The sequence below is a fragment of the Lissotriton vulgaris genome, chromosome 3_1 (genome assembly GCF_964263255.1).
Source record: "Lissotriton vulgaris chromosome 3_1, aLisVul1.2, whole genome shotgun sequence".
Taxonomy (NCBI): Eukaryota; Metazoa; Chordata; class Amphibia; order Caudata; family Salamandridae; genus Lissotriton; species Lissotriton vulgaris.
The window spans coordinates 639,383,979-639,456,067 of record NC_141689.1 but is presented as its reverse complement, the minus strand read 5'-3'; the positions used below and the strand labels follow the sequence as shown (position 1 = coordinate 639,456,067).

At 44.3% G+C, this 72,089-nt stretch overlaps 1 protein-coding gene across 1 annotated transcript; it reads left to right on the top strand.

Moving 5' to 3' along the window:
- The first annotated feature begins 36,655 nt into the window (after positions 1 to 36,655).
- On the top strand, positions 36,656 to 38,436 carry LOC147726866 (uncharacterized). Its single transcript, XM_086963524.1, has 2 exons — positions 36,656 to 37,082; positions 37,386 to 38,436. The coding sequence occupies exons 1-2, from the start codon at positions 36,656 to 36,658 to the stop codon at positions 38,270 to 38,272; spliced, it is 1,314 nt and encodes a 437-aa protein (XP_086819650.1). The 3' UTR covers positions 38,273 to 38,436.
- Positions 38,437 to 72,089: the final 33,653 nt, after the last annotated feature.

Below are 72,089 nucleotides of genomic sequence, written 5' to 3'. Positions count from 1 at the left end.
TTTACTTGTGTTGTTACTTGTGTGTTTACGTGTGTTGTTAGTTGTGTGTTTACTTGTGTTTACTTGTATGTTTTTACTTGTATTGTTTACTTGTGTGTGTCTGTTTTATCTTGAGTCTGTGAGCACTATTTTCTTTAATGATTTTTCCCCAATCCACCCAAGACATGCTTTCCCACAACGAAGCACACTGCCTGCTTTTATATTTTTAATAGTAATGGCGGCCAATCTGATTTAACTTCTTGATTTATTTTATTTGCCAGCATGGTCCGCTTTACTTACAGCGGCCTCGCTCCGAAACCTTGGTTTTTTAACGTTTTTTGTTGAAAGGGCCCCATACTGTGCTTTCACTTTAATGGTCTAAAGAAAAGGCACGGCTGCCATTACAGTGAAAGTAAAGCAAGGGGTGCTTTTACAAAAAAAGAATTGTTTGTGAACTTTATATTTACAAGAATACCAGATCACATGTAGATACTACTGTAACACCAACAGAAACTTCTACATGTGTCATTATTGCTTCTGCAAGTTGCTTGTATGCATCATCATTAGGGCTTGTATTTTTATAGTATTTATTTTTTAAACATTTCCATCTGTATTTATCCATATACATTTTCTGGCCATCTTATTGGTATTTATCCATATTTATTTTGTTATTTGAGAAGAAATGGAGTTGTGTAAACTCTCTTTTAAACTGCTTGCAGAACAGTGGGGTGACGCTCCTCCACCTTAGCAGAGGACACTGTGGGGCCGATTCCGATTCTGGGAAAAAAACGTCCGTACGATTTTCATCTGGAGCCATCGCCGTATGATTCTTACCCGTCCGTCTGAGTCACCTTGTACGATCCGTATTCCGTCAATCCGTCCCAATCGTTGCGATCCGTACGTATTGCAAGGCTGAAACAGTGAACCGTATGACTCGTACACATGCCGTACGACCCGACGAGTACGATCCAGACCGGGCTATGAAGACTCGATTTGTACGGTCCACATCAGGTAAGGGTGATTCGTACGGAAAAGCACACAATCACTTACACACTTACGGTGCATACCCCTGCGGTCTTAGGGTGTACGCACCGTACCCCTGCAATCATGGGGTGTACGCACTGTACCCGGGGGCGCCGTTCCGTACCTGTTTCGGGGCAGACTCTGCTTTTATGGCTGTTTTTAGCTACCTTAGAAAATGGGTCGTACAGTGTGTACCCGACACGAATCGTTCTTGCGGGGTCGGAAAAAGCAGCCGCGAACCGTACAGATGTCGCGCACAGTGGGTTCAGAGGGAGATTCGTATGGGGATTTGATTCGTACAGTCTCTGTACGATTCGTACGGAGTCCAGCTCCTGGTACGAATCGCACTTCGTCGTACGTACGGAGTACGTTGCAGGTTACGATTCGTACGGGAAAAACGCTCCAAAGGGTTATTCAGAGCATTTTTTCCCGAATCGGAATCGACCCCCTAATGTTTTTTGGGAAGCCTAAAACACCAAAGAAAATTAGTTTGAACCTTATTCTTTATATATTTCTTCAAAAATATAATTCATGTAAATTTCTTAAATAATAAAATCTAAAGTTTGCTACAAGCGTGGACGTCTATTTTTGTCAAAAGTGTTTTCATGTACACAGCTTGAGCATGTTCACCAAAACTATACAATACCAGCCTCCCACCCTGTCATGGAGGCATGATAGTTTGGGAGGCTTTTTAATGTTTCTCAAAGAAAATTTTAACATCAACATCCCTGATGTGCTGGGATTTTTCTATGGACTATTGGAGCATTGCTTGTTTTTTTCTGGCTCTGGGTATCCATGGTAATAAATAAACAGCATTGCAAGCTTGGTACCTAAGTAGGATGGGACTTCCAACACAATGGAGTATGTGTTTCTGTGCAATTTAGTCCACTATGAAAGAGTGTCTAGTTTTCAGAATGCGGCAGTCCACCAACCTTCAAAGAGGCAGGCCTTAAATTTGATAAGATATTATTCCCAAAATAATGTTTGAAGCCTATCGGATTTTATAGATTTGTGTATACAGAATGTGTGGCCTGATTTACATAGGTAAATGACACTTTTACACATTTGAGTACGTTTACACTTTTGAGTAAGTTAATTACTATTCGATATTCACAAGCTGCACTTTTGTAGTAGCTTACACTATCCACAGGTAATGCAATGCCCTCTCATAGAAACTAAAAAAGGTAATAACTTAAAATAAAACCAAATAGGAACTAATGTTTGTTGGACTTGACATCCTTAGCATGGTTTTACCCCAACTTTTGGACTTCCATTCTCCTGTTTTTGCTGACTTCGTTTTTGCTGGCCTTGGCACTCTGTACACTTTACCACAGCATACCAGTACTAAAGTGCTTGTGCTCTCCTTTAAACATAGTCAAAGTGGCTTACACCCAAATGACATATTTAATTTACTGAAAAGTCACTAGTTGAGTGGTACTACATGTACCCAGGTCCTGTAAATTAAATGTTACTAGTTGCTCTGCAGCACTTATTGTGCCACCCTACTACTTTAAACATGTCTCAGGCCTGACATTGCCGCATGTGTATGCAGTTTTAAACTGTCTTTTCAACCTGCAAGATAAACCTCTTGCTAGGCCCAAACCTCCCTTTTTAATACATATAAGTCACCACTAGGGTAGGCTCTAAACAGCTTAAGTGACAGGGTTCAGTTTATTTGAAATGTTGGGCATTTACCTTTAAGTAACACATGTCCTGGTGTTGAAAAATGCTTCAATTCATTTTTGAATATTTTGAGGCCTATCTCTGCCATAGCACATGATTGGTTAACTTATTACATCTAGTAAGGGATAACTTTCAATTGGGAGCAGGTGGGAATGTTGAGTTTCGTTTTTAAGGAATTGGAATTTAAAACCCCCTTTAATGGAAAAGTTGGATTTTGAGACACACATCTGAAAATGCCACTTTTAGAAAGTTGCCATTTTCTTGTCCTAACCATTTGGTGCCTTCCGTCTACATCCTGGGTCACATGACTAGGTGTAGCTGGCATTTAGTAATTGTGTATTACTCCCAGACAGTGAAACAAATGGGGGATAAGTGTTGGCAGGATGGGCCATCTCTGACTTGATGAGAAGCTGTGACCTACCTCACTTGCACTTGACATAGGCTCTGCCTGAGCACATCCACAAAGAGTTTCACACTAGCATTTTGTAATATTATCTGGGTTCAGGAAAGGGAGGCAGCACATTCCAGACAAATTTGGAGGTGGAAATATCAATAACCTTCCCCTACTTCAAAGTGGGCATCAGGTAAAAATATTGGAACCTCAGATGCAACTCTTCACTATAGCTTTGGACCTGTGGAAGACTCAGAAGGACTTCTGTGCTGGTCTTCAAGAAGGACTGCTACTCTGCTACTCTGCTGCTCTGCTGCCCTGCTGCCTGAGTGAACGGACTGGACCTGCATCTTGAACCCAGGACTACCAAAGTAATTCAAAGGGCTACTTGGCTGGCCTCCTGATCAAAGCCTCATTGACTCCCTCCACCTGGATCCCAGCACCTGGACTATGTTCTCTGTGAGACCTATCGCCAAGTGATGCCACCTCAGTTCTGGACTCTTGTCTGAAGGTGCTTTGCCAGCCCAGCTGTGGTCCTGTTGGCATAACCGATGCAGCACAATGCCTCTCCTCACACCTCCCACTTCAGAACCACCACAGAGCAACACATCCCCAATGCTGAACCTGACATTTTATATTTCATATTGGTACCCTAATATAGGTCCAGAGAACAAAGTACTCTTTCCCTACATCTCCCCTTCATTTCATATGAACGAGCCTTATAAGGACATAACTCCTAATAAGGACATACTGCCTTATAGGGACTGAACACCTTATAAGGACTGACCCTTTTATGGACTAAACTTTTCAGCTAGTTCCATGCTGAGGGTGGGGTTTTCCCAATCGATATTGTTAAGACGTCATCCTTAGCACATGTGAATGATTTATGCGAACACTCTCCAGGGATTTATACTTCACCTCTCCTATCTACACACAAGGTTTAATCCACAACGTCATCCTCATACTGAACAATAGCTAACACAAGCACATGGACCTCTTGCTATCAGTACAGAGGAGGGAACCTAAACTTCAAGGTCGACACACTGACCAGAGATGCTGAGGCTCCGACATGCAATCACTCCAGCTGACAGTGGTCTGACTATCCCTTGCGTGTTGTCCAACTCAAGTCCAGGACAAAGTCCCACACTCTCACTATTCAGGTAATGGGGTTCGTCTAAATCCTAGTGGGATTCTTTTCTCCTAGGCTTAGGCTCTTTCACACCTACTCACATGCAAGGTACACTTAGGTACATCTAGACAGGCATCGTAGTAGTACGCACTATCTTTTATAAATGCATTTTATATTCATGTATCTGTTGATGACTATTGCGAAATGGTAGAACTATACTATTCCTTTTTATTCACTATACTGCTGATATTACATCTCTGCTACTGTGTAACAGTTGTAGCAGCGCATATATTTTACATGAGAAGAACAACGGTACAATAAGTCCTTTTTGTAAACATGCCCGAATGTTTCTTCTGTGTGTCTCTCAGAGAAAACTACCAAGCATGAGTGACTGGGTGAAAAGTAGTATATTGTTTCCACAAGTCTGAGGAATCAGGGTTCGTTGTGTTCTGAGGTTGCCAAAAACGAATCTCTCTGATAAAAGGAGATTCTCGTGGCACTGTGAGCTAGCTAATGCAAAAATAGGCTAACATACTCAGCGGGGTGTACAGAGTCAGTCTGCCACTAGACCCACTGTACAGTGCAGGTACTGCATGAAGGGTACTATAGGAACAACACTACAACATCGCAGCATGCAGATATCCTCAGTACCCTTCTTGTGTGACGTAGCCTCAACGCATCGCATCTCAAGCCCTTCATCAACAGCAGCTCCACAGCTTCTTTGGAACTGTTGCTGCTCCTCACATCCTTGACGCCTGACTTCACACTGCAATTTTCTCATTGGCGGCATCCTCGGTGACGATGCAGGACTTTGCATCACAGCCCGCAGCTTCCTAAGAACTGCTGATGCGTGATTCATCGTTGACATAGGATTTTGCAATACTCTTCAAATATGGATTTTAGGTGCTTTTTTTCTGCAGGTCTAAATTGGTCCCTTATCTGGCGCATGCTCCATATGAAGTTGCGACTTTGTCCAGATAACCACAGTTGGGACTTTGTGCTTCTTTGCATTATTTATACTTAAAAATTTGAAATTGCATATCACTGGTTCTACTGATTGTATTTTTGTTCATTTGATCGCAAATCATTTATTAATTTTTACTCTGTTTTTCTAAATTGGTGTGGGATTTTCCTTGTGTTGTTTCCCCTTTTACCAATTGAAGTACTGCATAAATATTTTACACATTGCCTCTAAGATAAGCCTGACTGCTTTTATGCCAAGCTATCAGAGAGTCAGGCACAGGGTAATTTGGGGCTTGCTTCTGTTTCATCCTGACAAAAATTGTAGTTGCTGCTTGAGTAGGGTTTACCCCCCGCAACTAGTAACCCAATTTCCTACACTGTTAAATTAAATTAAATTATTTAAAATAATTACAAATATAAATTATTATTAGAAAATATGTAAAATAACACAAATGTAATAAATAGTGTTTAATTAAATAATAAATATGTAGTATTTTTATAAATTTGAATGCATCTCATTTATGAAGACCACAAAATTATAGGCGGGACCACACTCAGTAGAAAACATATATTTACCTTAGCAACCTTAGGTAAAATAATTGATTGGATATATCCACTCTTTCCTTGGAATTCCTCATTCCTGTCTCCTGAAATGCACCCTTAATTCCTCCACCTCCAGCAGTCCGTGCCTTCTCAGCCCCCCTCCCTGTGCACTCAAGTTCGTGCCTTCTTGCTCCCTGCACTCACGTTTTCATTGCTATAGGTCCCGCATAAATGTGAGTCCTATTGCATAGCAAATGCTTGCTCTAAATTGGGAGGAACCCATTTGGGTGTGCTGTGTGGCGCACTGCATCTGGACCAGGGATGTTTTTACTCTGCTGCACGATGACAATGCTGTTTTTTTTTTCATTTTAGCATGTACCTTCACAGAGGGTGAGGGTTTCGGGCCTGATGTGACAGAAATACATTGTTTTCTTTGACAAGAAATGAATGGGCGTAGCTTTTGGGTTTCTTGGGCTCAAAGTGAATACTTATCAGTTAGAACGTAGTCTTGGGTGCACCGAAAAATCAAACTAAAAACAAGTCGCAATTTCTGAAGCACGCAACACTTTTATATCTGCTACAAAAGACCTGTGTTTGGGCAAAAGGGAAACACATATTTTAAAAGAAAATCTATGGTGTATGATGCAGATATGAGCTGCGCAAAAAGTTGGAAGCGCTCAAGGCAAAATAGCATTTTACCTAATCGAGTGCTGACTATGCACAAAAAATGTTTTGTGCCTTTTGTACTAAATTGGCGCTATGGCTACATGGCTCCCTTTCCTGAGTCTTACCTTGCCCTATGGAAGCACCAGCCTCACAAGCAGGTTGTCCAGAAAAGCTGCATTCAAAAATAATCTATTGACTTGGAGATTTCTGTGTGGTCCCTGCACAAGAGTCATCTAATTCTACTAAACTACCTGTTCAGATGCCTTGTAGGAGGTGGCTTTGTACTCTGTAATACTTTCCAATTCATTACTTTATCCAGGGTCCATTAATTCAAGAAATCTTTATTCGGCCAATCCTGGCCATGAAAGGGATGTACTAATACAATACAAACAAGCAAGGTAAAAGTAGTACAATAAATAGATTAAACCTGTGAACAGTTGCCAATGGGAAACAACACTTACAATGCAACTTTTACAACGCACTACCTTTACATCGAAACGCAACATCCATTACAACGCAACCATTACAACGCATGTCACTACAGCGCATACCACTACAACGCATGTCATTACAACGCAGTCATTACAACGCATACCATTACAACGCATACCTACACTATCCAACACTTACCCTACTGTTGCACCCCCTGGAGTTAGAATAGTAATGTTTACCCCTACTCTATCCAATACTTACCCTACTGTTGCACCCCCTGGAGTTAGAATAATAATTTTGACCCCTACACTATCCAACACTTACCCTACTGTTGCAACCCCCCCTGGAGTTAGAATAGTAATTTTTACCCCTACACTATCCAATCCTTACCATACATGCAATGTAATGGTATGCGTTGTAATGGTATGCGTTGTAGTGGAATGCGTTGTAAAGGTAGTTTCAAAGAATTCGTTGTAATGGCATGCGTTGTAATGGAATGCGTTGTAATGGATGTTGCGGTGTAAAAAATGCGTTTTAAAGGTATGCGTTGTAAAAGTATGCGTTGTAACGACATACATCCGTTGCCAATGATGGCTTCCATATAGAAGAGTAATAAACGTCAATATAAAGTGTGAATTACATAACAAAACTATATCACACAATGAAATATTACAACATATCTAAAAAGCATAAAAACAGTAAGAATACAATATCAGCATGAAATAAAACATACAAGCTTATGTAACCATGGTATTCCTCACTCTAACTGCTGCTTAAGAAAAGGACCCTGTAGCAGATACTTGGGGTGTTCAATAGTTCCAAATTATGCAGGGCCTCTGTACATCTCAGGTATCCCAATGATTTTAATAGGGGTTTAAGAAAAACTAGGTAGTCAGTTTTGAAAATGAGCCTCTTTATTGACAGGTGAAAGACACATATTACTTTAAGCACCTTTTAGAAGACCCACACTGACCTTCAAACCTTCCACCCACTTATACCTGGCTGTCTGTACGTTGTGTACAGAGTTAGAAGGCAATGTACCGAGAGATAAGGGAACATCTATGACCATGACAGAAAATGATGATATTTTAAGAAGAGGGCAATATGCTATTTTTTCCGCCTCAACCTTTCAGGACAAGACATATGCTTGATATATAAAATATTGGGGGGCAGATTTACGTAACCTGGCACATCCCTGCAAATCAGAAGCGATGCACCAAGAAATGTGCGCGCCATGGTGCAAGGATAGACAGATGCGTGTCGCATCTGCCGGCGTAAGGTTAGCGCAGTGCTGGAGTTGTGTCCCGGGCGCGAAGCAACTCCAGCACTGAGCCAACCCGGCCTATCTTGCACATGCTGATTCTTGCCTTACGCCTGCTTCAAGCAGGGGCAAGGTTTTGACGCAGCGCGGACGGAAAAGTGACTGAGTGAAATCTTGTAGATTTCACTCAGGCACTTTTCCGAGGCGTTCCTGCACCGGAACGCCCTCCCTGCGCCGGTACGCCCACATGAAACCTGACGCAGGTTTCATGTGGTTCAGGGCTTTACAACATGATGCACCTTCCCAGATGTGTCACGTTGTAAATCCCCTGCAGCATGGCGCTAGCTTTACACCGCCGCTGCGTCACAGAAGTGATGCAACTGTGCCGCAAAAGTGGCGCACGGGGCTTGCAAATCTGCCCCTGGATGTGCAAGGGGGTCATGGGATAATGAATATCATCAAGTGGAGTGCTTAACAGAATTGTTTGTTCTTTCTTTAGTGGAGAAATAAGTATTGGTGCATTAGGTTCAATGACAACAGGGCCCAGGCCTATGGCGTGAGGGTCACACATCAGGGTTGTTTCTACTTAACAAAGGGTACTGGTATTTCTTTTGCTTGAATTTTGCATAGTTTTAGCTTGGATTAGTGCCCTTGGCACCCTTGCCAAGTAACTGTCCTCTTGCAGTATATATTTATTTAATTATGACAGTTTTCTGGACCACTTGCAATCTGTTAAGGGAGGACTCTTTAGTGGAAACCTGCAGAGCATTGCAGTAGTCCAGACGACTAGTGACCAATGCTTGAGTCAGAGTTTTCTAGTGGATATCGGGAGTAGGGGGAAAACTCTGCGAAGTAGACTAAGTACGTGAAAGCAGGTCTTGGTGGTTGTGGTGGCGTGTTCCTCGAGGTTAACTTTCTGGCAAATTTTTACTCCTAGGTTCTTTACCACCGTTTTAGGAGAGGGAGTTGGGCCCAAGTCTCCCGGCCACCAGTTTGGAGACCAGCTTGTTACTGCATCTCTTAAAAGCATTATTTCCATTTTCTCAGCATTCAGCTGGAGAAAGTTGTCGCTCATCCATTCAATATATCCAGTTCAATCCAAAAATAAAGATAAAACATAAAACAAAATTTATTGTTCACATCATCATTTTATCTTATCTGTAAGTTAATTTAACTGAATGGGGGTGCATAGTTGCCCCCACCAAACTCACAACCGAAGTAGCTTAGTGCAGGCAGTAATCCAACTGTTCAGAATAAATCCGTATATTACATTGTAATCCAGTTTATGCACTCTGTTATCCAATTTTTCAAACTTCTTCTCCCACACGTGGAGTGGATTTGCCAATTTACAAGATTTCACATGTTAAGGCTGGGCCATCCGAACCTCTTGCACAGAACACGAGTAGAGCAATTTCGTCAGACAGGGTAGTTTATTTAAAATACCCAATGCATTTCGGGCATCTGGTGCCCTTCCCCAGGAGTCACTGGACTTTGTGCAGGAGTGCCTCACTGTTCGTGCCTCACTGTTCGTGCCTCACTGTTCCTCTATAGTACTGAGGCACGCGCACCTTCCCTCATCACGCCCTCCCCCCTTATCTGAAAGTACCATAATTGCTTTGTGATCAGGAGGCCATTTTAAAACACGCGTTTGCAAAGCCAATAGGTCTGGCCTTGGCCAGGTTGTGGGAAGGTTATTTTTTTATTTATATTACAAGCGTATAGCACAAAAACAAAATGAAACAAGAAATTATGTTGTGAAGTAAACAATACCGTCTTCTACTTATAATACAAAGTTTACATTTAAAAAGCATTCAATAGTACATTTCTTTTACCTATATTCTTTTTTCATGCACTTTATTATTTTTTGTGAAAGAGACAAGAATAAATTACCATCTAACAAAGTACTCAGATCGCTAGCAGCACAAGGAAAGAATGTTAAATATTTTATAACATAAACTTTTAAATGCCATGCTAGCAAAATAAATAGTTGCTATTTCAAGTTCATATAAAAATAAATAAAATAAAAAGCACACCGAATCAGCTTTGCAAATAAAGCAAAAAGAGCAATTTTAGGAGGATGTGAAGAATGGCTTTGTGCACTCAAGGTGAAGGGAGTCAATGGGGAAAAGATGCAAATTGTGAGTGACAAGTTAACAGACCAATCATTGAAGACCGATAACCAAAAGACCATCTATGTTTGTATATTATGTTTGATTTTGTGAGAATAACAATAATAATCTGGTGACCCAACTAAAGCTCTTTCAAACGCCATACCAAACAAGTACTGGCAAAGACAATAGGTCTAATATTTGGGGCCTGTTGACTTTGCCATGGGTTTTTAATACTGCTGCACAGCATCCATGATGCTGTGCAGCCAGGCTAAAGAATAAAAAAAGGCTTTGTTGCAGCCGCCCATGTCACTTTGTAGGTGTGCGCTCTACTCATGCACACACCTACAAAATAACTCTGTTTATTTACTGACCTGATTTGGATTTTTCTGTTTTTTAGGTCGAGCATCCGAGACCTCTTGTATATACTTTAGTATATACTTATATGTGTATGTACTTTGTGGGCTCTGGAGATAAACCCTAGGACAGGCCTGCTTCTGCTTAGGGACTTTTTTTCTGTTCAACTGCCTCTATGTAACTGTCTTGATAGATAACTACCAGTAGAGGTCAGTAAAATACCAGAATTGCTTTCTGCTTGTTCAACTGCCTCTATTTAATTGTCTTGATAGAAAACGTTAAAAAAGACCTGGTCCCTGTCGTGTTCTATTATACATTCAAAATTTGTAACTAACAGAAGGATCACCTGTTACATATTACAACAGGCTAGCTAACATTTGGGCAAAAAACAAGCAGTCTTAAACATCAATCTTTGGGTCACCGTACATATTGCAATCACTTCTAGAAATGTTGTTTAAATCTTTTTATTCATAAAAATGAATCTTGTGTCTGGGGCCTCCCTAATGGTTACAATCTAATACAGAAATAAAAACACTTGAAAACGACCAGTAAAGGTCCGTAAAATGCCAGAATTGCTTTCTGCTGAGAGACTTTCTTTTTTTCTTTTTCTGGCAACTGCCCCTATTTAACTTTCTTAATAGAAAATGACTAGCAGAGGTCAGAAAAATACCAGTATCACTATAGCATTATCTAGAATCCAGTCCATAGAAACTGTCTTCCACGAGCAACCGTAGACAATAATATTTTTATCAAATCTTATATTTTCAGTGATATCAACACCGAAGGCCCTGGTTTTATGTTAAAAATAAAGCTCTGGACTATACCATTTCCAGCTGAAAAGCAATAATTCACTCCATGTGTTCCCATACCTGGCATGTCCCGTAGTTTGGAGCTTACTTTCCATCCATGTTAAATAACAGTAGATGTTTCAGCACCCAGCTTAATGTGCTGCATAGCTAAATACATATAAGGCCCCAAAGGCAAGACTGATTGCATTGCAAATGCTTGTTCTTTAGGTATCCACTGAAATTGCCTGTGATATTAATGGTGGATTATTTGCTTGCCAAAATGTTCTCAGCCATTAATGTCCTCTTAAAATGCTTCCTCCATCAAATCCAACAGTGGATTTGAAAACTACGTTTATTTCGGAACCTCTGCTTTCTCATTGCAGTATAGTGGTTATAGCACTTACCATATGCAGTCCTTGCTTCAAGACTTCCATTGATGTGGTGTCAAGGTAATCTCAGCAGATTTTCCTTGGCGTCCGATAAGTGCAGCTATAACAACTTATCATTTGAAGAGGGGGAAATGGAATGGTGTTCCCAGGGCCGGCTTAAGCACTGGTGGTGCACTGTGCAACAATGTTTGTAGGTGCCCCCCATGGGTGCTCCCCACAGACTCACTCACTACTACCCTTTAACAGTGCCCCCTCAAGTCTACATAAGTACACTTTCTCTCAGATGTATTTAAAAGTGCCCCCCATACCAGTGTAGGGTGTCAAGGCACTTTACATCACAAACGCTACACAGGGACAATCAAGCACAGGTGTGTAAATCAGTGGCTAGGAAATGTTACATCAGACAAAGGTTTTGAATCTGTAGGAGTTGCACGTCATCCATACTGGTAAGCGGTATAGGTTAAGAGTGCTTGGTCTGGCGAAGCACAAACTTGGAATTTAAAACTTAACACTATAGTTGGGGGTTACATTTAATAATAAGGATTTTTTTTACACAGATGAACTCTTTTTGAAACATTAGAATAAGAAAGACGGAGGAAAACATCATAATGCTCTAATCTATACCTTGCAGTCTGCATGCAGCTCTTTGATGACAGTTATTAGCTTGCTGTTCCATGTTAGGATTTTAACACTTTCACTGCTAGTAACAAAAGGATCTCTCTGACAAAAGCACTGACCTATTTAAACTATATGCACTTTGTGATCTGCATGGTATACATTCTTTGCAGCAGGCACATTAACCCTCTGTGCTACCATAACATGAGGCAAAACTTCCTCTTGACAAAACTCCTTCTCTCTCCAGGAATATCATTAATCCCCGAATTATCTTGACATTTTTATTTTTGTATCAAAAATTGGGGAGGCCAGCAATACAGTAGCAGGTGGTTTTAAAACCATAAAATAATTCCAAACACGGCATCCCCTTGAAGAGTCAGCACCCAATGTAGTGGCACCGGTGGCACCGCCCTAGAGCCGGCCCTGGGTGTTCCTTTAACCTCTTCCAATGCTTGCCGGGAAAGGATCTAGGAGCAGATTAACTTGTTAGAGACAACGGATATATTTTTTTAGGTCGCCCCTACATTTTCTCATCAGACTAGAGTTATTAGATGCTTTTGATTAAAAGGAAAACTAGGACACAACGTATGCAGGATAAAGATATTCAATATCACAGTTATTAGAACTGGGGGTCTCTAGTTGGCAGAGGTAGGTACCACTGTCCAAATAGGGACCCTTGCTTCTAGTCAGGGCAAGGAGATAACCCTCTTAGATAACCCCTGCTCGCCCTCAAGGTAGCTTGGCCTGAGCAGTCTAGGCTAACCAGAGGCAATGCGTTAAGTATTTGTACCAACACTCACAGTAACACAGTGAAAACACCACAAACTGATTCCACAACAGTTTAGGAAAATAAAGATATTTATTCTAAACTACACAAGACCAAAACGTCAAACATCCAACACACAGTTCAAGGATATGGTTTCAAAAGAGTTCTTCAGGTTGTAATCAAAGTTCTTTAAGTTACGATCAAATAATCCACAGATGCGTGAAAAGTTCACAGTTGCGTCTCGTTGACTCACAGTACCTTTTAGATGCAACAAAGTTCCACAAGCAGGAAGCTGGTGCGGTGGAAACAAGCGATGCGTTACTCCTGAGACCCTGGGGAGGCGATGCGACAGCCCCGCTGCAGCAGCGGGCGTGTGGCGGCGAATCCGGTCTGTATGGGGAGGAAGGCAGCTTGCGTGGATTCCGGTGCGTAGGTTCCGTAGGAAGTCTGTTCTCGCAAAGGCACGATGCGATGATCTCGTAGGGGCTGCGACGATCTCCGGGGCGACGATGCGCGGTCCAGCGGTGATCCTCTCTCTCACAGCTCCTCGATGTGATGGTTCTGCGACGATGTTCGCAGCGACATGATGCGGTCCGCAAGCAAGCGGTGCGGCAATCTCACCCAGACGACAGGCTGTGCGACGACACTCGCAGCGATGTTCGATTCTCCAGCACCGGTCTGGTGCGTCCCGCAAACGAAGGGTGCGACGGCTCCGGCAGCGATGTCAGGCGCTGCGCCGATCTCGACCTTCGTAGCGGCGGGAAACTTCTCGCACTGTCGGGGATGCGCTCCGCAAGCGAGCGATGCAACACTTTTCAGCTTCACAAGTCTCTCAGCTTAGTCTCAAGCTTCCCAGCTCAGGTTCAACTTCTAGAGGCCCCACAACTGGATCAAGCACTCTACGAAGGACAGAACTCTCTCAGCAGAGTTCAGGGAGACTGGGGGTGAAGTCCTTTTGTTCCTGGGACTTCGGAAACAGGGAGCCAGCTCTTCTCAGGCCCTTGGAGATTCCTTACAAGACAGGGGACACAGCTCACAGCAAAGTCCTTCCCCTCTCCTTGGCAGCAAAGCAACAGCAGGTCAGTCCAGCAGAGCAACAGCAGGACAGTCTTCCTTCTTCAGAGTCAGCTTTCTCCTTGGCAGAGGTTCCTTCTTGATTTCCAGGATGATCTAATTTTCTGTTGTCAGGGGTCCTGTACTTATACCCCGAAAGTCTTTGTTCTCTCTGTGCATGTGGGCCCTGAGCCCGGTCTGAACCAGTTCTGGGTGGATCCTGAGCACTTTGTTTTGCAGGCTGCATCTTTCCTTTCAGAGTGAGGGGCAGGGTCCTCAGCCGCCCCGCAGGAGGTGGAGCCAGCATTGTGGCAGGCAGGCACAGCCCTATTCAGCCCAGGTGCTAACTCCTCCCACCACTCAGGTAGCAATTACATTCATTCAGCCTAGTGCTGACTCATCCAGCCTCCGAGGGAATTCCCCAGCCCCTGTCACTCACAAACCAGACAGTCAATACACAAACAGGCCCAGGCACACAGAAGGGTCAGACAAGAGAACAGCAACTTTCTAAAAGTGCTGTTCTCAAACACAGGATCTAAAAACCACCTTTCCTAAAAGATGCGTTATTAAATTCTGAGTTCAGGGATACTAGATACTTATGTCCTATCTTGTTCCTATGGGAAGAAATGCTGTTAACCACTGTAGCCAGCATCCCCCATGTTAACCTATGGAGCAAGATAGCCTTACAATAGTGAAAAACGAAAATGGCTGTAATTCACTACCACCTGCACTAGTACATGCTCTACCTTTCACATACACGGCACCCTGCCCAGGGGGGTACCTTGGGCCTTCCATAGGGGTGACTGATGTGCACGAAAAGGGAAGGGTTAGGCCTGGTCAGCGGGGACGCGGACCAGGAGGACATGGCAGTTCTAAACTGCCCGTAGTCGCTGCAGTGGCAGGCCCGAGACACCATTTTAGAGCTGCTCCTGTGGGTGGCACAATCAGTGCTGCAGGCCCACTAGTATCATTTGTCATCACCGGCCCTGGCACACCCAGTGCACTTTACTAGGGACTTCATGGTGATACAAATATGCCAAACATGTATATCCAATCAGAATAACAATTTACATAGGGAGTACTTACACTCTGGCACTGATCAGCAGTGGCATAGTGTCCAAAGCATCTAAACCAGCAAAAACGAATCCAGCACAGCATCGAAAAATACAGGAGGCAGAGGCAAAAAGATAGGGGTAATCACGCCAAAGATGCCAGGTCTAACAACAGTTATTGTGGGAATAGATAATGTAGAGAATCCAAATATACTGAATAACGATAACATGGTATGTTTGGCATTTCACTTTTCTACTAAGTCTCTTATACTAACTATTAGCAGCTAAAAGCTCTGCTATATGAGAAGTGGAATATAGTCATTGCAGAACTGTTGCCAAGGAGGTGTCACCCTCAACTCACACATTCCAGGCCAGAATGTCTTTGGGTCATAACAACCTTCTCCTCTCTCTCCAAGATAAATCATTCATCTGCAGCGTTTCTGTACAATTACCATTAGAAAGTGTCCTTGTGTATAAAAAAGTGCCCTTTTTGTAAGGCTACTCCCTACACCTTTACCCCAATGCTGATAATTATGACTCTGAAAGTGCACTGAAGCCTGCTTCCCAGGTCCCGGTGCCTGTGCTCTCTCCCTAAAATGGATATGTGTGAATTATTATCCCTACTTGGCAAAGGTTATCAACCCCCTTATTAGTCCCTAGCATATGGTATTGGTGGTATCAAGGCATAGGTGTTAAAGTGGTCTCCAGGGCCTGAAATACTGTTTGTGTCACCCTAGGTTGGCAGTTCCATTATGGTACCGCCTAAATATGTCTTGTTTGGTATAAAACAATGTGCCTCATCACCCCAACACGAATCTTATGTCGAAGATGATGTGGCATGCACCGAGGTGGCGACCTTAGAGGGTGCCCCCCTGGTTGCCCAAGCCTTACCTATGCTCTGGCTGTTAGCCCCCTCTTCCTGCAGCCAAGACAGGAATCTGACCCCTGCCAGGAAGTGTGAACTCTCCCAGGAGTCAGAAACAATGGCCTGGACAGGAAGGAGGTCACACCTCCCTCCCTGACAGGCTGACTGAATAAGTGGCACATCAAGACAGTGAGCCTAGAAGCTGCCAGGCCTGTGATATGCAACCAGACTGCCTCCCAAAGGAGGAAACAGCCGTCCCCCTGCCCCAGGCACATTTGCACCCAAACAGGTAGATAAAATTAGGTATTCAGGAGGTGTACACCCCCAGAAAGCTAGCCACACATCTATAGTGAGCTACCTGCTATGTACAGCTAAGGAAGACTTCTGCCATTTTTAAAAGTAGTAGAATAGTGGGTTATGGGTCAAAAAGGTGACCTACACACCCGGATGTGGTTAACCTATGGGATGGATTAGCTGCTGGAGCTAGTAGCTAGTTGGCTACTTGCACCCACACCCCTAAATTTAGGATTTACGGGCTACCCCTGACACCAGAAACTCAGTTCTGATCTGTCTTGCAACAAGGACAAAAGAAGAGACCTGTGTCTGCGACAACAGGAGCTGCACAAACCAAAGGCACGATACTCTGCACCTCTGACAATTTTCCTGAAACTGTACAACAGCGGCTTGTACTGGACCAAAGTTCAGTTACCCCAGACAGAGGGACCCCTTTGAAAACCAAAGGCATCCCCTGGACTAGTGACACTACTCCACTGCAATCTCAGGTAAAAACAACATACCGAAACCAGAGAATAGCTCACCATTGATCCCTCCGAGAGGCCTTCCATAAGTAGATGGCCCAGTGCATCGTGGAAAACATAGTCCTGATCGCCACAAACTTTCAGGCGGCTACTTTGTTCCCCAGGACCTACAGACGTCGGAATCACTTTCTGCTGTGCTTACATCTGTCAAGGCTTGTTGGTCGCCAGTGCAGCAACCCCCCCCCCCCTTTACTCAATGCTGCACCTCGAGGGAACACTGCAAAAACCTCATCCGATATCGGCAGTGGCTTTGTTGTCCACATTTGCACCCTGTTCCCAGTCATCACAGTGTAAGTGGAGAAACCAGCTCTCCTGCGGCTTCCCCTTCAGCACAAAGGTCAGCCAAGGAAACTCTGCACCCAGGCTCCTCGAGCCAGGAAAAACTGGACTGACTGTTGTGGCTTGGTGCTGGGACCTTTACCTTCTTTGGGTTCCATGCAGTTCGAACTGCAAGTGGCCGATTGTCAATGCCACTTTTTCCCATTGACCACAATGCAAAAGTTCTGCAGTATTGAATTGCTGTCCATGAGAAGAATTTCAGGGGGATCCATAGAGTCTTGTAAATGAGTACATATGCAGCAAAATACTACGCCTAAGCAAAATACTGAACTACAGTAGAGATATGGAGATATGAATATCAAAAAAGACTGTGTCCAGGTGCAGACTTCACATAATTCATTTTACCCTTGTTTTGGGTACCCCTACTTGGAACAAATCCCATTGCTAACTGCTGTAACAAAATTCACTTTTTAAAATGACTGTGCCTGAGTAACAGCCAGGAACTTACATTTGAAAGAGAACAAATCAAAATCCGTTCGGAAACTTCAGACAGTGGATTTATGTGCCCCATTTGGGAAATGTGTATAAAAGTGTGATTCAACATATCCCGTTTGTTTCCAGTTCCAACTTCTCTTTGAACAAGAAAAGGGGCGCTCTGCAGGGTACTAGAACATCTGCTATGTGACCAGGGCTGGTTTCTGCATTGCAGCCAATCAGCGGTAACAGTACATCACTTGAAGTGTGCACAGCTTACTGGACAGGCTGATGTTCTACATAGCCCCTAAAGCCCTGCCTGCCAGCCTGCTCAGAGATGGAAGGAGAGTGCCCAGCCCTGCAGGACGACAGACTGTCTAGGAATATAAGCCAGTTGTGTTCTTAGCATGCAGAACATCCAGAGGTTTCTGACTACCCTCGAGAACAAAGCCAAAGCTGGCCCACGGTTAGAAGGATCTCCCAGTCTCCGATCAAGGCCTCTGTAGTCGACTACATGCAGAAATCAAAACTGGAAAGTGCCCACATACCATCCGTCACTCTTGCCCAAGGGAAAAGCCCTGCTGCCGGCCATCTCCAAGCAATTCAAGGGGAGGAGCTGCTATCACCGCAGTAGCCTGATCCTGTATTTGAGGCCCCAACTATCAGAACACCCTATTTGACCCAGCTAAAGGCGACAACTGTCCACAATGAGCATCTGTTGGATATCAGCAAAGAGACTGCATCTGCCAGGATGGGCGCTCGCCCTCACTACCTTCAACGTCAAGTGCAGAAAGCGTGTACTTGGTCCAATTTGCATAGCCATAATGAGGCAGACCCCAGAAAACTAGTGGCAAACAACCTCAAACATCATAGCTGGGGCCCAGTAGCCCCTGACCGCCCTTTGGCTCACTTAACTCCTTCTGACACGCTGCTATTTGGGTTTTCATGTGTTTTCTTTTGAAAATGTTAGACATTTTTAACAAGGTTGTAGCACGTTATAGCACAGTTACACTCTTGGGTTGAGGTGTTTCTGCTGTTTAGCTAGTATTTGTCCTATTTCCAAGGCAAAGCAGGATGCCGTTGCTGTGAAAAATGCTGCAGTAGCAGTGTCATAGTAAAGAGGAAGTAGTCTCAGCTGATTCTATTTCAAATTTTGCACTTCATCAGTGCGCACTTTCACATGGATATGGGGAAGTTCTGCTTTTCCCATCCCAGGGAATGGGTATTCTTCCTGCAGAAGCAGCGGGATGCACTGCTGGAGAGGGGGCATCCCCAGACTAGGAATGACTGCATCTTCGGTGTCATCTGCTAGAAATCACATTTGTAATTCCACTGGCTCACTTCAAGATAGGCATTCCCCTCTGTCTGTCACCCTGCAGGGAAATGAAGCAGCGCAGGGACTGAATCAAGAGGTGCTGGAGACTCTGCAGCAATGGTTAGTGAAGATCACGTGCTGAAAGCACTACATTTATCCCTCTGAATGACTCACTGGAAATGTCATTCTTGAGGGTGGGGTGGGATGGGGTGGGGTGGGTTGAGCCATGGTGGAGCTGGGCCAGCTTAAGTGCTGGTGGCACCTGGTGCGACAAACTTTTTTGGCACCCGTCATCCATGGCTTCCTCGTCGGATTCCCTCACTACCACCTAGCAAGAGTGCCCTTCCTCTCTCCATAACCCCTCTCTCATATACATTTCATTAGTTAAAGTGTTAGTGAAGGCTCATTTTACTAATTCACTCAACTATCCACTTAAAATGTAAATCTGTTCTTTGCATAAGGCATATTAACCTTCCACATTACCTCATGGTCTTTTCAAACCTGTCACTAAACAAAACTCTGATCTCCCTCTAGCAGGAATATTAATCACAAGAGTGATTTTGACATTTGTATTGCTTCCTGAAAGTTGGAAGCACAAGGAGCTCTGCAGCAGGTGTTTGTAAATCGTAAGTTATTGCTAAAAACCGCCCCCCCTCCACCCCCCAGCCCCCAGGTCAGGCCTCGCCCCTCCCCCCAGGTCCCCCCCAGGTCAGCTCCAAGTGCGGCTGCACCAGTCGCACCGCCCTAAAGCCGGCCCTGTGGCGGAGGTTACACTGTACAATCAGCCAGCCCATAGCCTGAAGTCTGAACAGTTCTCCAACTGGAGGGAGCTGATGGCCTTTTCCCAATCTATTTGTTTTAATCTTTTTTGATCTTGCCTTAAACCCTGCTGGTGTGCATGGACAATCCAGTAGTTCTTTCATATATCAACATATGGGTCGCGAATGAGATGTCTTTCCTTGAATCAGCTGTCCCAGGGGATGTTTGCCCTTAAAGGAAAAACTCTGCATACTGGTGGTGGACTATCTTTGGGTTTAATATGTTGATTGTTATGTCTTTATCTCTTTGTGCCTCGTTTGGCTTTCCTCGGGTGGGGAGACTGAATGACACTTTGCGCCCAGTGGTTAGATAAAATAGTGCCTCAGCAGTCAAGCTCGTGATCGGCGTTGTGAAGGAGGCCCCTTGGATTCTTTGGCATAAGAGGTGCACATTCCGCATCAAGCTACACCAATGGGCATTGTGACTGTGGATGCAGAAATGACTGCAGTGCGAAATGCTAACTTCTAAACGACATGCAATGAGAGGAGCACTGACACAATCGTCAAAATGCCAACACCTATGGTTCCATGTCGCGAGAATCCCTGAAGAGAAGATTGTGTCGCCAAGATGAAAAGCAAATACATGTATACCGTTCTCAACTGAACGCAAATGAACTTTTGTAGAAGTAGAAACAAGATGGCATAGTGCGATAGGAATAAAAAATTACCTTGCAAGAGATTGCATTTTTTGAGCACTACGTAAAAACGTGGTCACGCTTTAGGAAAACTTGGTCTGGCCGTAATTCCATACTGTTCATTTCTAAATGAACAAAAATCAAACCGGCCAATAAATACACGGACAAAAAGACGGTCACTGAAGCATCCAGTCACCCTTCTGCGCCTATCCACCGTCCATTCGCTGCTTTTAGAAAACAAAACAAACATGCCAGGCCTGCCACGCCAAGGTCAGCTGTGATGTGAGAACCCGTTGTGCAAGAAACCGAGGGGATTGTGGACATTCTCGTCTGAAGAGGCTGTTTGCTTAGCAGCGGGCGCACGTGGTGCAATTAGCTGTGTCAGGCCGAAGATAAGGCAACGAGTTTTAGAGCCAGTTAGTACAAACGCCAGCATAACAAATAACAAAACACAGTGGGATTGCAATAGTATGGCACACGCAAAGATTACAGCATAACGTTATTTCACACCACTATCTAAAAGACCTCGCATTTGAGTTTGTTGTGTGTACTGTTTTCGCCAAAGGTATGGCGTACTAGTCAGATATGTATGTGCCTGTTGGACCTGGCTTTCTCTGCAGGATCATCCCAAGCGTTTTGCGTTCACCTTTCCTGTTTTCTGAGCCCCTTTTTGTTGGCTTTTAGGACTCTTTATACTTTACCACTGCTAACCAGTGCTAAAGTTCTTGTGCTCACTCCTTTAAACATGGTAAAATAGGCTTAAATCCAATTGGTATATTCATTTCACTTATAAGTCCCTCGTAAAATGGTACTAGAGATACCTAGGGCCTTTAAATTAAATGCTACTAGTGGTCCTGCAGCAGTTATTGCACCAGCTCTCTTAGACACGTCTCAGGTCTGTCATTGCAGCCTGTGGGCCTTAATTAGATCTAGGTGGACGTCCCCATGGTGGAGAGCCAGCCCGCCTAATTTCTAAATGACAGCCAAGCAGGAGATCATTAAAAGTCAAGAATCACTTTATTCGATTTGATCAAAGCAAATCATAAAAGTAAATAAGAACAAACAATTCATTGAGGTTAAAAAGACAGACAAAAAAAATTGGACAATCAAAAACATTTCATCGTAAGAATATGAATTTGAAACACCTGCTAAATAAAATGTCTAAATATATGTTGTAAATTGGTCATACTTGGTTAAAATTCATTGGCAATAACATCAGACAAATACAATTAGATCACAACCTATTATGTTTTGGGCAAATAAAAACAATATGCAAAGTATCTGAGATAGCCATATCACAGGTGCATATTGGGTGCTTAGAAGTCTTATACCATCCTAACAATACATGAAGGGACAAATTTAATTGAAAATAAGTCAAAAGTCTTCCATGGTGAGAGGGCATGTCTCTGAATACTATTCATTGATGTAACCATGGAGTCATGGGTTGAAGAACTTTTAGTTAGCGCAAAAACCTCCCCTTTTTCATGTGCATTGGCAAAAAATTACATATGACCCATAAAATATCTGCTTTAGTAATATAATCTGGGTTTAAAAAAAGTTAGAGTCTGCCAAGATTGCTCAAAGTGCACATAGTATATAGTGCAGCGATGGTAAAAAGTCCACAATTCCAGACCCATAAAATCCCTTAAAATACTTCTATTAAAATTAAGTTTTCCTTTCAACCAGACTGAGAACCATAATAACAGTGGCCAGATTTTAATAAGATCTAAAATATATCCCACACCTAGTTCCTCATGGACAATTTCAGCAGGCACGCTTTGGGGATCGTTAAAACCCTTCTCACAAATTTATTTTCAGTAACATGAATAGAATTTCAAGACTTGTATCACCAGATATTACATCTGAAACAGACTGTTGGGATCGTTTTTTTGTTTTTTAAATATCAATAGTCAACTTAATATGGGGACGTCCCAAATGTCTAAAGAATTCACCTTTGCTTTGAGCAGCTCTGTTGAAAGACTGTACATTATTATCAATCAGGGGATGTAGTTTCATCTGACTCCCCAATAATATGCCCAGATAACTAAATATATTAACTAAACTGACATGTTGGTCATTAATCATGTATTTTCTGGTTTTAACTCTCTTGAGTCTCATCATAATAATGTGTGATTTGCAAAGTTCGTTTTCAAGCCCATACTGTCCATTAAGTTGATAAAATGACAGGAACATCCTGACATGGCGGTTCCTGTCAATGCATTTTACTATTTGCTGCAGGGCTGTATTGGAAGGATGCAGCACTGCAGCAAACAGTATTTTTTTTATTTTTCAAAGAGAAAACCCCAAAACAGGATTTTCTTTTTGAAAAGAAAAAAATAATTATCCCCTCACCTTGGGAGGCTTCCCCCATAGTGGGGGGGATCATAAGAATGGTTTTATTGTACCTTACCGCCAGGTTAATGACTATATGTCCACACATCTAAACTGAGTGGGCGGACATGTTGCCATTTCTCCAATGACCTATATTCCCCAGGGCTGTTGGAGAAAGCTCGGCCACGGCAGAGACAGAGTAGCTTCCACCGTGGCTAAACTTAAGGTCCGCCCTGTTATGAGTCTGGAGCTAGGGCAAGAAAGAAATACACTTGTGCACTTGGAATGCAAATCTTTGAAGTCTCACCCACTTCAAAGGTCCAACTGGGTATAAATACTGGACCTCTGGCACCACCCACTCAGAACAATTCTGCAACTTAAGACATTCTACCAGGAAGAAGACAGCTGTGTTGCTGGAGGGACTTCTATTTTGCTGAACTGCTTTGTTATGTTGGCTTACTGCTCTTTTGCCAGGGATTGAGAAGGCCTGGACGTGCATCTCTACATTCCAGAACCTAAGTATTTCCAAAGACTTGTTGGCTTGCCTCCTGTTGTCTGAAGTCTCAGGGATATCAAAGACTTCTCTCTTCAACCTGCAAACAGCACATGGACCCTGTCTGCTGTGAGTCCTGCTCTGCCAAACAACAGCAATCTGGTCCTGGGACCTTGGAAGTGAGTATAAAGTGCTGCATCTACCAGAACTCACTCATTGACATTGTTGAGCTGATGGAATTGATGCATTCCTGCCTGGCAGAAACCAGATTGAACCGCTGCATCACCTCTGTAACCGTGGCATCAGTACTGACACATCACCACCAAGGCGTGCAGAAGCTGGACACATCGCCTCTACAACGTGGGGAAACACGGTTCAACGCATTCTGAACTGCCACATCTCTGAACCACTGCATCTCTTACGGAACCAACGCATCACCGCCGTTGCATGGAGAAATCCGATGCTTCACCCCAACTGTATTGGGATCACCAACGTTCACTGTACTTTTGCTAAGCCGGCCCTGCATGGGTCCACAATAAGGCCAGCGCTTCATCGCTGTTGACTTTGTCCCGGATCATCCTAACCAAGTAACTCTTTAGGAGCTTACTACTTCTGAGTGCTATTTTTGTATTTAATCTTTAAAATGTTATATCTCCAATTTTGCTGATTGGATTTTTTGTTGCTTTGGTCGTTTTATTTATAAATGAATTCTCTACTTTTCTAAACTGGTGTGGAGTCTTTTTGTGTTGTTTTCACTGTGTTACTGTCTGAAGTGTTGTACAAATATTTTCAACATTGTCTCTTAAGTTAAGCCTGACTGCTCTGTGCCAAGCTATCAGAGGATGAGCACAGGTTAATTTAAAGTTATATTATGTTATAATAATTTTAGAGCACAAACAAATACCTGTAGGTGTCAAGGTGCTAGCTCAAAGTGAGAAAAACCATAGCACTTTATTGGTTTCTTAATTAGCAAAAAGTCATGTTTTTAATCCTTCCTAAACATAAGCAAATTTGATGTGGCTCTGATGTCCGGAAGGAGTAGACTCCATTCTTTTGTCGTTGAAGTCCCAAAACTTCTATCCCCTAGTCTGTAAGCCTGAATCTGTTGACTGCTAATTTCTGAGCACCAATAGATTAAAGATTTCTCCCCGGTCTGGACCATTTAAAGGAAGGATGCAGAAAGTCAGGGCCAGTTCCTTAAAAGGACTAATGGGCCAGCATAGAGCCTTGAATGTAACACGTTGATCCGCAATCAGTAAAGCGTGATGATGGCGTGTGCAATAAACTTGTGTTTAGGGATGTGTGCCAAAGTTCTGGCAGCTGCATTCTCTAGTACCTGTAGCATGTTGATGCTGCAAATTAAGAAAAAATGCAAAAGTAAAAGAGGCACAGTTACTGCCAGCCTTGCTTATCATAAGCAACGACTAGAGGTTCAAGGAGCATGTTTTCACATCGCTTGCAGGTTTTCAAAGCACATAAATAAAAGGCGTTGTTATGCTATTAGCTCAAATTTTCACAAATGTGAGGCCTATAGCATTGCAAATGCTTGTTTATAAAAAGGTGAATACTGTATTACCTCTATTGCATCATCTAACGTGCGTAACGTACACCGGTAATGTTTTCCATTTGAAAGATAAGCGTAAAGCATCAAATACAAGATCTCAACTTATAAAAAGTATTTGTTCACTGTTGCCCTTGAAGTAACTCCTCTGTTTGCCCTGTCCTTAAGATGCAAAAATAATGTACACATGCCAACAACACTTTAACAATTGGAAAGTGGGGGAGAAAAAGGAGATTTGGGGGTATTTATTTCTCCTATTGGCTTTTATTGGAGCAGAGACAGTTTAATTAAGGCATTTGAGGCTTAAAAAAGTGGAGTCTCTGAATCGGGTCTTTTGTCATGTATAAATTCATAATACTGTATTGCATTTATCGTAGCAAGACAAAAGTTTTTACTTTTGAAAAGAGGGGTTTTCCGTGCTCGAAATATAATGCACTCTGCCGTATTTGTATTAACTGTCTCGGTCCAATTGTGTTGGGCTTATAAAAGGAATCACTGCTCATACACCACAGAGATAAACCTTAAAACATATATATTTTTTTATTTCATAGTGGAAGGTAGATTTTCGTTCAGAAAGTCACCAAGTAGTAATACAATCCAGTCGAGTTATTGTGGGAAGCTCCCTAGTTGTCGATCCCCATTGTGTGCTCGCCATGAAATAAGGTGGGGGTGGGGGGGGAGGTTATGACCTTAACAGCTGGCTTCCAGAAGCCTCTTAGATGTGAGCTGCATCAGGTGTCACGTTAGTTGTCTTGGGCTCAAATATTTAATGGCCTTGAAAAGGGACTCATTTTGCAGCCATTCATAAGCGTTATTTGATGCCTTTATGAATGTTTCCTAGGCCAATAAGTTAAATACTTGGGAAGTATCTCTCCTGCTGGGCTGAATTTTGTTCAAGAGAGGAAGCCCTGGGGCCAAAGCAGCTAGTGTCTGCAATGACGAGCGGGCGGTGATGTGCTGGACCTTTTCCTGGCAACGAGAGCTGCAGACTGCGGCAGAGGAGCAGCAGCGTCACATCGTCAGCTCTTACTGCGAGAAGTGAGCACGCCCTCACCAACACCATGACTGCCATTCAAAAATACTGAAAGGGACTGCAAGGAGGGGCGGCGTAATGAAAACCAACCACCCCCTTTTGTACTGCTTTGTTCGCCATAAGTTGGCAGGGTATGCTCAGACGTGAGTCCCTTGCGCACTTTGCCACTGGATTCAAGCAAGCCTGGCTGAAGACGGCTGTAATGCCAGAAACCGATCCTAGGAAGCTTGTTTCCGGTCCAGGGAAGGCAAGGCTTGGCAGTTCGGGCTGGACTGTTCCCATGAGGCACAGGGTCAGACTGATTTGCATATGGCCATGTCTGAACTGGGGTGGCAGAGTGGGCTAAAGAACGGTGATGTATTAAACCCAGATCTGTTGACTGGGTGTGAGTGTTTGATTGGTTCAGATGCCCCGTCCATCACCACCCCCTTTTGTACCGCCAAAGCAGCTAGTGTCTGCAATGATGAGCAGTCAGTGATGTGGTGGACCTTTTCCTGGCAACGAGAGCTGCAGACTGCGGCAGAGGAGCAGCAGGTCACATGTACAGCTCTTCCTGCGAGAAGCACGCCCTCACCAACACCATTACTTCCATTAAAAAATGCTGAAAGGGACTGCAAGGATGGGCGGCGTAATGAAAACCAACCATGACGGGCACAAGGCAACAATGTAAAAAAAGAAAAAGCTCAAATGAAAAGCAGATGGAAGGGCAAATTAAAACACACTGCACCAAGGCAAATCAAAGAAAACTGCGACGGGCGGAAAGCTGATGAAAGCAAATGAAAAGCAGGGGTACACGCGAATGAAAACAAACTATGATGAGCCTGATCCAGCAATTAAAAATAAAAAAGTTCTCCCAAACAGAAGATAAAGAAGGCACCCGTAAGTAGACTGTACTTTACCGGTTCTCCTCAGCCTTGAAAGGAAGTGAGGTTCCAAGTTCCAAGTTCCAAAATTTGTATAGCGCACTACTCACCCAGAGGGTCTCAAGGCGCTTGAGGGAGGGGGGTGCTTTACTGATCGAAAATCCAAGTTTTTAGTTGCTTTCTGAAGGAGAGGTGGTTCTGTGTAAGGCGGAGGTGGGTGGGGAGAGAATTCCAGGTTTTGGCCGCTAAGTAGGAGAAGGATCTTCCCCCCATGGTGGATCTTTGGATGCGCAGAATTGCGGCGAGGGCTTGATTGGACAATCGTAGTTGGCGGGAGGGGGTGTAGAAGGACAGTCGCGTGTTGAGGCATTCGGGTCCTAGGTCGTAGAGGGCTTTGTGTGCGTGGGTGAGGAGACGGAACGTTATTCTCTTGTTGACAGGGATCCAATGGAGGTCTTTCAAGTGTCCGGAAATGTGAGCTTGCCGAGGGATGTCCAATATGAGTCTGGCTGAGGCATTTTGGATGCGTTGGAGTTTTTTCTGTAGTTTGGCTGTGGTTCCGGCGTAGAGGGTGTTTCCGTAATCCAGTCGGCTGGTGACTAGTGCGTGAGTGACCATCTTTCTTGTTTCGGTGGGGATCCAACGGAAGATTTTTTTGAGACGGCGTTGGCTTGTCTGGTCATCGAAAGGGAGGAGTCCAGGATGAAGCCCAGGTTACGTGCGTGATCCGTAGGTATGGGTGCGGTTCCCAGGGCCGGTGGCCACCATGAGTCATCCCAGGCAGAGGGGGATGACCCTAAGATGAGGACTTCCGTTTTGTCCGAGTTTAGTTTTAAACGGCTGTTCTTCATCCACTCGGCTACTTCTTTCATTCCTTTGTGTAAGTTGGTTTTGGCGGTGTTTGGGTCTTTGGTGAGGGAGAGGATCAGCTGGGTTTCGTCTGCGTGTGAGATGATGTTGAGGTTGTGTTGGTGCGCGATGGATGCGAGGGGACTCATGTATACGTTGAAGAGGGTAGGATTGAGTGATGATCCTTGTGGTACGCCGCAGATGACTTCGGTGGCTTCTGATCTAAAAGGGGGAAGGCGGACTCTTTGGGTTCTTCCTGCGAGGAACAAGATGATCCAGTCCAATGCTTTTCATTGTATTCCGACGTTGCTGAGGCGTTGTATGAGGGTGCTATGACAGACTGTGTCGAAGGCTGCGGAGAGATCAAGTAGGATGAGGGCGGCTGTTTCTCCGTTGTCCAGTAGAATTCGAATGTCGTCTGTTGCTGCGATGAGGGCGGTTTTGGTGCTGTGTTTGGCTCGGAAGCCGGACTGTGAAGGGTCGAGGGATTTGTTGGATTCAAGGAAGGCGGCGAGCTGACTATTGACGGCTATCTCAATGACTTTGGCAGGGAAAGGGAGGAGCGAGATGGGGCGGTAGTTCTTAAGTTCAGTGGGGTCTGCTGTGGGCGCTGAGTTCGGCATGTTTCCAGCTTTCCGAGAAGGTAGCGGAGTTGAAGGAACAGTTGATGACATCGCGGAGATGGGGTGCGATTATGGAGTCTGCTTTGTTGAAAATGTGGTGGGGTCATGGGTCGGTTGGCGATCCTGAGTGGATGGAGTTCATCAGGTGGATGGTGTCTTCGGTGGTGATTAGGTTCCAGGCGCAAAGGTTGTTAAAGTGTGGTTTTGGTTCAGAGGTGGGTGGAGGGACTGGTCTTCGGACTGGTTTTCAAAGCTGTTATGTATTTCGGCGATTTTGTTGTGGAAGAATGAGGATAGAGAGTCGCAGAGGTCTTGGGAGGGAGTGATGTCGTTGGTGCCGGCGGTGGGGTTGGTAAATTCTTTGACGATGTTGAATAGTTCCTTGCTGTTTTGGGCGTTGTTGTCAAGTCGATCCTTGAATGCTGATTTCTTGGTGGATCGGATCAGTTGGTGGTGTTTGCGAGTGGCGTTTTTGAAGGTGGCCAGGTTGTCAGTGGTTGGGTTTTTTCTACAGGCTTTCTCGAGAGTACGACAGAACTTCTTGGATTTCTTAAGGTCATCGTTAAACCAGGGGGCTTTTTTGCTACCTTGCTTGATTAGTTGATTTTTCAAGGGTGCTAGTTTGTCGGCGCTGTGGGTGATCCATTGTGTGAGGTTGGTGGCTGCTTGGTTTGGGTCCGATGATTTGGCAGGGGGGTTTTGGTGAAGCGAAGTGAGGAGCTGGTCGGTGGTGATTTTGTTCCAATTTCTTCGAGGAATAGGTTGTGGGGGGTTGTGGGTCGTGGTCTTTTTGTAGTTGAAGTGAACGCAGCTGTGGTCCGTCCAATGGAGCGCTGTGGTGTGATCGAAGGAGATGTGCTTGCTGGAGGTGAAGATAGGGTCGAGCGTGTGTCCGGCCAAGTGGGTGGGGGTGTCAACAAGTTGTTTGAGTCCGAGATTGGCCAGGTTGTCCAGAAGGGTGGTTGTGTTGCTGTTGTTTTTCTTTTCCAGGTGGAAGTTGAGGTCTCCCAGTAGAATGTAGTTCTCGAGGGGAGGGCGTGTGGGCTGATGAAGGCAGTGATGTCTTCGCTGAATTGTGTGCGGGGACCTGGTGGTCTGTAGATGAGGGTGCCACTGAGTGTGGTTTTGGGGTCGGTGTGGATCTGGAAGTGAAGGTGTTCGGCAGTAGCGAGGTTGTCGTCAGAACTGGTCGTGATGCGGATGGTGTTCTTATGGATGATGGCGATGCCTCCTCCTGTTTGGTTGGTGCGATCTTTTCGGATGATCTTGTAGGCGTCCGGGATGGCTATGGCGATGTCGGGTGCTGATGAGGCGTTCATCCATGTTTCTGTAAGGAAGGCAACGTCTGGCGATGTGGTGTCGAGTAGGTTTCAGAGTTCAATGGAGTGTCTGTGAACCGAGCGGGTGTTGAGCAGGATGCACTTTAGGTGGTTAGTGTCGGAGCTCTGTTTGGAGTTAGTGGATTTGGTGTGGGTCCTGATGCAGTCGAAGTTGCAGGTGTGGCAGGTGAAGGGTCCATAGGTGTGTCCTGGGGCAGCTTGGTAGCATTGTGGTGTGCGGCCGGGGTTAAGGGCTGAGAGGGTTGCGGCGTTGTATGTTATGCGGGTGGCAAGGGTTTTGCGAGGACCAGGGGGTCTGGCGCTGAGCGCAGTCCAGGCACGGACGGGCGTAGGCGGCTTACCTTTGGCGCACCTTTGGGCGAGACCGCTGCACGTGAACACTGCACGCATATGCTTCTGTCATAAGTGGATAGTGGAGGGGGGCGGAGCGAGGGAGGAGCAGCTGGGAGGTGGGAGCGGGGTGGAAATGATGGGCTCCAAGGCACAACAACAACAAAATGGCAGCAGAAGCGAAACCGGAACCGGTTGGGGCAACAATAGTAATAACGCTGTGGGCAGAGGCACTAGCACAGTTAGGCAGTATTAATTTTATTCTATCAGCCAATACGAGCGCTACGCAAGGCGGGCAATTTGCACAATGTCAGGATTATTCAATGAGTCAATGCGAGCAATGCAGGCACCAGTACAATTCAGGTAGCAAAGCAATGTGAGCAGCACTACGATATTCAATGCAGGCACCAGTACAATTCAGGTCGCAAAGCAATGCGAGCAGCACTACGATACCCAAGAGAGACCAGGGGCCGTGGGGAGCGACCGCTTTTGACGGAGTCAGGACGGTCACAGTGCTTCACACGACGGGGCGAGCCTTGGCAGTCAGTTGGAGGGAGGAGCAGCTGGGAGGCGGGAGCGGGGTGGAGAGGACAGGCTCCGAAGCACAACAACAACAAAATGGCAGCAGAAGCGAAACCGGAACCGGTTGGGGCAACAATAGTAATAAAGCTGTGGGCAGAGGCACTAGCACAGTTAGGCAGTATTAATTTTATTCTGTCAGGCAATACGAGCGCTACGCAAGGCGGGCAATTTACACAATGTCAGGATTATTCAATGAGTCAATGCGAGCAATGCAGGCACCAGTACAATTCAGGTAGCAAAGCAATGCGAGCAGCACTACGATATTCAATGCAGGCACCAGTACAATTCAGGTAGCAAAGCAATGCGAGCAGCACTACGATACCCAAGAGAGACCAGGGGCCGTGGGGAGCGACCGCTTCTGACGGAGTCAGGACGGTCACAGCGCTTCACATGACGGGGCGAGCCTTGGCAGTCAGTGGGAGGGAGGAGCAGCTGGGAGGCGGGAGCGGGGTGGAGAGGACGGGCTCAGAGGCACAACAACAACAAAATGGCAAGCGAAATCGGAACCGGTTGGGGCAACAATAGTAATACCGCTGTGGGCAGAGGCACTAGCACAGTTAGGCAGTATTAATTTTACTCTATCAGCCAATACGAGCGACCGCTTCTGACGGAGTCAGAACGCAAGTCAGCTGCAAGAATGAGACAGGATGGTACAAAGAAGATTGACGCTGGAGTGAACCAATGCTCAGCAGGAGGTGGAAATATAGTCCTTTTATTGCATACAGCAGGTCTTGCAATCAGCACATGCACGCTGTCGGGTACAGTCCAAAAAACGGCTTCCAATAAACTAGTTTGGCTAAAATTGAAGCCATAATTTTGGGAATGTAAAGGAATGAAATGAAATACTTTTTTAAGTATCCTATGGATTAAAAAAGCAGAACATGTAATTGTGTTTATCTGTAGACCAAATGCCACCTTGTTATCCATTACCACATCCAAGTTTTTCGTTTTCCTCGACCACAGGGAGGGGTTATTTCCAAACAAGACAGCCACTGTTTTCCCCGATTTGAGCTGTAAACAATTTTGATCCATCCATTTTCCAATTGCCTTCATACAGTCATGGAAGTTTCCACCCCCATAGTTTTAGAGGGAGGGCAAAGCTTCAACAATTTGGGTATTATCTGCATAGGAGGTAAGATCCAGACCGAATTATCTTATCAATGCTGCCAGTGGTGTAACATGAACGTTAAATCAGGTGAGAGCAGATCCCTGTTGAAATTGGTTCGAAAAAAAAGGGAAAAAAAGGGCCCAAGGCCACCATTTGTCTCCTTCCAGATAGAAATGACGTTAGCAGTTTTAGCACCATGCCCATGACACTGACAGCCCAGAGATGGTTGACCAAGAACATCTGGTCGTCCGCACCAAAGGCTGCAGATAAATCAGCGCTGTATCACCGCTGCCACCCACTATGGATCTAATCTCTTCAGTTGTTTTCAGCATGGCAGTTTTGGTACTATGACCAGTTCTGAACCCAAATTGGGCTGTGTCTGAAACCTGATGGTCCAGCAGGAACTGAGCCAATTGCTGGTTCATGGCCTTTTCAATTGCCTTTGCTGGAAGAGATAGGCGTGAAATAGGCCAATAGGTATTTGAAAATTTCGAATTTAGGTTTACCTTTTAAAAAGGGGAAGAATGTATGCTTCCTTCCAGGAGGAAGGGAAATACCCTTGTTCCAGCATTTAAATTAAAGATCATAGTCAGCCAAATAGCAATGGTATCTGTGACTTGATTAATGACTGTCGGATGACATGGGTCCTGAGGTAACCCCGATTTGGTATCAGAGATAATTGTGGCCACTTGCTGTACAGATAGAGGGGAGAAATTGGCACATTTACAACATTTCTCCACAGTAACAGCAAGTGAGGGACTTTCTGGACTATGGGTTATGTTTTGATCAAACGTCTTGAGATCTGGACCACTTTACCCAGAAAGAAACTGGCCAGTGTGTCTTAAAAAGTCTGGCTATTATTAGATACATTTTTTCTACTGTCTCCCGTCAAAGTGGAGACTGCCTGAAAAAGCTCCTTAGTGGCGTTATTGACAGCTTCTATATTTAGAGAGAAAAAACATTTTTTTTCCTTGAACACAAGTTCTTTATATGTGTTCAGAGTGACATTATATTTCTCTTTTTGTGTTTTATTATAATCTTTCCTCCAACTGTGCTACTGACTTACCTTGGCAAGGATTGTGATTCCTGCTTGAACTGGGTGCATACCTCTGCCAACCAGAAATCGAATTTCTAACACACATGCATATACACCAAAAGGAATACAAATGAGAAACATTGGATACAAAGAGGATATAAATACAGAAAGTCTTTTCACTACCTCTACAAAAATAAGAACCAATGGGAGCACAAATGGGAATATAAATGCAAACAATTATTTTGCAGTCTGAAGTAGAGGACATGTATCGTATTTCTGTCCCATTTTATCCTTGGACCAGCGATATAAGTTTAAGCCATTCCTCATTGGTGTCCAGGCCACTAGGGTTGCCGTGTTTACTTCACAGCGGAACCTGCTCCTATGTTGCCCAATCCGCACTTAAACTTGTTGAGTGGTTTGACCTGTAAAGATCATGGAGCAAGGAGACAAAATCAATATACAACGTTATCTATATTATAATTAGTGAAATGCCTCAATTCAGATCTAAAATGTACATGTTCTAAGTACTTGGCACTGCCTGTAAATGGACAAGGAACACAAGCTCCACATTTGAAGTCACCCCTCACTGGAGGAAGACCTTCAATGTCCTGAAAAGTGTTATTGGAAAGATTAATGTGTCCTAAAGAGTGTAGTAAACTGTCTCTTAGGTTTTTGTCCCTCTTAAAGAAGAAAAATAGCAATTCTAATATGGGGTCGATATACTGAATAATATGCCAATGCTTCTTGATCAATGCCACCATTTTATCAGTATAAGGGCAAAAGGTGATCACACGTACTATTTGTCAGACATTCTTATGCAGTTTCGCTTGTAGTAGCTCTTATCTGTTGCAATACCAAGCTCTCCTAAGTGCAATTCTTACCTTTCTCCTAATCTCTCTTCAAATATAGAGGCTTCTCTGAAGTAGTCTGTTTTATGGGTACAGTTGAGGCACAGTCTTAGAAACTGGCCATATGGTGAGCCATCACACAGGGCCCAGGGCAGAAAGTTCTGGTATGTATGCCAACAATGTGTTCCTATCAGTGGATTTCCTATATAAATGAGTGATAAATCTCCCATCATCATGTTTGATCAATAAGCCTAAGAATGGAATCTACTGAGTATCCCAATCGGCAGTGAAGTTCAAATGTGATTGTGTTTGATTGAGGTTAGACAAATTCCTCTAATCTGTAATATGAATCACTCCAGATAATAAAACATATCATCAATATATACATCTTCCAATAGCTAATAGAGGCATGGAATGGGTTCGGACCAGTAAGTTCAAACTTATGTTCAAAGGTGTTCATGTAAAGATTTAGAGCAAACATTGCACACATAAAAGTGCCACCGCATTGTTGTTAATAGAAATCCCCATATTTAAAGTAATTCCAGCCAGGCAATTTTCAACAGATACATGATGAAATCTGGGGGAACTGTCATAGGCAAAGGGCGAGCTTTAAGAACCTAACCTATTCAATGATGAGTATACTATCCTGCTGTGGTGTGCCAGTATATAAAGATGTAATGTCAAGAGCATCCAATCGTTCATTTGAGGTGTACAACATGTTGTCTAGCAGGTTTATCATATAGGTGCTATCCCAGACATATGTTTCCATGTAGGGATCACATCTTTAATGAATACGCTCATATACTATTCTTATAGTTCTACTGTAGAACTACAGTCTGAAAGGCTTGGCCGGCCAGGGGAAGGCTCTAAGTTCTTGCGAACCTTGAAGAGTGTGTACAGGACAGATACCTTAAGATGGATCACTGACTAAATATCGACCACAAAAATATAGAATGGACAAAATATCGACACCAAAATATCGAAGATCAGAATATCGACTCCCTATCTACGCACAGGTAAGTACAAAACTATCAAAGACAAAATATTGTTGTTTAAAATATAGTTTGTAAAAAATATCGATTTTTAAAAATATGTTAAAAGTAATATTAACTTAATTAAATAATCAATATAATTAAATGAAACATAATTAAAATTAATTAAAAAATGTTCAAATTAATAAATAATATAGTAATGTCTAAAAATACATTTACATCAGCGTTGGATAGCGTAGGGGTAAAAATTACTAATCCCACTCCAGAGAGTGCAACAGTAGGGAAAGCGTTGGATAGCGTAGAGGTAAAAATGACTATTCCCACTCCAGAGAGTGCAACATTAGAGGAAAGCATTGTATAGCAGGAGGGTACAAATTACTATTCACACTCCAGGGAGTGCGACAGTAGGGAAAGCATTGGATAGTGTAGGGGTAAAATTTACTATTCCCGCTCCAGAGAGTGCAACAGTACTTGAAGCGTTGGATAGCGTAGGGGTAAAAATTACTATTCCCACTCCAGAGAGTGCAACAGTAGGGAAAGCGTTGGATAGCGGTAGGGTAAAAATTACTATTCCCACTCCAGAGAGTGCAACAGTAGGGAAAGCGTTGGATGGCGTAGGGGTAAAAATTACTATTCCTACTCCAAAGAGTGCAACAGTAGGGAAAGCCTTGGATAGCGCAGGGGTAAAATGACTATTCCCACTCCAGTGAATGCAACAGTAGGGAAAGTAATGATTCAATTTATTTATTAAAATAAATTATTTATCAATACCAATTAAAAAGTAATTAAAATGAATTACTAATCACAAAATAGTTAATAATTAATTAATTAATTATAAATAACAATACATATTATTTATTAAAGATTAGTTACCTATTAATAATTAATTAACAACCACATAATTTTCAATACAAAAAATGTAATAAGTAATAAAGAAATGACCAATTAATCATTAATTAACAATACATTAATTATCAATACACAAAAATAATTTAACAAATTACCTATTTACAAATAAATTACTTCCCACCCTATTCCCCTATAAATCCACAACCCACTCCAAATAATAAATTAATACAATTAACATAATTATCAATTAATAAAAATGATTTACAATTAATACAAATTGATTGCCAATTAATAATTAATTAACAATACATTAATTATCAATACCAATAAATAAAAAAACAAATATTTACTTAATTACAAATAAATTACTTCCCAACCTATTACCCTATAAACCCACAACCAGCTACAGAACTAAAACGCAAACTTACATTAAAAATAATGAATAATTCCTAAAAATAAATATTTAATTAACTATAATTAAATTACTTCCCACCCTATTACCTTATAAACCCACTATGGAATTAATTTACGCAAAAAGAAAACATACATTAAAAATATATATACAATTTTAACACATATGCTAACATACAAAACACAAAAAAAATCGATATTATTAAAAATTCTATATATTTTAATGCCTATATTATGTACTTTGATATTTTGACCGTCGATATTACTTACCTGCATTTCGTTATTTTTAACCACTATATTGTGTCCATTCGATATTATGCCCATTCTATATTTTGAAGTCAATATTCTGTCCATTCCATATTTTTGATTCGATAATATGTCTAGTTACCCACAAGATTTTCCATGTTAAGAAATTCAAATTCTTCGTGAGTTCGGTAAACTTCTTTGCCTCAATGGTGAACTTTAGAATAATTTTCTTGATAGATTCTAGAGGCTTATGTGTGAGCTTGATATAGTGCTTTGGGTTAGCTGTGTTTTTATCTCAGCATCATAGCCTTTAAAATCTTAAAGCACTATGGGCCAGATGCATCATGCAAACAAATAGCGAATCCTTAATTGCGATTATTAAGGAATCGCAAATAAGGACTCGCTATAGCCAATGCATGATGTGGATAGCGAAAAATCAAGGAATCGCTAAAAATCGCTAAATACTTTAGCGATTCCATGTAAAGTAATCGCAATAGTAAAATAATTCCAATCGCGCATTTTGCGATCCCGCAATTTGCGTAATCGCTAAATGCGATATCGCAATTAGCGAGTTTGCTAAAAGCGGGAGCGTGAAAAACTACAGAGTCGCATTGGGAGCAGGCTGATGACATCACAACCAGGAAGTCAATCAGCCCATGCTGCCACCTGTGCACAGTTGAACTCTGAGGCAGAAGCTGAGTGCAGGGAGTGAGAGCAGAAGCAAACAAACAGCAGGTTGCTAACTGGTGGAGACAGCCATGTCCCAACCAGCCACAGAGGAGGGAGCAGTGGCCAGGAAGCGCAAAATAAAATTCAGTGAGGGTGAACTTGACATCCTCATTGAAGAGGTTGCAAACAACCACGAAAAGTTATTTGGCAAGCTCTCCCTTAAAGTGCCAGAGGCAGACAAGAGGAGAATCTGGACCAGGATCAGGGACAAGGTGAATGCTGTGGGGGTCACACACCGCAGCATTGATGACCTCAAGAAGCGCTGGTACGACCTGCGCAGTCGTGCAAAGGAGAAGGTTGCTGAAAGGCTGAAGGAGGCGAAGGGGACTGGAGGAGGAGGCCCAACAGTCCCAGACAACACACCCCAGGAGGACATGATTGAGGGCACTATTGATCCTGAAGCAGTCGTAGGAGTGACAATCCTGGACACATCTGGGGCAGCCTGTAGCACACAAGGTAAGATGCATGACTATCAACAGCACAAAGCACATACTGATAGTGCCCAAATGTGATTTCACCTGCTAAAATTACAGCTAAAATAGTCCTGCACACATTTAACATAGGGAGCCCAATGCATCATGGTACTTGTAGTCAGTAGTACCCATGTGCCAGTTGGAATCCAACACAGTAAGCCCAAATGCTAATAATAAGCAGTACAGTGATAGATGAGAGACAGTCATAACAGAAAAGTGTCATTTTATTAAGGTTGTAGAACTATTGAAACACATGTATATAACATAGCACTGTTTCACATCACAGATGCAGCTGAAGGTAACACTGATGACAGTGATGTTGAAGAGAGCACACAGCCCAATCAAGAGACTGCGGCATCAAAACCTGTGTCACCACCATCCAAAGGAAAGGCACCAGCAAGACGCAGGGCCACAGTTGCACCACTACAGCCAATGGAGGTAGAACAGCATACATCTAGCACACCTACTACAAGCCGTGAAAGTGCCAGTCACACACCAACACCGCAGGCACATGTCCGGTCAGGATCACGACGCAGACCAAGGAGCCCTACTTTGTCCCAGGAAGCAGGAAGTCACAGTCAGTGGGGTGGCGTGGAGTCGCAGATGGTGCGGGTTCAGCGCGTGCAAGCTAGGCACATGGGAGCAATTGACCTGCAGATGACGAAAATGAACAGTAACATCACTGCAATGGCTGACAGTGTGAGGGAGCTCACAACTGCCATAGTGGAGGCTCACAGGGAATCCAACAACGCCCTCCTGGAGGTTGCACGTGTGATGCACGAGGGACACAATTCACAGAGGAAGAGGCATCGGCAGTTTCTCGCATGCATGGAGGCTTATACCAAGTCAAACACCAAGATAAGCACTAGCGTGTCACACCTGTCACGTCGGTCTGTGGGAATGCAGATTGACATGGCCCATTGTTGTGGGGATGTGTCCAAGGCACTGGGGCAAATTACTACAGCTGTGGAGATGATGCAGGCTAGCACTAGTGTTCAGGGCGACGTTACAGGGGAAGAGGGTAGTGAGGCTTCCAGCCTGAGCAGCATCAGTGCGCCACTCAACACTGTCAGGAGGAGCAGTAGCCGTAGGCAGGCACCTCCCGCAGCATCTACGAATGCAGATGCTGAAGCAGGAGAAAGACATTTGGGTGTGAGAGGGAGGAGACGGTAAAACAAATTGGAGGGGTGTTAGACCTCATGGTGACGTAACCATGTTCAAGACATTCTTAGTGACTGCATGACAAGTCCTTAGTGTGTCTCCTCTGTCCATTGGTGCATGGGGTTAATGTGCTAATGGACAGCATTTCAGGTTGTATTGACACCCCATACCGCCAGCCGTGATAATAAATAGTTAACCTACAAATGCAAATGAGTGTTGTGTGTCATTGTTACATACCTTAGAAATAATGCTGGGTGATGTCTGCACGTTTCCTCTGTCCCTCCGCTGAACTGGCAATATGTGCACGGCGTGGTTGTGCTGGGGGCTGGTTGCCCTCTGTGTCAGATTCCTCGATGGGGATGCCTCTCCTTGTTGCTATGTTGTGCAACATTGCACATGCAGCAATTATCCTGCAGCAGGTTTCCGGTTGGTACAGCATAGCTCCTCCAGTTTTATGCAGGATGCGAAAGCGACTCTTGAGCAATCCAAATGTCCGTTCTATAACGTTACGTGTCCTGATGTGGGCTGCATTGTACCTCTGTTGTTGTGGACTGGCTGGGTTCAGGTAGGGAGTCAAGATGTAATGCCTCACCGCGTATGCACTGTCACCTACAGAGTAAGAGGCAAGATGTCAGAGTCACTTATGCATTGCCATGACTAAGTCAGTGATGTGTATAGTATTGCACTTACCTAGCAGGTGTCCATTGCCAAAATCTCCCCTGAGCAGACGTGTGTGCAAGCCGCTATGGCGGAAGATGTATGAATCGTGAGTGCTTCCTGGGTATTGTGCGACAAGGTCGGTGATGATGTTTTCCGCATTGCACACTGCTTGAACATTGATTGAGTGATATGCTTTACGGTTGCGGAATATATACTCATTCACGGCAGGGGGACATATGGCTACGTGGGTGCAATCAATGCATCCAATCACGTGTGGGAACCTTGCTACTTGGTAGAAGTCCTGTTTTGTTTGGCTCAATTCCTGTGGGGTTGTGGGGAAGGAGATGTGGTTGTTGATGACAGTCATCATGGCGGCCAGGAAGGATTTGAAGAACCGCGAAAGGGAGCTCTGTGATACCCCTCCTGCTTCTGCCACTATGTCCTGGAAGCTACCTGAGGCAAGGAGGTGGAGGCTACATAGCACCTGGACATGAGTAGGTATAGCCTGGCTCCTATGTGTTTGGCGCTGCAATAGTGGGTCCAATTCATCTATTAAGTCCAGTATCATAGCAGCATTCATCCTGTACTTATCATAAATTTGCTCAGCTGTCTGTCCTAACAATGTGATGCGCAGACGGAAGATTCTATCCTGGATTCTCCTTCTGGCCTGGCCTGCTGCAAGTATCCTTCTCCTCCTCGCAAATATGTAGAGTCCTGCCATTGTGGAAGGCCACTGGGGCCTCATGGGAGTGTTTAAATACACCTCTGATGTCAGGCAGGTGAGTGGGAATTTTTTTTTTTTTTTTACCACCTGATTGTGATTCCCTGTAAACTGCTCTTGCTAAATAGCGAATAATGACGGAATCGCAATTTGCGATATTACATGCATGGGAAAATGCGATTTTATAGCGAACTCGCTATTTGGATATTGCGATTTCGCTATATTAATCGCAATTTCTTGGTTTCTCGCTACTTGCGAGTCGCAAATGGACTTTGGCTTTGATTCTGCGATTATATAGCGATTTCGCAATTTTGCGTTTGCGAATTTGCTTTTTCTAGCGATTTCTCTTCATGCATGCCGTTTCTTTCCATTGCGATCGCAATTGGTAATTCGCACCAGTTGCGCTCGCAATTTTGGTTGATGCATCTGGCCCTATGCCTCCACTTTTGTCAGCTAATTTAATGACAATGGTGCTATCTGATTTATTTTATTTATTTTATTTTTAGGTTTTTATAGAGCGCATAGTCACCCTTGAGTATCCCAGCGCTGAACCTCGTACTCCTAAAGGGGGGGGCAAGGAAAACTTCGAGTAGATCAAGGAAAGAGGAGGGTTTTGAGGGATTTCCTAAATCTTAAAAGGCTTGGTTCCGCTCTAAGGTTCGGGGGAAGTGCGTTCCATTTTCTGGCTGTATTTACCGAGAATCTACGGCCGCCAACGCGGGTTTTCTTCACCCTAGGGACCACAATAAGGTTTCCCTGTTCAGACCGGAGCGCTCTCGGTGGTTTGTATGGGGTGATCCATGTGCTCAGAATGGGAGGGCCAACGTTGTGCAGGGTCTTGTGGGCCAGGCAGAGGGCCTTGAATGTGACTCTTTCCCTCACGGGGAGCCAATGAAGTTTTCTCAACGCTGGTTTGGCCGATGTTCTTGATGGGGTGTTTGTGAGCAGGCGGGCTGCGGCATTTTGGGTTTTTTGTAAGATCTGGTAGGTGGCTTCCGGTGCGCCGAGGTAAATGGCGTTGCTATAATCTAGCCTTGCTAGCACTAGGCCTTGGATTAGCAGGAGGCGAGATTTGAATGGTAGTAGGGGCAGTACCTTTCTGCATGATCTTAGAAGCCCATAGCAGATGCCGGCAGTTTTCCTAGCCTGAGTCCTAAAGGTGAGGTCTGTCTCGAGCCACACTCCTAGACTCTTGACCTCTGTTTTGGGGGAGGGGGGGTCACCCATACAGGCGGGCCAGATGTCAGGTGGAAGACTCGGGGATTTGTGGCCGAGGAGCAGGATCTCTGTTTTTGACCCGTTGAGCTTTAGGTCAGAGTCGCTCATCCATTGGTGGACGGTGGAGAGACAGTCACGCAGGTTGGAGGGTTTTAGCTTGGGGTGTGAGAGAGTCACCACCAGCTGGGTGTCGTCAGCGTAGCTGACGATCGTGACTCCGAATGGGGCGACCAATTCCTCCAGTGGGGCCATATACACGTTGAAAAGCGTGGGGCTCAGTGAGGAGCCCTGGGGCACTCCACACCGGAGGGGAATTGGGGGGGAGCGGCTTTCTCCTTCCCAGACTTGGAAGGAGCGTTGGGAGAGGAAAGATGTGAGCCATCTCAGCGCACTGTCTTGTATACCTATGTTGTCTAGGCGCTGGGCTAGGACCTGATGGTTGACAGTGTCGAATGCCGCGCTGAGGTCCAGGAGGACCACTGCCACTGATCCTCCTGTGTCAATGATCTCTCTCGCTTTCTCTACGGCCGCCAGGAGGGCGGTGTCTGTCCCCTGACCTGGTCTGAAGCCGGTTTGGGAGTTTTTTAAGAGAAGGTTAGCCTCCAGGAAGTGGGACAGTTGTTTATTTACCAGCTTCTCTGCAACCTTCCCTATCCAGGGGAGGAGCAAGATGGGTCGATAGTTGGACAAGTCCGTGGGGTCTAGAGATGGCTTGTTTAGTAAGCCCTTGACCACGGCCTCCTTCCAGCTTAGAGGGACTTCTCCTTGGGAGAGAGAGGTGTTAATGAGGGCCGTGAGTCTAGCTACGATGGTCCGAGCGATGCTTTTTGTGAACCGTACGGGCACTGAGTCGCTGGGGGCGCCGCTTTTCGTGGCTGCCAGGGTGGTTACCACTTCTTCTTCTGTAAATGGTCCGAATGAGGCTAAACGTGGAAGTTCAGAAGAGTCCGTGGGATTTCTTGAAGTGGGGGTACAATCCTTGGCTGATCCGGGGGGGGCCTGATTGGTGGTGGGTAGGGAGGAAAGGATATTTTTTATTTTGTTATCAAAGAAAGTGGCCAGGTTGGCGCATTTTTCCTCGGCTGCTTTGGGGTCCAGGGCTATCTGCGGGGGAGCTGGAACATGGAGGAGCTCTTTAAGGATGGAAAAAGTCTCCTTAGCAGAGCATGCTGAACTCTTTATTCTTTCTTCAAAGAAGGAGCTTTTTGCGCTGTGGAGTGCTTGTTTGTATGCCTTCATGGTTGTTTGGTAGGCGTTTTTGTTCGTTACCGATTTATTTTTTCTCCAAGTCCGCTCCGACCTTTTGCACTCCTTCCTGAGGATGTTCAGGGCCGGAGTGTACCAGGGGGCATGGTTAATCCTTTTTACATGCTTGAGGGCGCATGTAAGTGGGATGAGGCTGTCTAGGGGGTTGGTGAGCCAGCTGTTAAACTCCCTATCAGCGGAGTTGGGGTCAGTGGAGAGGGGACCGTCGGATTCCCTCAGCTTCCCTTCCCATTCTTCTGGTCTTAGTTTTTTCCAACGTCTAGTTAGAGTCTTGGTTTTCTGTTTAGGAACCGTGGCGGGCTGATAGGACCAGTGCATGGGGACCAGAAAGTGGTCGGTCCATGGAAGAGGGGTAGGGTCATGTATTTGAAGATTATTGATATTAGAGAAAACGGGGTCTAGAAGGTGCCCTTTCTCGTGCGTGGGTTTCGAGTTCAGCAGCAGGAGGTCAGCTGACATGAGGTCTGCTTGGAGATTGGCGGCTGTGTTATCTGTTTTATCTAAAAAGTGTAGGTTCAAGTCCCCTAAAAGAAGGAAATTGGGTGTTTCTAATGTTTTTAAAAGGATGTGGTCCATCAGCGTGCTTGGAAAGTCACCTATCGCGCCTGGTGGTCGGTATATCAACAGACCCGATAGTGAAGTGGTGGGGGAGATCTGGAGGATGAAATTGCCGTTTTCACAGTCCTTGACCGTGCCCTCGCTGAGCCTGCAGCTAAAATTACTTTTATAGAGAATGGCGAGCCCGCCACCCCTTCCAACTGGTCTATCAAGGCAGCAGATTTGATAGCCGGGGGGGGTAGCATTGACCAGGTCCGAGCCGTTGCTGGGGGTCAGCCAGGTTTCGGTCAGGAACAAGGCGTCTAGCGAGAGGGTTTGAGTGAGAAGGTTGATCTCATGTGAGTGTTTTGCTAGCGACCTGCAATTCAGGAGGCCTAGTCGAAGCATATGGTCGGGTTCCGTAGCTTTGTGGGTGTCGCAACAGGGACATCCTCTGAACGGGGTGTCATCCTGGAGGATGAAGTCGCATTGAGGACTTTTCTTAGTGTTCCAGAGACGGAGGGTGTCCGAGGAGTAGGATAGATGGGGCTGAGATTTGGGCATAGTGTCTGGTCCTAGGGCCGGCTGGGCCCGGACGGGCCCAGACGGGCTTGCCTTTGGCGCGCCTTCGGCGCGCCACCGGCGCGCCCGCTGCGGCGTCCGCTGCGCGTACGATGGATGCACATAATTTCAAACCAAAAAAAGTGGGAGGGGGCGTGGCCTCGGAGTGGGCGTGGCCTCTTTCCTCGCCGGCAATGGCGATTGAAAATGAATGTGGTGCCTGGGCTCCGCTAACAGCGCTAAGATCCGCTGTGCGGTGCGCTCGAGTGCCCACAGAGATTCTATCAACTGCCTGGGAGCAGCGTGAGTTTTTAAAAAGGTACAGAGTAATACGTGACACAAGTGATAATAATTTTTAAAAACAGGGATCAGGTGCTCCCGGCTTCCGCCTCAGGAGTATAGCAGGTTCCAATGTAAACACTCGTTATCCAGTGTTTTATACTGGTTAGGTCGGGGGGCGTGGCCTCGGAGTGGGCGTGGCCTCTTTCCTCGCCGGCAATGGCGATTGAAAATGAATGTGGTGCCTGGGCTCCGCTAACAGCGCTAAGATCCGCTGTGCGGTGCGCTCGAGTGCCCACAGAGATTCTATCAACTGCCTGGGAGCAGCGTGAGTTTTTAAAAAGGTACAGAGTAATACGTGACACAAGTGATAATAATTTTTAAAAACAGGGATCAGGTGCTCCCGGCTTCCGCCTCAGGAGTATAGCAGGTTCCAATGTAAACACTCGTTATCCAGTGTTTTATACTGGTTAGGTCGGGGGGCGTGGCCTCGGAGTGGGCGTGGCCTCTTTCCTCGCCGGCAATGGCGATTGAAAATGAATGTGGTGCCTGGGCTCCGCTAACAGCGCTAAGATCCGCTGTGCGGTGCGCTCGAGTGCCCACAGAGATTCTATCAACTGCCTGGGAGCAGCGTGAGTTTTTAAAAAGGTACAGAGTAATACGTGACACAAGTGATAATAATTTTTAAAAACAGGGATCAGGTGCTCCCGGCTTCCGCCTCAGGAGTATAGCAGGTTCCAATGTAAACACTCGTTATCCAGTGTTTTATACTGGTTAGGTCGGGGGGCGTGGCCTCGGAGTGGGCGTGGCCTCTTTCCTCGCCGGCAATGGCGATTGAAAATGAATGTGGTGCCTGGGCTCCGCTAACAGCGCTAAGATCCGCTGTGCGGTGCGCTCGAGTGCCCACAGAGATTCTATCAACTGCCTGGGAGCAGCGTGAGTTTTTAAAAAGGTACAGAGTAATACGTGACACAAGTGATAATAATTTTTAAAAACAGGGATCAGGTGCTCCCGGCTTCCGCCTCAGGAGTATAGCAGGTTCCAATGTAAACACTCGTTATCCAGTGTTTTATACTGGTTAGGTCGGGGGCGTGGCCTCGGAGTGGGCGTGGCCTCTTTCCTCGCCGGCAATGGCGATTGAAAATGAATGTGGTGCCTGGGCTCCGCTAACAGCGCTAAGATCCGCTGTGCGGTGCGCTCGAGTGCCCACAGAGATTCTATCAACTGCCTGGGAGCAGCGTGAGTTTTTAAAAAGGTACAGAGTAATACGTGACACAAGTGATAATAATTTTTAAAAACAGGGATCAGGTGCTCCCGGCTTCCGCCTCAGGAGTATAGCAGGTTCCAATGTAAACACTCGTTATCCAGTGTTTTATACTGGTTAGGTCGGGGCGTGGCCTCGGAGTGGGCGTGGCCTCTTTCCTCGCCAGCAATGGCGATTGAAAATGAATGTGGTGCCTGGGCTCCGCTAACAGCGCTAAGATCCGCTGTGCGGTGCGCTCGAGTGCCCACAGAGATTCTATCAACTGCCTGGGAGCAGCGTGAGTTTTTAAAAAGGTACAGAGTAATACGTGACACAAGTGATAATAATTTTTAAAAACAGGGATCAGGTGCTCCCGGCTTCCGCCTCAGGAGTATAGCAGGTTCCAGAGTAGAGAGAGTAGGGAGTTTCTTTCGGACAGCAGGATGATTGCTGCTATTGATTTATCTTTCATTTCTTAGCTGTAACATGTCTTTCAGTACCAGTCTCTCAAATGTAGTTGTTCAGGGAGAATACCTATTGAATGAGGAAAAAAATATTAACAGAGGCTTAAGACCTGATACTGGCTCGCCATGTCTCTTTCCCTTATTCATAAAGAATATACTGAAACAGATTTAATGAAAGAAGTTTTGAAGATATATTTGTAGAGAAAATATTCAGTTTTCTTAGTAGTGACAAAGGATAAACCTTTGCTTAATAGAGATATTTCTGAGGAGGCTAAGACGTGCTGAGGCAAATTGAAGATCAGTATGAGATGATTGCTAGGGTGATCTGTTTGCACATCTTGTAAAGGAAACCTCATTAGGAGCCCTCTGGTTCACACCTGTAGTACTTCCTCCTAGCTCACCAATTTCCAGGTGTGTGACACAGTTTCCCTTGCCTCTCTGTCCTCTGTCCCAAAACGGCTGGGGATGAAAAGGCCCTTAGCCACTACTTGGCCCTTCCTGTGGATCAGTGTCTTCCAAACCTTTTTAAGAGTCAAAGAAGGTAACACTTTTTTGTTTTTCAACCCGCCCCAAGTGTTGGGGTGATTGAATGGTGGATCTTTAGTATAGAAGTCATCTGTTACATAGAAGTATGCCTTTTATTTTGTGGAGTTCTTAATATCACTCAAGACCTTATCTGCTTTCTTTTTCATTTCTTTGTTAGTGAATTCTTCTTTGTATTTATTTAGTTTATCAATGGCCGTTTTAGCTTCAAAAAACACAGCTTGGTCTAAAGGTTCCTTTCCCATTTCTTCTATTACTTTAACTCCTCTTTAGTGTGTTCTAGGGCTGTCCCTATTCCTCGAACCATTAAGTAGCAGGAGCACATAGTGGCTATGCGACTGTGAATTTATTTTCTCCCTGAATATGCCTGAAAGTTCTTTACTTGCAGTCCCTGAGGGACTGCAAGTAAAGCCTCTAAGTACTCAGTAAGTATGTGAGCATGTAATTCAGTGTGTAATGCTTCTGTTTAGCTATTTCTAATGTATCCAAAACTGTTTGCTTGGGATCAGAGTCTGTTGGAGTTGCTGTCGAGAATAATGAGGGCATCTAATGACTTTTGCGGCATAAACAATAGAGCGGTAGTAGTAGTAAATTAATCCCACCTACTAATCACAATTTCAGTGGGTTATTGAAAATCATTCTAAACTAAAGACATCTGTGCCATACCAAGATTCCGTCCATCATTTGTTTGCATTGCACTTAGCAAGATATCTGGGCACCCTACTATCAAAGGTGTCTAAAGTCAGTGGATCCAAAGGCCACTGCACATCAAATAAATACAAAAAGATAGCACAGCACTCCCTATGCAGTCCAAAGTAACAGTCTCATTTATAGAATTCAAAATGCAGTCTTGTAGTCCAATGAGTAAAAAGCCAGTGTGTTGAATCCAAGCATCTTTATTATGTACAAGTTGAAATCTTCAACAATATAAGGTAAGTGACGTTATGAAGCACCGCCATCATGTGTTTGATCCCACAAGTGACTTCTTCAAGGCTCTTTCTGAAATTAATATCGCATAAGTAGTTGATGAAAAAAAGATTAACTTGGTTTAAAGTTCAATGAGAATCCAAAAGAGTAGACCATGGAACCATTTGAAAACATTTTGGGGTCGATTCCGATTCGGGAAAAACCGCTCCGAATAGCCGTTTGGAGCGTTTTTCCCATACGAATCGTACCCTGCAACGTCCCCCGTACGTACGACGAAGTACGATTCGTACCAGGAGCAGTACTCCTTACGAGTCGTACAAGACACCGTACGACTCTAATCTCCGTACGATTCTCCCTCGGAACCCGCTGTATGCGACATCTGTATGGTTCGCGGCTGGTTTTTACGACCCAGCAAGTACGATGCGTGTCGGGTACGCACCGTACTACCCCTTTTCTACAGGAGCTGAAAACAGCTGTAAAAGCAGAGTTCGTGCCGAAACAGGTACGGAACGCCCCCCCCCCGAGTACGGTGCGTACCCCCAAGATTGCAGGGGTACGCGCCGTACCCCTGCGATCATGGGGTGTACGAGCTGTACCCCCATTGTACGATTGGTGTACGAGCCATACCCCATGTACGATGGGGGCACGGCTCATACATCGATCGTATATGGGGTACGGCTCGTACACCGATCGTACATGGGGTACGGCTTGTACACTGATCATACATGGGGTTCGGCTCGTACACCGATCGTACATGGGGTACGGCTCGTACACCCCATGATCGCAGGGGTACGTGCGTACCCCTGCGATCATGGGGTGTACGGACCGTACGGTGTGTATGTGTTTGTGTGCTTTTCCGTACGACTCGCCTTTATCTGACGTGGACCGTACGAATTGCGTCTTCATGCCCCGGTCCAGATCGTACTCGTCGGGTCGTACGGCATGTGTACGAGTCGTACGGTATGTGTATGAGTCATACGGTTCACGGTTTCAGCCTTGCAATACGTACGGATCGCGACGATTCGGACGGATTCACGGAATACGGATCGTACTTGCGACTCGGACGGACGGGTACGATTCGTACGGAGAGGGCTCCGGATACAAATCGTGCGGACGGTTTTTTCCCGAATCGGAATCGACCCCATTGTGTACAGACAGCCCCATGCTGGTTTGAGGAGTTTATGAGATATCCTATGTTAAAAGGGTATGGCACATGTGGTTGGGTTGATAGACTCTTGTTTACTTGGAGTGCTCCTTTTCTTCTCTATTATTGTGGTTTATTGATTGTTGTAGAAGCTTATCAGATCTCGTGTGAAGGAGCATCTGTTTCTTCTTTTCTACTGTGCTTCAGGCAGCACTTTGTAACTTTGTTGCCTATGGTCATGAGCCCACATGAGCTTACTTTTCATTGATATAATGTTGGACCGTGGAAATTCGGGGGTTCTGGCACACTCACTTACTCGTTGTCACTGACCGGTTCATTATTATCGAACCTTCTATTCATTTGCTTTCTCATTGGAGGTTTAAACACAGTTAATCTGATTTTCATCGACTTCTTACTTGATATTCATTTCAAAAAGAGCCTTGATGAAGTCGGTCAGTCAGTCAGAAAACTTCATTTCCATTGTTTTTTTGCTGCATAAAAGTACATCAAAGCTTGCATCACAATTAATAAGCGTAACCATTTGTCATAGGATGATCAAATTAAACCTATTTTCTAAAACACCATAAAACAAGTTTTAAAACCCAATTCCTTTTGTCTGATTGGTTCCGTGATTCATATATAAATATTTGAAATTCTTAAAACCATTGAATATCAAACAGGGAGTCCCATAAATTAGATTAAAACATCTAGGCCTAATAGTTTATGCTAAATTGTTCAAGGCTTCTTTTTGTATCTTAAACGTACCTAGCCATGGAATATATTAGGGGGTGATAGACAGTCAATTCAAGTAATACATCTTCCAAGGGGACCTTAACTTATCATTTTTATAAGTCACATATTCCCTGTTCCATAGATCTAACAACATTTCTTACACTTTATTACTGACCAGAGAAAGGTGGTAAGGACATAGCACACCAAAGAAGTCTCCAGCTGTTGAAAATGTGTCAGTGCCAGCCTATATTGAGTAAAGTTAGCACTAAGTAGATATGGTACTAATATTCTTTTCCTTTGTTGGGAGTAGAATGAGCAAAATAAAATTATGTGGTGAGCTGATTGAGCGGATACTCCAACACAATGGCATGCAGGCAAATTTGTGTGCGAGTGGATATTTGCTGGTAATCCCAAAGTGAGTGAAATAAAATTTAAACGGAACCTAACCAACATGAAATGATGCTGCAGTTTAAGCACAAAAGCCAGATATGTTTGATTTTGCTAAGGGACATGTATTGTATAAGGTAAAGCTGCTTTTATTTTTATTTTCCTCTCTTCTAGTGGATGCTGCATCTGCCAGGTAGATCTGCTTCAGCTTGGCCTTGGGGAGCTTGATACACTCTGCGGGGAGTCAAATGATTCTCGAAAACCCAATCTTGCCTGTGGAACCCGCATATCTCACCAGGGGAACTTTTTTGCAAGGTCTAATTTGAGACAGTTCCTTAGCACAGCTTGATTTAAGGGAATGGAGGGCCATAATAGCAATGAAGCCAGGCAAATGACATCGCCTATGTATGGAAGAAGAGCTCGCTATTACAGACAAGAAGTCATATCAATGGATATCGTAAATACATATTTTGTAAGTGTTTTGATGGTTGTGTGCCTGAATTTATCATTTAGCATTAGGTATGTGAATCTATTTAGCCTATTCAAATTCTATTGATCTTGTTAAATAATCCCTATGAGTGCTATTGTTTTTCTTTAATAGTTATACCCAAGCTTCGTGGGTTTATGGGTTGCTCTTGTTGCTTTGTAAAACGTTTGGAAAGTTGACATTTCCTCTGCCTAAAGATTTGGTGCTTTTAGCCTGTTTCCTGGGTCACATGACCAGTTGACCTTTGTGTATTTCCTCTAGACTGCATCACAATAGACTAAGTTTTACAGGATGGGCCATCCTGGCTTGATGGGGGGGAGGTGTGGGGTGTCACCTACTATTCTTATGTTTCAAAGGCACTGGCATAGCTTACACACATAGGACCTCACACCAGCCTATTGTGACAGACAGGTCAGAAAGCTAGTATATTCTAGAAACCACTTTAGGGGGGAGACTCCAGAAGTTTGTCCTTTCTCAAAGGGGGCAACAAGAATAAAAATCAGACCCTGAGACCAACTCTTCAGTACACCCCGGGACCACCAAAGCAAAACTACGGTAAACCCGACTCTTCGTGCTACAGTGACTGCCAGCAATGACCAGCAATGTGAGATCTGCACTTCGTACTACAGCATCGACAGCCCACAGTGACCACCAAAATGAATCTCCAGCTACGACTGTCTGCAATGCCGATAGGATATTTGTGTACAGTGACGATCGTTCATTACGCCCAGCCTGCTCCTCGTGGCCTCCTTCAACATGGACAAATCTCTTCACATTGAACTTTAGAAGGTAACTTTTTCAGCAGGACTGACCTGATCCCTATATTCGGCCCATGGTCTGTTGTGGTCAGCCTGAACTTGTTACATTCACCTGGTCTCGTACAACCAGATAACAATGAGTGGTTGTTATAAACAGAAGTCCATGAGCCGGGAATATAATCAGGTATTCTTTATTCAAGTAAAGTTGTTGAACAAGTTACCAAGATGGAAAGGTAAAACCCCACCAGGAGTGACCTCCTGGCCACTCAGCCTGCCTGCGCCAACTGCCAGTTGACACACAGGCTGAGCCCCCAACATTCCATGATGTCACTGAGGATTCTGGCAGTGACACCATGTGAGGCACAGGGAAAGGAGACATAGATGAATATAACACATCTCCTTTCTTTAGGGAAATTATCAAAGAGCAATTAGAATAAACAACATCAACACCAGTGTACACATCAACATCTGTGCACACCATACTTAGAAAATAAAGCATTTATACTGAAAAGGAGATATTAACACAAGATTCACAGATAATCAGTCCCATCCCCTTCCCTTGGGAAACACAACGCAACACAACCACCATGGGGACTAATTCGGTTTCTTCTCCTTCACCACACCTGTAACAGGGTATGAATCACCCTGTGAACTGCTCCGCCAACAAAACATAATAGGGTACACACTTAGCACAGACATCACCCACACAATAAAATAACCCACACACTATTTCGCCCACGCATCACAAACTAAACCAGAAGCCAAAACTGACCGCTAAATGACACTCACCACCCTAGTCAAACAACATATGACTCAGACCATCTTCAACAACTTATAAGGCACTCACCACCAAAATACAACAGCACGGGCACTCACCACCCAAATATTGACACTATAAGGCACTCACCACCCTAATACAACTCGACGGGAACTCAATACCCCAAAACTGACACCATAGGGCACTTACCAGCCAAGACAAACAACAAACGACATCAACCAACCTAAACAACATGCCTACTACCCTAATACAACTACACGGGGCACTCACTGCCCACTATAGACACTCACCACTGAAAATCCGACCCTATAGAGCACTTTTCAGCCTAGACTTCAACATAGAACTCAGACCACCTTAAATAACATATACAACAGCACAGGGCGCTCACCACTCCAACACTTCACCACCCTAGACCATCAACATACAACACAGACCAACCTAAACCAGATATAGGACACGCACCATCCTCTTACAACTGCCCAGGGCACTCTCCACCTCAAAAATATTATAGGGCACTCACCACTCCAAAACTACTATAGGGCACTCACCACCCAAAAACTACTACAGGGCACCACCCTAAACAATTGTTCACTATAGGACACTCACCACCCAAAATACTATAGGGCACTCACCACCCTAGACAATTGTTCACTATAGGGCACTTGCCACCCATTAAACTACTATAGGGCACTCACCACTCCAAAACAACTACAGGGTACTCAGCACCCTAGACAATTGTTCACTATGGGGTACTCACCACCCAAAATACTACAAAGCTGTCCGCTATAGGACATTCACCACCCTAAACTAACAACATTCAACACAGATCAACCTAAACCAGATATAGGATACTCACCACCCAAAATACTATAGGTTACTCACCACCCTAGACATAGGACACAGATCAACCTAAACAACATATAGGGCACACACCACCCCAATACACTTGCATGGGGTACTCGCTACCCCACAACTGACCACTACAGGCACTCACCAACCAGAAACTGACACTATAGGGCACTCACCACCCTAGATAACACCCTTCCACATGGACCACTTTCAACAACAATTCCTACAGCACAGGGCGTTTCTCACCCCAAAACTGTTCGCTATAGGGCACTCACTATACAAAATAACACTCAGCACCTCCATACAACTTGACGGGGCACTTACTACACAATAACTGACACTGTAGGACACTCACCACCCTAGACAACAACATACAATACGGACTAAGTTGAACCACAAATATAGAGCACTCACTACTCTGTTCAACTGTACGAGGCACTCACCACCCCAAAACCAACACAATTGGGCACTCACCACCCCAATACAATAGTACGAGCACTCACCACTCCAAAACTGACCATTATTAAGTACTCACCTCCCAGACAAATAACATAGACATTCTTATCCACAAATCTATGACTATTACAAAGTGCGCAAGACACACAGGCACCATCCATGGGCCCTCTCCACTCCAAAACACATTAGCCAAAAATACAAAAGCATCATCACGTTGAATTAATCGGCTACAAATTCATCAACAACCACACACATCCCACGAGACAAACACTCAATGCCCAGCATAGCAATGCCAGAAAAAGTTTCGTGCTCCGGTGAGCGATCTCTCACCCGAGGCCACTTTTAAACAGCTGTCTAAATGGCAACTGCAATATCCATGTTGCATTAGTTTTAAAAAAAAAAAGAAAAATACCTTCATATGCATCCTTTGCCGCATCCATTCAACGCAACATGGTACCCAAAACAACTTCTATATCGCTCTCTGTCCCGGTTCTGGGCACTCTGTACTTGTTCTAGGCTCTCTGTCTTTCTCAGGGCTCTTTGTCCTGGTTCTGGTTATCTGGGCCTCTTTGTCCCTGATTTTGGCCTCTCTTCCCCGGTTCTTGGCCTCTCCTCTCTCTCCCTGTTCTGTCTCGGTTCTTTGCCTCTCTCCCCCTGTTCTTGACTTGTCTGTCCCGGTTATGTCTGGGTGCTTGGCTTCTCTTTCCAATGTTCTTCCTTTTGAACTCCTTACATTATTACACTCTCTTGATGTCCCTCCGCAATCGTCCATGCAAATTACTCTTCCCTTTTTAACTTGCAAGAAAACTTGTGATGTTACTGAAAAGCTTATTTTAATGCCCCCTGGATTCCGTTACGTTCAGCCAAACAATATCAAATGTCAGTTTCTTCCAAAATGGCGTTACGCATTGCACGCAGTACCGGATGGCTCTCCTCACGCACCGCTGATAACACATGTATCAGCAGTGACTTATGCGTCACTGAAGACTGTCAACATTAGCGCGTGAATCAGTAAGTAGCGCGTGTTGTATTCCTTTTTTAAATGTCAACTGTTAGGATTTTCTAGTCTCCCAACACCTCCTTGTATCAAACTAAGCAGACTCTCTAAGCACACCCTCTGCTTTTCCACTAATTAATTATACACTCTCTTTGTTATTCCAATTAATTTCGAACCGCAAATAACGTCAGTGCATCTGCTTTTCCCTTAATAACAAATGTGTTCCTCTCACCGTCAAATAGAAACGGTTGTATCTGTTTGCTTTTCACCCTCATGGCATTGTCATTTCCTCCGCTCATATGGCACTGTACACACTCTGTGGCATGTCTTTGCTTTTTATTCTTAAGGCATTTTCAATTGCTCCGTTCATACGGCACTCTTCCCTCAGCCGCTTTTCCACAAATTTTAAACGTGTTGCTTTGCTCATCTACAGAAGCGACTGCAGGTCTTTCTTTGTCACTGTCTCAATCTTTTCCAGCCTGTGATAAATCTCATGCTTTGAAAGCGCGTTATTTACTTTACAAATGGCAGACTTGTGCTCTCCTTCACGCTTCACCACACACAGTGTTGCATACAACGTGTTTTCCAGGCTCGAGCTGCCTTTCGCCTTCACTGCGCACAGAGTGTTTATTTTTTAAATAATTGTCTCGAGCTGCAGTTCGCGCTTCCCTTCACACACTGTTTTTATTTCCTGTCAACAATGCCGTTTAAATGCAATTAACACTGCTTGCACTCCTGAAATTAACTCTGCGCTCTTCTGAAATTGAATAAAGTTCATCCACTATATATATATATTCACAGCTTTTCAACACTTGTGCTCAATATTCAGTAATCGCTGCTCTTTGTTCCGCTCAGCTCACAATTGCTGGTCATTGTTCTGCTCTGCTCAAGTGTCATAAACTCCTCAATATAGTGTCACACAGCGCTGCCATTTACTACTATAAGCACATTCACAGCTGCTTACCGGGAGTCTCTTTTCACAACGGTGTCAAACGCCTTGGGCAGCAGGGTGTCCTGATCACTTCGGACACTGGTGGGGTTTTCTTTGCAAGGCGTTTCTCCGTCTGTAAGATGCTCACTTTCTTAAAGCTCCTCCTTTTATTCCTCACAGCTGTAAGTTTCAATGGTTCCAGTTACTCTTGTCTTTGTTGATACCTCGTACCTTTTCCCAAGGCATTTACTTCAAACACAGACTCTTCTCTTTCCCTTGTTCCATCTTACTTCCACATGCTTGCACGCTGTTGGTTCTTTTATGGTTCACCAAACGTCGCCAAAAATGTTATAAACAGAAGTCCATGAGCCGGGAATATAATCAGGTATTCTTTATTCAAGTAAAGTTGTTGAACAAGTTACCAAGATGGAAAGGTAAAACCCCACCAGGAGTGACCTCCTGGCCACTCAGCCTGCCTGCGCCAACTGCCAGTTGACACACAGGCTGAGCCCCCAACATTCCATGATGTCACTGAGGATTCTGGCAGTGACACCATGTGAGGCACAGGGAAAGGAGACATAGATGAATATAACAGTGGTGCTTTGTGCTTTTAGGCGATATAGGGGCATATTACCAAGCAATAGCGATAATTATCGCTATTGCTTGGTTAGAGACAAAAATTTACCGCAGCGCTGCGGCGATTTTTACCTCAAATAAACCTTGGTATTACCAAGGTTTAACGCAAATGGGGTAAAAATCGCCGCAAAGCATGAATATCGCTGAAAAGTCAGCGATATTCATGCATTAGCGAGCTAATGCTCTTAGCCATGTTATCCACCTCCCATTGGATAACATGGCTAAGAACTGCTCAGGGCAGGTGTTAGCTTTTGGGGATATTCCCGCTTAGCGCGAATATCTCCAAATGTTGGTAATAGGAGATAGTGATGTTAGCGACTGCTTTCAGTCGCTAACATCTTGGCACGCCCACTTTGCATCTCATTAGTGATAAATATCACTAACATGCAAAGTGGGGCCCAAGATGGTCGCTATCTCCTACTAGCTGTTGCTAACTGGTGTTAGCGGCAGCTAGGTAATAGGGAGATAATTTTATCTCCGCTTTCTTGGCTTTTAAAGCCAAAAAAGCGGAGATAAACCCCCTTGATAATATGCCCTATAGTTACCTGAAATCTTTAAAATTGCAAATCTCCAGTTCTACTGATTGGATTTGTTTTCTGTTTTAGTGTCTGATAATTTATTAAGCATGATTTTCTTTGTGCTGGGTTTTTACTTTATTACTATGTGTGTGTCACATAAATATTTTACACATTGCCTCTAAGTTAATACTAACTGCTTTTGTGCCAAGCTATCAGAGTGTTAACAACAGGATAATTTTATGACTTTTGTGGTGCACCCTGACAAGGAGTTGAGAAGGGATCATACCTTCCTCAACCAACAACTCAGTTTCTCACAGTGCCCCTATTGCAGCCAACTGACCTATGCTTCTTTAATGAAGATGTCAAGTGAAGGTATTTCCCCCCACTTGAATTTCCCTGCTTATTACGCATGCTCCAGGTGGAGTTTGTGGAGTGATTTTATATTTTTTTACTGCTTTCAGGCTATGGAGAAGAGGCTTATTCTCCACTTCCAGTCTTGAGCAGTACCGGGAAACGGGAGTGCTCACAAAATTTTGTAATATAGTTTTTTCTGTTTTATATAGTGCAAACATGACCAAAAGGTATTGGAGCGCCTTACAGGTGCATCTTTTACATTACACAAGCACACATTTTTTGTAAGCACAGGGAGATAAAGTGATGTGCCCAGAATCACAGGATGTTGAGCAGACACCAAGAATTCAACCTGGCTCCCCAGCTCCACAGTCTTCAGTTCTGGCTGTTTCGCCACATCCTTGGGGGTTTCACAAAACATGCCTTCTGACACAATTCAAAAATCTGTGATTATGTGGAGTATGGCCAGGTGTTGCCGTGCCAGTAGGAGACCAGCCACATTTTTCCAAGAAGGTCTAGGGGACATTTACATCATACACATGTGATATAAGTGGAGCCTGGGTAAAGTGCTAAACATGTAGCCCTGCCCCTTTACCTGTGACATTGAATCAGTAGCAAAGGTCAAACAAAAGCCTGAACAAAAAACACTACATAAAAAGAAAAAGTTACATTCTTTTCGGTTTTCTCGAAAGGGATTCCTATTCTGTTAAGCCTACAATCATGCCTTTTATGACCAGAGTTTAGGAAGTTATAAATGCCATTCAAATGTAACAGGAAAGTTTAAATGGTTCACTATCAATAGGTCAGTTTTTGGTTCAGACTACGCCCAAGCATATTTCAAAAAAACCTGACCAGTTTAGCAGCCATTAACCATTCTGAAATACCCTATCGAGGCAGCATAAAATGGGTCGCACTCGGGCTGTGCATTTTGTGCTCCTTTCTTTTTCCTTTTTGCTATTTTCTGCGTTTTGTGCCTTTTTTCTGTTATCTGTACCCTTCTTTGAGCTTTTTGTACTAGTTAGTGCTCTTTTGTGCTCGCTTTGAACTCTTGTTTCGCTCTTTGTGCTCTGCTTTCAAGATATACATGGGTTGCACAGGTCTTTAAAGACCTGTGAAAAACTCGGACGTGCCGGAGATAAGACTCCGGACTCTGCCCAGACAAATCTCCAACAGCCCGAGCTGCAGCAGCAGCTCCGGCTGAGAGACACAAAGCCTAATTAATGGCCTGGAAGGAACAAAGGAAGTTTAAGTGGTGGGGTGGAGAGCGCGCCCCCTCTGAGGGGATGCTGCGCCCCCCAGGGGGGGGCTCGCCCCACAGTTTGAAGACCTATGGACTACAGCATAGGGCAGAGCATCAGCCTACTTAATCCATTGGCTTACCTGACTGTGAGTGATGCCATTCATCTCTTGCAGGGTGTGCACATCTGCACAATAAGTAGTCCCCTTCAGTATGAGAAACTGCTGGTGCAATGTATGCGTTTGCATAAAATATATATATGCATTTTGAGGTTTAGCCAATGTGCACTTTCATACAAAAGACCTATTGCATTGTAGATGCTTGTTTAAGGGGCTCTGCTAAGCAGTCCCGCGAAAGTGGCAGAAGGACGTCGCTGGGCCTGAGACCTCCGCCCTTTTGGTATTTAAAACGCCTGGATAGAAGGCTGACATAGTCAGTGTTTATAATCCGACGCCTCTCAGACACCTGATTATAAGCCAGTTAACTTCAGACGCTGCTCTCGCGTTCCCAGGCCCACTGGAGGCACGCAGATCTGCATACAACAACAACAAATCCGTTTTATCAGATGGAAAAGGTGACACCTCAAATAGGGCAGGAGACTCCAGGAGTAAACGCTTGACAAGGGGCTCCTGTGGTATCTTTTGTGAGGCTCGCGGACACCATTGCCCCATGAAGAATAGGACCATCCACCAAGATTAGTGTGGACAAGAGGGCCCCTGTGCCAGCCAGAACAAAGAGTTCAGACTTAATTGGCGAGCAGATTTTAAATATCTAAAATGTAGCTCGTTTCTTCTCATCACCTATAGACGTTTCGTGATGCAGTAGATATTGCCCAGGTATTTTTTGTTCCCTCTTTTTGAGGTACCACCGATAAAGCACGATGAAAAAGGCCTATATTTTCCTGACACCTACCAAACCTCAGAAAATACTTTCGATTCTGTAGAAAGCGCAACGAGTACATTTCAAGAACGTTAAATAAATATGTTTTTAAATACTAAAGTTTATCAAGCTTCACGTCGCCAGGGTACTGCAGATTTTTTGCCTGTAATTGTCTCAGTCCATTTTTTCGTTTAATCAATTTTCCTTTTTTTTTTTTTTTTTTTTAGCGAATCTTACTTTCTGGGTTGGGACTCCTACAGGAATCAACCTTCTATTGTCTGACGTTTTCTCCCTCACAGCTTCTAATCATAATATGGTAATAGGGGCGTAGTTTTTCGAGACCATTACCAGCTAATCAATTTTCCTCGTCGGAATCTAGAATGTGAGTCCCCTCCAGGAGACAAGACATGTACCTGCCCACATTAGTTTTTCATTTTAAACCCCTGACCCTCTCCTGCCTCCCTCTCTCTTCCGTCAATGGTATAGCCTTCCACTGCCTCTTAGTTCTTCCTGTTTTTGTCTTTGTCTGAGACCGTATGTATATCGCTCTGCTTCTTTTCAGGTAAGTGACATGCATTGTATTTCTTTCATTCCTTGTATGTTGCCTTTTGTGTTTTTGACTTCATTTGCGGCTCACCGCCCCAGCTCACAAGTGCCAATGGACTGCCTGTGCTGGGCTGGCCATTGTCCTGGGTCAGTCTTGTGGCTCTGGCACGCGCTCTCGCCAGGTTGCTGCTGTCTGTTGCGGCCAGTGCTAGGCCGAGTGGCACGTGCGCAAACCCTGGGGGACAGCTCATGATGTTTCCTTGCTAGGCAGGGTTAAGGCAGGGGTGCATAGAAGTGAATCTGGTGACGTGTTTTGAAAAGGCTAAAACCCACTGCTAAGGATAAGTACATAAACAGATTGTCATTTGAGTCCCCTCAAGATGAAACCACTGAATTGGCAAATTAAGGAAGCATGGGGAGTCCGACAACAATGAACAGAATCCACCAGGGTACATTCTGTTATTCAGAGAGAACAAATATTATTTCGGAACATTTTAACATTGCTTAATACTAGCTGGACACTTGATGCTGTTCTATTTAAAATGACTAAACAGGCAGCCTCAATAGTAAAATAAGAAGCACTGCACCAAAAAAGCATGTTGGGCTGATGATTCGCGGCACAAAACCACATTCAATCCAATAATGAATTTAAATTGTAATTTAGCACTCAACATTTCTTTGCATTCTGGCACTATGTAGAAAAATGTAAGATGTTAATAATATCGTCTGTGATTGCAGCCACATTTTACGTAATTGCTGTGTTATTCTAATGTCACACATGCAAACTCCTCTGTTATTTAGCTAAAATGTTTTTTTTACCAAGTTTCTGATTCTTTGAAGCTCATAAATTCTTTCTTTCTTTACTTATTTATTGACATATTTATTTATAGTATTCATATAGTGCAGGCTTAGCCACAGCCGAGCGGAGCGGAGCGCTCTCCATAAAACATATCAGGCTAAAATCTAAATGTTAGCATTTAACCTGTAGGGCTTCAATTGTCAAATTCTTCTAGGAAAACCCATATAGAAAGGTGGGATGTAGAGAAAAAAAAGGTTGTGGTTCAGTATTGCAAGTGACCTATGGATCTAACGCCATTTTTGAGCTCCTTAAGTTCTCAGTACTTTATATATGAAAGTGGTTTTGCAAAAGAGTGTGTGCGAGAATGTGTGTGTGAGTCAGCAATTCATTAAGAAGCAGAGCATAGACATATGTATGGATGGATGTGTGAGTGGGTGAATCATCGAATAAGTGAGGGCATTAATTGATGACTGGGTGAATATGTTTCAATTTCAATTAAAAAAGGCACCGCCGAAATGTGTCTTTCCTGTGTTCCTGCACCTGGGGCAACCTGATCCAATAAACAGGTTTATTTCCCCTGACTTCAAGTGCCGGCTTTCATTCTCCTACCAGAGTTTGGAACAATTGTGATACATTAGTGCTAGCGGTAGCACTGTTTACTGAGCACCACCAGCAATCAGGCAGCATGCCAGCATCTCCGCATTTCCCCTTTATATATATATATACTATAACTGGTGTGAAACCTATGGTTTTTTCAGTGAATATATATATATATATATATATATATATATATATATATATATATATATATATATATATATATATATATATATATATATATATATATATATATATATATATATATATATATATATATATATATATATATATATATATATATATATATATATATATATATATATATATATATATATATATATATATTACCTACTGGCGGTCGCCAGTAGGTATATATAGTTAGGATTTTTTTCCTATGGGATTTTTGAAAATTCTATGTCTAATAACTTTGGCGTTTGTGGACGAAATTTTCAGGAAAATTGCACATTTTGTTTCTGAGCAGCCCCTGAAAATTTGGGGGGATTTCATCAAGGGGGGGCCGAGAAAAAAGGGGGGTCCCAAACGCGTTTTTAACATTGAGTTTTCCATAGGGCGGTTGGCCTCACTTTTAGCTCGAAGGGCTGAATGGATTTGCACGAAACTTGGCAAAATTGTAGGGACTGTTAGCCCGATGAGCCTTTGCTAGGTCTCAATATATGTGCTCCAGTGGATTTTGAGAAATTAACGTTTTAAAAACCAGATATATCTGTGACAGCGTCCCGGGTAGCGCTCCGGTTCTCGTACTTTTCGCGTAACGGAACTTTGCGACGCGAAGCTGATTGGCTCTCCGGTGTCTGTCAACATTCTAAACAGTCCGGAACGGCCGCCATCTTGTCTCTCGGTAGGATCGAGAGACAAGAGGAGGAGAAAAACAAAGGGGGAATTTAATGAAAGGGGGCAAGGTAGACCCCTCTTGACCCCCTAGGAATGATGTTGGGGTTATTAAAGGGTCCCGTGGGGCAAACAAAAAAAATTTGATTTTTCGCGGTAGAAGCGCTTCCCGGTACGCGAACCGGGTCGCAAACCTGTAGCGTAACGGGAATTCGCCATTTTGTGTTTCGTTTTAATAAAATCACAAGATGGAGGGAAAACAATGTGGGAAATGGGTATAAGGGGGCACGGGAGACGTATCCTGACCCCATATGTTTTCTGAGGGTGGCTGAGGATGCTCATATATGTTGATACATGTCTTGCAGCGGCTGCGCGTGAGCGGAATTTTTTTTTTGCTGCGTGACGTCTGTTAACGTTTGATTTGAAGGAAATCAGGAAGTGTTGACCGCCATTTGGTCACTGCGAGTAAATATATTGTTCATTTCAAAGCGTTGGAACATGGAAAAGGGAGAAGGTAGAGATTGTCTTGCTGTGTAGTTTTTCTCAGGGTGTGCAGTAAGGCCCCGGTTGTGCTTATACTCACGGTGGGGTCTTTGAACACTTTAGCAAATGATGATCCAAGCTGAGGCACAGGAGGGTGTCAGTCGGGGGGGGGGAGCAATGGTGCAGTTTTCACTTTCATGTCTAAGTGTTAAAATCTGGTTTGCAATGTCAACATAATCGGTGCCACCTTGTCCCCACTCAGGCACGTACGCTCTAGCAAGCAGCAGCCATTTTGAAAGCGCTATGGCCCCTCTGCCCCTCGCCGGTCCTCAGCGCGTCTCCCTGGTGCTACGAACAACCCCCCTCTCTGACCTCCCCCGTTCTCTCTGTGGAAAATTAATCCGTATTGATAAACATTGTCTGCGCCATCTTGCTTTTTTTCCAATGCAATCAAGTATTGAGGTTAGCAACACTAGCCTCCAGACTGGGCGCCAAATTCACAACGAAAACGTCGTTTTCTCTTTGAAGTTCATATGTGTTTATTCAGTTCATCAAATATATTTTGAATCAATTCATTTATGCAACATTACATTGTCTTCCTTGCCAACATAATTGTCTTCTTATGTCGCAATGTTATTAGTGCCATAATCCACTTAATCGTGACACCCAATGCATTTCGGGTGGAAACTTTTGAAACAGCACTCTATTTTCCTTTTCCTTTCCGTTTTTGTTAATGATATTACGGCATAGAGCATTGTACAGTTGTGGATTATTGAGGGTGACTAATTTGGTCCTGTTTGATTTCCATTTGCAGACCCCTGACGAAGGGTCATGGTTTTGTTTGACCCGAAGTGCATTGGGTGTCACGATTAAGTGGATTATGGCACTAATAACATTGCGACATAAGAAGACGATTATGTTGGCAAGGAAGACAATGTAATGTTGCATAAATGAATTGATTCAAAATATATTTGATGAACTGAATAAACACATATGAACTTCAAAGAGAAAACAACGTTTTCGTTGTGAATTTGGCGCCCAGTCTGGAGGCTAGTGTTGCTAACCTCAATACTTGATTGATTTGTAAAGGCACGTTTTGGCTACGTGCGGCGACGTGGGCACCTTCCTGTAAATTTTTAAACTTGGATGAATATGGTTTAAAGAGTGCTCGGGATAACATTGTTTTTTTTTTTTTTTCCAATGCCACACTTTTGTCGTGCACGGCAGCCATTTTAGATGCCTTGACCAGACCCACTCTCTGCATGCCGCCGATCCTCAGCACGGCTCCCCACCCTCGCAAGCATCTCCCCCATGCACTGGTCACCCCCGCTCTCTCTCTCATGCATGGGCCATAAACCTCCCCCCATCTGCGCTGCTCTTCCCTGAGAATCACACCCCGTGCCCGCCCTTTCACCCTATTCACTACCACACCCTCTGACACTCCTCTTCCTCTGTGTCCGATTGTCCAGGCCGGTCCCAGGCTATCACCTAGCCCTGAGGATGTAGTTTATGGTCCCAACTGTAAAGAATCACCCCTCTTCAAAGGAGTTACAGTAGATCAAGGCCCCCACTCCATGAGATCCGTCTCACCACACGCGTTCCTACTATCTGATAACGATCCTGTATTGTGATTGGGGAGGGGATTCTCACTGTAAGGGTGTGTGGGACCCAGCCTGAAGGGATGCCTTTCTGTACATCTGAGATGCATTCCCTTGTGTTTCGGCAATGGTAGTCTGTTCATTACATAGATCGCCCGAGGGCGGTAGTACAGACCGCGCGTAGGAAAGGGTCAAAAGCCAGGGGTATAGGAGTATGTAACAAGCGAGCCATTTAATTGAAAAAACTAAACGTAACAAACGGTTGCAGGATCAGTGAAGGTTGATTTTTTAATTGAAAGTATAACAGGATCAGTTACAATAAAATCGTCCATACGCACACCATGGGCGAGTATCATGGGTAACATTACTTCGAAGCTTTATTCATACAATAAACAATAATGAAAAATCGACATCAATAGGGTTGTCCGTATTCCCAGTCAGTACCCTTCCCCGCCCGCCATGTGCACAAAGACCGCATACATCCCCCATAACGTCAAGGCTAAGTAAATAGAACGTCATAAGGAGTTGCAAGTCGCTCCCATACTGCCGCCATTTTGGTCGAGGCCAGGCAGGTCCAGAGTATAGTTCAATAGTTCAATGTCTCCAATAAGTAGCGGCAGGACCAGAATCCCTTTCGGCAGTTCTGGCTTTGTCATTACGAGCACTAGAAAACAAGACATTCTGGGCAATACCACCCTTGACGCAGCCCTTTATTCTACAAGATAGTGTCTTTCAAAAGCCAGGGGTATAGGAGTATGTAACAAGCGAGCCATTTAATTGAAAAAACTAAACGTTACAAACGGTTGCAGGATCAGTGAAGGTTGATTTTTTTATTGAAAGTATAACAGGATCAGTTACAATAAAATCGTCCATACCCACACCATGGGCGAGTATCATGGGTAACATTATTTCGAAGCTTTATTAATACAATAATCAATAATGAAAAATCGACATCAATAGGGTTGTCCGTATTCCCAGTCAGTACCCTTCCCCGCCCGCCATGTGCACAAAGACCGCATACATCCCCCATAACGTCAAGGCTAAGTAACTAGAACGTCATAAGGAGTTGCAATTAGCTCCCATACTGGTGCCATTTTGGTCGAGGCCAGGCAGTTCCAGAGTATAGTTCAATGTCTCAAATAAGTAGCGGCAGGACCAGAATCCCTTTCGGCAGTTCTGGCTTCGTCATTACGAGCACTAGAAAACAAGACATTCTGGGCAATACCACCCTTGACGCAGCTCTTTATGCTACAAGATGGTGTCTTCCATTCAGAAAATATTGTTGGTAGCATTTTGAAAGGAAAGATAAACGGACATTCTCCTAGTGAGTCTCACATTGTTACATTTATGAACAATGTTGAAGAGTAGTATGTTGAAAATCTGAAGCCATTGTTCTACAAACTCTCAACCAGCCTTGGATGGAAAAATCCTGAAGAATGTACGAACTGAAAATCAGTTTTTGTCTGTATAGCAACAGTAGCAACACTTGAGTCAGCTTTGTGTGAAGCCGCCATCTTGATTCAATCAATACCATCCCCTGCACACATTCAGGGACCTGGTTGTGTCTTCAGGTCAAACGGATTGTGGGACAAGGTGCAGAAAGTAAGAGGAAAAAAGTTCCGTCGGACCCCGGGAGCCGGCCGCCTATGTCGGGGGCGATCTTATGCCACACCAGGGCAACAAGACTTGGGGAGGGGGCAGGAGCCAAGCGCCCCCTCCCAGTCCGCGCCACCACACCGTATGTTGAAAATCTGAAGCCATCGTTCTACAAACTCTCAACCAGCCTTGCATGGAAAAATCCTGGAGAATGTACAAACTGAAAACCAGTTTTTGTCTGCATAGCATCAGCAGCAACACTTGAGTTAGCTTTGAGTGAAGCCGCCATCTTGATTCAATCAATACCGTCCCCTTGCACACGTTCAGGGACCTGGTCGTGTCTTCAGGTCAAACGGATTGTGGGACAGATGCAGAAAGGAAGAGGAAAAAAGTTCCGCCGGACCCCGGGAGCCGGCCGCCTATGTCGGGGGCGATCTTAGGCCACACCAGGGCAACAAGACTTGGGGAGGGGGCAGGAGCCAAGCGCCCCCTCCCAGTCCGCGCCACCACACAACCCCTCGGGGGCCTCCATCATGCGGTTCAGGGAGGCACCGCAGGCAGCGGTTCTTCAGATCAGTGGCTCTCACCGGCAAGGCTCCCCTCCGTCAGCAGCAATCGTTGGCGCTGTGGTTGCGGCCGGAGGCCCCACCTAGTCAACGCCCCGGCCTCTCCATGTCGTAGGCCGCAAGAGTGGGCGCAATTCAGTTGGCCGAGTGAGACTTGGGGAGGGGGCAGGAGCCAAGCGCCCCCTCCCAGTCCGCGCCACCACACCGCTCCTCGGGGGCCTCCGTCAAGCTCTTAAGGGAGGCACCGCAGGCAGCGGTTCTTCAGATCAGTGGCTCTCACCGGCAAGGCTCCTCTCCGTCAGCTGCAATCGTTGGCGCTGTGGTTGCGTCCGGAGGCCCCGCCTAGGCAACGCCCCGGCCTCTCCATGTCGTAGGCCGCAAGAGTGGGTGCAACTCAGCTGTCCGAGCGAGACTTGGGGAGGGGGCAGGAGCCAAACGCACCCTCCCAGTCCGCGCCACCACACCGCCCCTCGGGGGCCTCCGTCATGCGGCTCAGGGAGGCACCGCAGGCAGCGGTTCTTCAGATCAAAACAGAATCTCATGCTCGATCGATTGAGCTGGCCGAATCAGGCAACAAGAAGGTGTGGGGGGGGGGCACCTCTTGCTCAACCACTACCTGAGGAGGTGGTACTCTCTTCCTAGGAGGTGGTGGTGGTGGTGGGGATGCACCAGCTGAAGCTACAACACTTGCTATTGCTAAGTGATGAAAAAAGGTCTTCCTCTCACAAAGATGAAAGTCAGAGTGAGGAAACAAGGAGGGGTTTTCATCATTTGGGACAAAAAATAGTTCTAAACCAATGAAAAGTGTTATTTTTAGGTCACAAGACCTAGCCTTACATCATTAGGAACCCAAAAGTGAAATGAACCAATGAAAAGTTTTATTAACAAGTCACATGACCTGTTATGCTTACGTTACGCGCGCCGCGCCTCAGATCGCTTCCGGGAAGCTGCGCTTCGTGCCTCGCGCACCGGAGCACTTCCGGGTGCGCTAACGCGGCGCGTCATATGACGCATTACGCAACAACGCGATACGTCATTGGGGCTCCACCGGAATTGATCGAATTGGTAGTCTACAGTGTTTCTGGATGTTTCAGACTGAAGCTGGTGTCAGCATGAGAGCACCCCGTGGCTACGTCGTGGCCATTCCGCGAGCAATTATGGCAGTCGCTCCCCACCGGAAGTCTGCGGTAGTCGGGGGCCCGGTGACTTTTGTAGAATCTTCAAGGCTGAGGGGATGCTTTTGGGAATGGGGCCCATGCCCTAGCAGTCAAGCGTCCGAGTTCCAGGGTTGCCCAGAGCCATCCTTGCAGGCCAGGCCCAAGTCCGTGGAGCCGACCGCCATTTCCTGAGCTCCGTGGCAGCCGCCTGTCGCTGTACCGCAAGAGTGGGTGCAATTCAGCCAGATGGCGGGTGAGACGCTGTAATAGCAAGAGCAGGCGTAATTCAGCTGGCCGAGCGAAGCACTGTGCCGCAGGAGCGGGCGCAACTCAGCTTGTCGAGTGAAGCGCTGGGGTGTAGCTGAGAAACCTCCACCTGGGGAGGTGGGGGAGGCTCGTTCGCGCCGCCTCTCCCTTCCAGCGCACCCCACGCCGTCTCCTGGTGCAGGTATATGTGATGGTTGGACCAGGGCACCGCAGGACGTGTCTTCAGGTCAAACGGATTGTGGGACAAGGTCCAGAATGGAAGAGGCATCAAAAGGCAACAAGTTCCGCCTGACCCCGGGAGCCGGCCGCCTATGTCGCGGGCGATCTTAGGCCACAGCAGGGCAACAAGACTTGGGGAGGGGGCAGGAGCCAAGCGCCCCCTCCCAGTCCGCGCCACCACACCGCCCCTCGGGGGCATCCGTCAAGCGGCTCAGGGAGGCACCGCAGGCAGCTGTTCTTCAGATCAGTTGCTCTCACCGGCAAGGCTCCCCTCCGTCAGCAGCGATCGTTGGCGCTGGGGTTGCGGCCGGAGGCCCCGCCTAGTCAACGTCCCGGCCTCTCCATCTCATAGGCCGCAGAGTAGTCGGGGAGAAATCCCGGGAACGGCGGCATGCATTTGGATCGATGTTGCAGCAGGCTGCCATGTAAATAGTTATTTAATAAAACGTTTTACCCTGTTACTTTGCTGGTGTGTTGTATATATTTATAATATTTGCATAGGGTTTGTCGTTATTTTGGGCGGGGTGGGCGGCGGAGATGTGCTGTCTTGCAGCCATCATGGTGTCGAGCTCAGTTCCTCTCAGTAGTTTCGTATTACTCATGAGGGGTTGTTCCTAATGTTTCTATTTTAGCGAGGTCAAAAAGAGATCCCATTAGTGGCCTACTGATTTTGCTTGATTCCTTTTGTTTTTTTAACGATTTTTCACTATTTGCAAAGACTAAACAGAGTATTGCGACTCTGTGCTTGTTTGTAAATAGAGAATGAACCAAAGAGAACCAATTCTAAAACAGTAAATGCTTGGATAACAATCAATCAAATGGACAGGGAAGCAGGCACAACGCATTACAACGGGGGCAAAGGCCTGCGTTCCCTACCCTTCACTATCTGCAAAGAGAGAATACTCCAAAAAGAAAAGAGGGGGGGGGCAGCGTTCAAAGCACATCAGCGTGCATAAACACGAAAATGTTTTTACCTACCACGTACTTCACATTTTAAAGCATTTGATATTTGCTATTAAAAAAAACATTGAAATTCACTGAAAAAAACATAGGTTTTAGACCATATATAGTTAGGAATTAGCATTTACAAAACCTTGAAAATTCACTGAAAAAACCATGGGTTATAGACCATATATAGTTAGGAATTAGCATTTACAAAACCTTATTTTACTCACACAAAACCATTGAAATTTCATATATAGTTAGTTGCACTAACTATATATCGCGCACCCGCAATCCACTGCTGATGATGTCACACATTACATCATTCATGACATGGTCAGTGACATCACTGATGACATCACTGATGACATCTCAAATGACATCACTGATGACATCTCAAATGACATCACTGATGACATCTCAAATGATATCACTGATGACATCACTGATGACATCACAAATGACATCACTGATGACATCTCATTTGATATCAATGGTCACATCACTGATGATATCATTCATGTGACAATACAATGCATCTCCTCACACTTTAATATAACCTCTGTTACATCCAGTGTAAAATACAGAATATAATTTTTTAAACCATTGACACACCAATACTAGTTACTACATACACACTCACTGATTCCTATGTCTACACACACATTCACTCATTCACCCATACAATCATTCATACATACAATCACTCATCTTTACAACACTATCATATGCACTCATACACCTATACAGACACTCACACTCTGCCACTCATCCACGGAGTTACTCACACACCTAGTCAGTCCTGTAAAGAATCAATCATACTTCCATTTTTTAATCAATACAGTTAAACATAGAGTACCTTACATTTTCAAACATATACTAACACATACTTACTCTCTTATACAAGAACACATTGATCTGCACAGAGTCACACATCTCCCAGCCAGCCACACACACACTCAGTCTCCCTTACAAATACTTGGACAATCAATCAATAACCCATATAGTTACTCATATAGCTACTGATCAACACATGCAGCAGTTTACAGAACAACAGACATAATGATGCACAAATTAAGACAGTTTAGTCACTAACCCATGCACTCAGTAAGACACATTTAATCACTCACTCACTCATACAGTCAGTAATGCACCTACTAAATTCATCCAGACACTTATACATCCACTCATTCTTCAATATGGAAAACATATTTAAACTTTACAGAAACAGACAGTCACTGGATGATGTCATCAGTGATGTCATCAGTGATGTCATTTGAGATGTCATCAGTGATGTCACTGACCATGTCATGAATGATGTAATATGTGACATCATCAGCAGTGGATTGCGGGTGCGCGATATATAGTTAGTGCAACTAACTATATATGAAATTTCAATGGTTTTGTGTGAGTAAAAAAAGGTTTTGTAAATGCTAATTCCTAACTATATACGGTCTATAACCCATGGTTTTTTCAGTGAATATATATATATATATATATATATATATATATATATATATATATATATATATATATATATATATATATATATATATATATATATATATATGTATATATATATGTGTATATATATATATATATATATATATATATATATATATATATATATATATATATATATATATATATATATATATATATATATATACATATTCTTCACCAAACTAGAAAGTAGTGTCTGCACTCGTCCAATTGCACAAAATAGGGTTTTTATTCAAGAGACTCAAGGAGCCCCATTCACCTACGCGTTTCGACCGCAGGTCTTGATCACAGTGTTGCCACTAGTCCATTTTCTATTTTCACCTTATATACATTCACTACCCATCAACTTATAATGAAGCATGCTGGGAGATGTAGTTTATCAAAACAATTAGAACTAAAAAACTTTTTAGCATTGCATGTTAATATCTTTTAACTTAATCAGACATTGTATTCATCACTATTAGATTATTTACAAACGTTTGAAAGGGGACAAGGCAACTTTCTAAGGAATTTAAAAAAAGTCGGTCTCATGTATGGAATAATTCCATTTAACCTCAGTGTTGGTTATTCCGACATACAATACATTTGTTTACCAATTTTTTCAAATGTAGAGTCTATGTTATAGTAGTTCATTGGTTGGCTTAGTGCCACATTTCCTCATAGGTGGTCCCATCCTCAATTCAACATTTTATCGGGCTCAGTGCCCTTAGAAACAATGTAACAATAGTGATTTTCATTAAGTCTGCACAGTTCATGGATTTCAAAGCTGCCAAAATGTTTGTTTATATTTCCGTTTTTATGCTTTTTATCAGTATTATTTTCAGTCCCCAATAGTCAGAGATCATTAGAGATGTACGTACATCTCATCGCCCATATTCAGACCTTTCGGCGTCTTTGTTTGAAAGCGTATGATTAGACGTGACTCCAATCTCCTCAATTGTAATTTGGGATTGCCTCCTCTTTCATTGGGAAGTATGGTTGCTATTCCACTGTAGCGTATGTCTCTCCATGTTTTGCCGATGTGTAGTGACATATGCTTAGCAATGGCGAAGGACATGTCCCCATTTTGAATTGCTCGGATGTGCTCCAGAATTCTTTTATGTAACGGACATGTCGTCATTCCAATGTTTTTTTTACCACACGCACAAGTCAAAATATAAACTACATGTGTGGTTTTGCAGGTTATTGTATCCTCTATGTTGAAGGTTTTTCCTTGAGGATCTTTTAAGGATTTCAGAGACGATCCTACTATACAGGCCTTACAATAAAAACATTTAGTGAAACCTTTCTGTCTGGAGGTCAACCAATCATTCTTCTTCTTCATTGTAAAGTGACTGTTCACCAATTTGTCTTGCAATGAAGGTGGTTTTCTAAACGTTACAAGAGGATGTTCACTCACTTGATCACCGATATCTGGATCTTTTTTAATGATGTTCCAATATTTGTTAAGGATCCTTCTTACGTTTTGACTCTCTTTGCTATAGGTCATAATCATTCTTATTGGCTCTGGTTTAGTTGTTAATTCTACCTGCTTTTTATCAATCAGGGTTTGTGTTCTACTCAGTTTTCTGGCTTTCAGTTCTCCTTTTTTGATGTCTTTATAATTGTAACCTCGTTTGAGGAATATTTTTGTTGTCTCCTTGTATTTTTGGTTCATTTCATCTGGATTTGAGCAATTTCTCTTCATACGGATGAATTCTCCGTAGGGTATACTCTTTTTTAGGGTTGTTGGATGGAAACTGTCTCCATGTAGGACACTGTTAGTTGCCGTTGTTTTTCTGTGAACAGTGGTTTCCAGTTGGCCATTTTCAATGTAAACCTTTGTATCTAAAAGCACAATCTCCTTTTCGCTGATAGCTGATGTAAATTTCAGTCCCAGATCGTTGTTGTTCAATTTATTTAGATATTCCGAGAATTCAATTTCAGTGCCATTCCAGATCAGAAATAGATTGTCTTGCACCGACCGTCTAAAGCGTGCACCTTCTTAGGAACGAATTGGTGGCTAAATATATATATATATATATATATATATATATATATATATATATATATATATATATATATATATATATATATATATATATATATATATATATATATATATATATTACCTACTGGCGATAGCCAGTAGGTATATATAGTTAGGATTTTTTCTCTATGGAACTTTTGAAAAATCTATGTCTAATAAGTTTGGCGTTTGTGGACGGAATCGGCTGAAATGTTCAGGAAAATGGCACATTTTGTTTCTGAGCAGCCCCTGAAAATTTGGGGGGGGGTCGTCAAGGGGGGGCCGAGAAAAAAGGGGGTCCCAAAACGCGTTTTTCCCATGTTAATTTCCATAGGGCGGTTGGCCTCACTTTTAGCCCGAACGGCTGAATGGATTTCTACCAAACTTGGCAAAATTGTAGGGACTGTTAGCCCGATGTGCCTTTGCTGGGTCTCAATATATGTGCTCCAGTGGTTTTTGAGAAATTAACGTTTAAAACAAGATATATATCTGTAACAGCGCTCCGGGCAGCGCTCCGGTTCGCGTACTTTTCGCGTACTTTTCGCGTACTTTTCGCGTAACGGAACTTTGCAATGCGAAGCTGATTGGCTCTCCGGTGTCTGTCAACATTCTAAACAGTCGGGAGCGGCCGCCATCTTGTCTCTCGGTAGGATCGAGAGACAAGAGGAGGCCAAAACAAAGGGGGAAATGAAGGAAAGGGGGCAAGGTAGACCCCTTCTGACCCCCTAGGATTGATGAGGGGGATATTATAGAGCCACGCGGGGCCCAAAAAAAAAAATAATCCGATTTTTTTGCCGTAGAGGCGCGCCCCGGTACGCGAACCGGGCAGCTAACCGGGCAGCTAACCGGGCAGCTAACCGGGAAGCTAACCGGCAGTGTAACGGGAGTCTGAGGAGTAGCTGATTGGCTGTCAACATTGTAAACAGTCCGGAGCGGCCGCCATCTTGTCTCTATATAGTTAGGATTTTTTCTCTATGGAACTTTTGAAAATTCTATGTCTAATAACTTTGGCGTTTGTGGACGGAATTGGCTGAAATTTTCAGGAAAATGGCACATTTTGTTTCTGAGCAGCCCCTGAAAATTTGGGGGGGGTCGTCAAGGGGGGGCCGAGAAAAAAGGGGGGTCCCAAAACGCGTT

Excerpts from the sequence above, each read along its gene's own strand:
- LOC147726866 (XM_086963524.1), top strand. The coding sequence starts at position 36,656 with ATGTCCCAACCAGCCACAGAGGAGGGAGCAGTGGCCAGGAAGCGCAAA. Across the intron at positions 37,083-37,385 it reads GGCAGCCTGTAGCACACAAG|ATGCAGCTGAAGGTAACACT; the intron begins GTAAGATGCATG and ends TTCACATCACAG.